The sequence below is a fragment of the Zingiber officinale genome, chromosome 2A (genome assembly GCF_018446385.1).
Source record: "Zingiber officinale cultivar Zhangliang chromosome 2A, Zo_v1.1, whole genome shotgun sequence".
In the NCBI taxonomy this organism is placed as follows: Eukaryota; Viridiplantae; Streptophyta; class Magnoliopsida; order Zingiberales; family Zingiberaceae; genus Zingiber; species Zingiber officinale.
In genome coordinates this window covers 90,720,955-90,793,043 of record NC_055988.1, presented here as the reverse complement: position 1 = coordinate 90,793,043, position 72,089 = coordinate 90,720,955, and the positions used below count along the sequence as shown (strand labels likewise).

The window sequence follows — 72,089 nt, the reverse complement described above, 5'->3', positions numbered from 1 at the left end:
TTCGAAGCCAGAGAGGTCGGACTTCCACGTGGCAAGGCATGGAGGGTGATGTCATTGCCATGCTTCCCCGTCGCAAGGCATCAGAGCGACACGAACCGGACGGCGCGGCGTGCGCCGTTACGACTGTAGCAGTCGTCGGTAATAATAGATATATCGAAATAATGATGATGTTATAAATAATTCCGTTTTCTCCTTTTTTGTATTATATTTAATTCTCTCCGTACTGTTTATCTCCCAAAACCAATTGGACGGAGGGACGGACGGACGGAGCGTGGCTGAAAGGTAGAGCGAGAAGAGGAGCGGCGCGGAACGCCAACTGGGACCGCTACAAAACGTACATATTTCCAGTATTTGAATAAGACGTTTCGGCCGCGACCTGACATGTCATATAAAACGAACGGCGCCTTGACGTCATCTCATGCGCTGAGGGCGGGTCCCCGTTGATGCTAGCTAGCTAGGTCCATTTGATTTTGAATCTGACGTATAGGTTCGGTCAAATTAAAAAGAACAATATTTGATCTCCACAAGAATTATATTTTTTTTTAAGTAGATTAATTTTATATATATATATATATATATATATATATATAATTTTTTTTTTGATATGTTAAGTAATGTTTTGTGCGTGACCGTAAGTGAAATCCGATGTGAGTTATCTGACGCGATTAAAATCTATTTTTTTTAATTTTGCTCTCATCTGCATGTAACAATTTTTATTTTTTTTATTTTTAAATTAAAATAAAATTGTATCTTCTCTCTATATATATATGTACGGGTCAAAGCGGTCGATGTGGCGGTCAAAGTCAAAGAAGTCAACCCTAGAGAACCAACGAGCTCGCCAAAGGGGGATCGAGTGGAGCTCTCCTGCATGGCCAATCGGACATGAATCACTCGACCGACAAATGGTTGGTCCAAACAGAACGCCCGTACAGCCAATATCATCAATTGCTCATCATGGAGCAGAGGAACATTGAGACGACCGGAGTTAGTCCGGTCGGGCGGAAATAAGCTACCGAGTTGAGTCAAGGCAAGGAAATGCAGCCGAGTCCAATCGAGCGGAAGAGTTCCTAGCCGAGCAGCTATCCGGCTCAGCCGAGCAGCTATCCGACTCAGCCGAGCAGAGGAATCATTGATGTATCTCTTAATATCCTTCTGGGAGATAGTGCCGCTGACACAAGGCATGGTCAATAGGCGGATTGTACGACGGAAATTTCTACTATCTTGTCAGATATATGTATGCCCTGTTAAGGTATGGTGTCAGAGATATTTTTTTGACAGGTCCTTTCATAGGAAAAATTGGAGAACGTGTGCACGATTCGAGAAGCGTGCACGTCGTCCGTTGGGGCTCTATATAAAAGGGGTTCATGCACCGATGGAGGTACACATTATTTATTATTCACGCTTATGTTCACTGTATTGGCGATAGAATTTTCACATATTATTAATGATAGCATATGATATATATAAATACCATTACAAGTGAAAATAGGAAAATACATAAATTAGGAAAATAATAAATATTTCCTAATAATAATTATTCTCTAATAACTAGGAAACAAATAACTATTTACTTATAATAATTATTTCCTAATACACCCTATCAAAATGGTGTCCTAGAAATGACACTTATCTTGCTGCAAATAGCAAACAACCGAGGTCGAGAAAGCGACTTTATAAGTGCATCAACCAACTAATCCTCAACAGAAATATGAGTAACTCGCAGTTCGGAAGCCTGCACCAGATCACGAACAAAGTGACGATCAATAGCCAGATACTTCATCCGAGAGTGAAAAACAGGATTAGCTGAAAGATACGTGACACCCAAATTATCAGTAAAAGCACAGTAGGTATGGTAACCGGAAGAAGCAGATTTGTCAAAAGTGACTTAATCCATTGGATTTCAGTTGTTGCAGACGCAATGACACGATATTCAGCCTCAGTCGAAGAGCGTGCAACCGTGAGCTGTTTGGTAGATTTCTGGAAACTGGATTAGCACCTAGAAAAATAATAAATGCACTCATAGAACACCAATCATCTGGATCTTCTACTTAGTCCGCATCGGAGAAATTATGAAGAGTAAAAGGTGTATCCGCAAGAAGAAGAATGTCAAGATCCCTAGTACCATTGCGATACCAAAGTAGACGCTTCACGACACCTCAATGCGTCTCCGAAGGAGCATGCATAAATTGTGAAAACTTGTTGACCGCAAAGGAAATATCACGACGAGTCATACAGAGATGTTGTAAGCCTCCAATCACTTGTCGGAACTTAGTCGTATCAAAAGATGAAGACCCATCATGCAAAGTAAGATGAGAGTCAGCAGCAATAGGAGTGGAGACCGGCTTCGAATCAAGCATGTTGTGGTTGGAGAGAAGATCAGTGACATACTTTTGCTAAGACAAAAAAAGACCATTTGAGGTTGGGCGAACTTCAATACCGCAAAAGAGGGAAAGAGCCCCAAGATCCTTAATCGCAAATTTTGCATGAAGTTTACATACTATGACGTCAACAGAAGAAGCATCACTCCCTGTAATGATTAGATCATCAGCATATACAAGGAAATAGATAACAGTATCATTCCGAGAATAAACAAATAAGGAGGTGTCAGCTCGGGATGCGATAAAGCCAAGAGAGACTAAGAAAGCACGAAGCTCCAAATACCAGGCGCGCGGAGCCTGCTTCAGGCCATAAAGCGCCTTATGCAAACGACACACAAGATCCGGAAACTCAGTACTGTGCATACCCGAAGGTTGCGTCATATAAACCTCCTCTGCAAGATGATAATTAAGAAATGCATTGTTTACATCAAGTTGGCGAAGACATCACCTCCGATTCACAACCAAACTAAGAACAATATGTATTGTTATTGGATTAATAACAGGGTTGAATGTATTATGAAAGTCAACACCAGGGCGCTGATGAAAACCCTTGGCAACAAGGCGAGCCTTATACTGATCAATTGAGCCATCAGAATTACGCTTAATGCGAAACACCCACTTATTACCCACAAGATTTTGGTCTGGCAAAGGTGGGACAAGAGTCCAAGTCTGATTACGGAGAAGAGCATCATACTCTTCATGCATGGCCTACACCCAATTCGGATCTTTGAGCGCCTGCATGACAAAGGAGGATTCACAAGGTTGTGGAAGACTAGTATGAAGAAGATACTTTGGATTGAGTTTGTAGATGATATTTTTGGAGCGAGTTTGCATGAGACGTTGGTTTAGAGAAGCGAGAGAGGGAGAAAGAGTCGATGGGCTAGAGGGTCGGTTGCCACTAGGCAGCGTGGACGACCCAACAACAAGAGTTGATGATGGCGAAGATGATGGCGGCGATGATGACAACGGGGAAGAAGTCACTTACAGATGACTACAGTTAGTGGCAGGTTACGACATCGGTGCTGGAGGGTCCCACGAGAGAACTGGTGCAGCAGAGAGCTCAAAGTCAGTGTCTATTACTGTGGAATCCAAGGAGGAGGTGATGACAAATGAAAAAACATGCTCCACAAACTTAACATGACGAGATACAAAGTCTCTTTTGAGAGCTACATCATAGCAGAAGAAGACATTCTGGGTGAGAGAATAACTAAGGAAGACATAAGAGGTTGACTTGGGATCAAGTTTGTGGTGAGAGTAGGGGCGCAACCACAGAAAGCATAGACACCCGAAAACTCGAAACTTAGAAAGATCAGGAACGGTGGTGAACAATTTTTCAAAAGAGGACATATTGGAGAGACCAACCTTAGGCATGCGGTTAATCAAATAGACTGCCGCAACAAAAGCATAAGGCCAGAAAGTGAGTGAAATAGATGCTTTGTGCAACAAAGTGAGACCAGTTTCGACTATATGACGATGACGATGTTCAGAGTATCCATTGTGTTTAGGAGTGTGTGGAGGAGTGGTAAGATGACTAATACCATGAGTAGTAAGAAAGGAGCGAAGGGCTAAGAATTCACCTCTATTATCAGTGAATAGTATTTTAATAGTCATCGAGAACTGATTTTCAACAAGAGTTTTGAATGCAATAAAGGTAGAGTATACATTCGATTTATTGCATAAATGATAAAGTCATATATACTTTGTAAAATGATCAACGTAGATAACATAATATTTGAGTCTATTAAATGATGATATAGGAGATGTCCAAACATCAGAAAAGATAATATCCAAAGGAGCATGAGACAAAATACTAGATTTATGAAAAGGTAATTTATGACTCTTATTAATATTGCACGAAGTGCATGAAAAATTAGACAAAGTATTCGCAGAAAATGAAAGACCCAAGGATAAAAAAAAACGTTGCAAAACATCTAATGACGGATGACCTAAATGACTATGCCATAAAGAAATAGATGACGAGACAGACATAGAAAAGGCGGAAGGCGATGATAACGTAGACATAAATTTTGGCCAGTAATAGACACCATCTCTATAGACCCCGCTGACCAGTGTCGCTCCCGTACGATGATCCAACACCTGAAAATAGGAATTAAAAAAAAAAATGTAACATAATTAGTAGCATAAAGTGTTGCGATAGAAATCAAATTTTTTGACATAGATATCACAAATAAAACATTAGAGAAAACTAAAGGGAAAGATGGAGTAGAGAAAGAGAAAGAACCAGTGTGTGTAATAGGTAATCTAGAACCATCACCAACGACGACGCTATCATTCCCAGAGTAAGACTCATGCAACGAGAGAGTAGCGAGATCAGTGGTGACATGATGAGAGGCGCCAGAGTCAACAACCCATTCCCGAGAATCAGACGAAGGTGTATAATGAACGGCATTGTGCACAATTGGCACACTATACATGGGACGTGGAGCACGCGGAGGAGCCAGCGAAAGCAGAGCAAGCATCTAGGTAGTCATATGATCGCACTGGCGAGCAGAGTGACTTTGGACACCACAAATCTGACAGCACCCAAGAGAACGATTGGGATTGAACACAGCTAGATGTGCAGGAGGACGCATAGATAGTCCAGGAGTAGACATGCGTGGCTGATGGAATATAGGCGGAACCTGCTGGCAACCACCATGATAGTTTGAATACTGATTATGAGAATTCCTTATTAGAGCCACAAGAGCAGTCATTGGCATCGAAGATGAAGATGACGTTGAGACTTTTAACTGGGCTTCATAGCTGAGGAGCTGCTTGAATAGCTCATCAAAGATAATAGGGGCGTCACGAACTTGCAGAGCATGTGAGATATTGCAATAATCTTGGCTAGGACCATTCAGGACATGAATAGAGAGCTCATCAAAGTCAACTTTGACATTCATAAGTGCAAGAGCGTTAATATTTCTTTTGATGTTCTGCATATAATCAGTGATAGACTTGTTACCCTGTTGAGGGCTGGCAGGATTTTGACGATGAGCCATAATCCTGCCATGTGAGGGAGCGGCGTAGGTTCTCTCCACCATCTGCCATGTGTCTCTTGATGAAGTTGATGAAGAAATGAATTTCACAAGAATAGGAGACATCGAACCTATAATAGCGTTGAGGAGAAGTTGATCCTGGCGGAGCCAAAGAATATGATCAAGATTTGCCTGAGGGAGCGTGACATCTGTAGGCATTATCTGCGCAGGGGGCAGGGATGTGAGCCATCAACAAAACCCAGTAAGTCATATCCGAATAGAAGAGACGTGAACTGCAAGCGCCAAACAAAATAATTGGAGGTGGTGAGTTTCAACGGTGCCTGAGCATTAACGTTGAGAATCACAAGAGAGGTAGGAGAATCAGGAGTATTTGTGAGAGATAACCAACGGTTGATGTCGTCGGTAGCAACCATTGTGGAGAAAAGAAAGAAAGAGAAGGAAAAAAAGGGTTGATGTTAAGTTTAGGGCTCTGATACCATATTGATGATAGAATTTTCACATATTATTAATGATAACATATGATATATATCAATACCATTATAAGTGAAAATAGGAAAAATACATAAATTAGGAAAACAATAAGTATTTACTAATAATAATTATTCTCTAATAACTAGGAAACAAATAACTATTACTTATAATAATTATTTCCTAATACACTGTTGCTCCATATTCTTCCCTCTTTCCGGTGACGGACTTGAGCGTCGGAGGACCAACGCCGGGGACCCCTTCCCTGGCTTGGCTCTAACGTATCTTATGTTGCAGAACGAAGCTAGGTCTACATCTAGTTAATGCAATAGTCATATATGTAGGGGATCGGTGACCAATTAGAAGGGGAGTTGGATAGCAAGTCACCCCCAATTTGATTGCTTCTCTACAAGACATTAGTGCGCAAGCGGAAATACAAAAACTAAAACAATGAAAGCAATAAGTAAGAACACAAATGCTAACATGATTCCTTTACGTGGTTCGGAGATTGCTTGCTCCTATTCAACGGCGTGTCCTTGAGGTGGATGAACCCTTGATCCTTCGGTGGATTAGTCCCCAGTAATCTCCGGCTAGACCTTTCTCCTTCTTGGTGGAGCAAACCTCTCACAAAAAGATCTCTTCCTCTTTACAAGATGAAGTTTAGGCTTGGGAGGAAGAAAGTAGGCTTTGAAAGCTTTGAGCAATGACTAAGGAGTTCTTCAACAAATATCAGTAACCTCCTTCATGCCCCAAATCTTTCTATAAATAAGAGGAGAGAGTTGATCATCATATTAACTCATCTCGGCACCAGTCGATTGACATTTCCATCAGTCAACTGGTGCTACTATTGGAGGTAGCCAATAACTATTTCGCAATGCCAACGGTTTGCCAACGACTACTTACCAGTCAACTGGTAAAAGTACCAGTCGACTGATCGCTGCTGGTTGAGCGAATAGAATACTTCTACTCGCTCTCAGTCGGCTGCCTAGTCGACTGGACCAGTCGACTGTCACTTCTAGCAGGCGATTAGTCCCAGTTACACACTCACACTCATCCTCTCCGGAGTCGCCCTTGAAGCTCTCTTCATCGACCTTCGTCCCTCAGATGCACCTGAGCCCGCGACTCCTCTCCGTGCCATTCTTCACGTTGCCTTGAAGTCCGCTTCCTTCAGCTTCACTCTGTTGCTCCTCGTCCGCGGTCTCTCGGATGCACCATCCTTCACCGATCTTATGGATCTTAGCCATAGGATGAGCTTCCCAAGCTTAGCCGCACCAAGCTCCTCATGTGTGTTTCACTAAGTCCTGTATGACTCAAACACATATCAAACCAATATGAAACCTAACTTAAACTCTTTGACACACACATCAAAACAATGTTCGAACTCCGATTAATCCTAGGTCGATTGCACCAATAATATATATATATAGTTAATTAGTATAGAGCTAGTGTTGGAGTAGTGCCTTTAATTTGAAGCTCTCCTTTCTCCTTCCTTTCCTATGTGTTAGAAGTTGCCAATGCTATGGAAGAGTAAAAAATATTCTAAAACTCACTTAAGATAGATTCTGAGAAGCTGAAAATTAAAAATATTTCTTTTCTATAACAGATAAACGACCATTTTTCCTAATATAGCTTTTGAGAAAATAGAATGTCTTTTTAATTATTGATAGAAGGACCTGATTTTAGATAGATCTACAATGGCCGGCAGCTCTCTCTAATGTCTTTTTAATCATATGTTGTCACTTGATTGATTCGGCTTGACTTGAGTTGGCATTATAACATATTAGCCCTTAGAGTCCTTGGGGAATATTATTTAAGTCATTGGAAGCTTCCACCCTCATTAATAATAACAAGGTGAAATCCATGATCCTATGATTGTCCCACACTAATGGAAGAGAGTAAATCAAGAAATCCAAGTAAATTACCACATGGAAGAATATTTCGATCAATTTTACTGAGAATCTACTCTTGCTGAATCTACTCTACAGTCGAATTGTGCTGTATATATGGTTGGGGATTATTGGTAACTAACAGTTTCATTTATATTTATAATTAAGCTACCATCTGGGGCCAAAATTAAAGAAGTCATCTCACGTGTTTGCAGCGTATATGAAACACAAACGGAGCAATAATTGCAGGTAGCTAGCTAGCAGTACATGTACATTGTTATTTAGTAGCTTTCTTAGTCGTCATACATATTAGCACTGTACTGGTACGAAATTAAAAAAGTAATTAAAGCTGGAGCTAGCGAAGTGAAACCGCCGATATTATTTTAATCATAAATATTGTTATATATATATATATATATATATATATATATATACACTTTAATTCATAATTAGAAACTAGCAGTGTGAAATCGGTCAATTAATATTAATAGGATAAAGGAAAGGAAGGTGCACTGCAGTGCAAGTTGAAGGTTGCGTCCTTTGCCTTCTACGCATTCGGAAGCGGCCACCTGCACATGAGACATGGACGCGGACACGTTAATTCCACCTTCTACACTTGAATTACACACCCTTCCATTTATACCATAATAATTCATTTATTTATAGAAATAGAATGCTACCCGCCCTTTCTTCTTTCTTTATATATAATATTCATGCTTACTTAACGGAGGATTAATTAAGGAGAATAGAGGGAATGGAATTCATTAATAATTAGAGTATATAGGCCAAGTACTGTAGAATATATAGAAGATCATGTGGAATTGGGAGAGGCGAGAGACGAGCAGTGGTACTGATGCACAGTGACAAGCTAGCTATAGCAAGAATAGATCAGATGGAGCCGAGGAGATATAGAGATAGGGTTTGGTTTTCTTATTTAAATTAATTAAATTTGCATTGCATGCTTTCTTCACGCAAGCTACTAAGGGAAGGGCTGCCCTGGCCCTGGCCGTGTAGAAGTGGCCTGTGAGATCAGTGGGGAGAAGAGATAGGATTGGCTGCTTGGCGTGGCTTTAAAGTGCTAGAGAAACCAAAAGCCAACAAGCATCGAACAGTAGTAACTCTTCCAAACCCACCGCCCCTCTTAATTTCTCTCTCCTCACACCATTTTAGCTCTCTCCCTCCCTCTTATAATCTCGATCGATCACTCTTCCTTCAAGACTGCTACAAGCTCTCATACGCGCGTAATAGATAGCTAGTATTATCAATTGGGGCTGGCTGGCTGCAGGGTGTGATATGAGTAGTGGAAGCAGTATCAGCGCAAGCGTGGGAGGAGTAGCAGGAGCAGGATCAGGAGGAGGAAGCGGAGCTGGCAGTGGAGGAGGAGGAGGAGGAGGAGGAGGAGGAGGGCCTTGCGGGGCCTGCAAGTTTCTGCGGCGTAAGTGCGTGACAGGATGCATCTTCGCTCCCTATTTTGACTCGGAGCAGGGCGCGGCGCACTTCGCGGCGGTTCACAAGGTTTTCGGTGCCAGCAACGTCTCCAAGTTGCTTCTCCACATCCCCGCTCACAAGCGTCTTGACGCCGTCGTCACCATCTGCTACGAGGCACAGGCCCGCCTCCGTGATCCCGTTTACGGCTGCGTCGCTCACATCTTCGCCCTCCAACAACAGGTATGTAATATACTATATACATATATGATATTATTGATCATTAATTTTTTTAGCTCCATCGATCGATCTCGATCGATTGTATTCTGTCCTAGCTAGCGAGATGATTGATTTTTAATCAATATTTCATTTAATCGTACCGCGACAGATCGATCTAAAAGAGTGCAATCCGTTTGATTCTTAAACTTAATCTTGCACGGCACAAGAACTGTTAGTATGATTGATAAAAATATCGGAATTAAGCAATCATATCATCTGACTCACTGACAAGTACTTGTTTCATACGCTACTCTTCTAGCTAATCATTCAGCGTTTCATCCTCCTGCTGCTGCTGCGGCAGTGTACTCCGACGATTCATTAAATTGTATGTTATGTATGTCTAGGTTGTCAACTTGCAAGCGGAGTTGTCTTACTTACAAGCCCATTTGGCGACACTGGAGCTCCCGTGCCCCCCGCCGCCGCCGCCGCCGCCGACCTTATCACCCGCAGTGCCCTTGCCCCTTACCATCTCCGACCTTCCATCGGCATCACTCCTCCCTTCCTCTGTCGATCTTGCAGCCCTCTTCGACCCCCTCGTGCAACAAGCTTGGGCTCTTCAACAATTACCGCAACAAGATCAGCAGCACCAGCAGCTCAGCGCGAGTACAAGAAGCCTATCCGAGAGTTCCAGCTACGGCGGAGGCGGCGGCGGAGGCGACCTCCAAGCATTGGCCCGGGAGCTCCTCGGCCGCCACAACCACCGGACCACCAGTGGCGAACCGCCTCCCTCCTCAAAGTGACTGGTGATGTCAAATCCCAGGCGAGGTATATGAATATTGAAACAAGTATATGTTGCTCGTTTCAGGGGATGTGCTTCTTATTCTGGGATCAAGAATCCAAATTAATTTGCTTATATAATGCGAGGGGGGATTGGCCTAGCTAGTAGTACTACTAGCTACTTCTCTAATGTTTCAATACCCCACAAAAAAAAAAACTTTCTTTTAACTTCATTTGTTCAACAAATTAGGTCAAACTGGAGGATTAAGACATATCATATTTAGGATGATCGTCATGTAGTGACCGAGCTGCTTCTTCGATTGGACACATCTGCCTGGAATGTAAAAAATGAAGAAATGATCATGCATGGGGTTTCATTATTATAATTCAGTATTGGCCAACATGAGAGCAAAATTTAAGCAACAATGTTCAGCATGCCCTTTGCTTTGCCTTGCATTTTCAACTATATATATTATAACTTGATGTGGAAAATGACATCAATATATATATATATATATAAATATAGCTATCTATCACAATACATTGTTGAGATTGCTTGTTTGGCGAAAATCATGCGAGAAATGCTATTTTTTTTTAAGGAAATTATGTATATTCTTTAGATGACCAAAAATTTGGTGAAGCCTGACACTTAGCGTTTCCAAGAGAGCATATATGTTTGGCAATCATCAATTTCTAGTTCGGTTTATAAATAGATTCAAAATCATGATATCATATACTTAAGCCTGATTTCTTTTGGGATTTATATACTGTGATGCTGATGTTAGAAATATTGGAGATTTATGCATAGGGAGCTTAGTAAGTTTCCTCATATATCTATAATACATTCATCTATGTTTATTTTTTGAATTTCCTTTTTATCTAGATGATTAGTCAAACTTATGTGTCTAAGTGTTTTCCTTAATAAATATCACTAATTGTACTTAACATTTAAGATACAAAAAAAAAATTATATTCTTTTTCTCTCTAACAATTGATTCTCAAGAGATGACCAATAATGGAGTTGTTTCTTTTCAATTCCTTCATCTTGCAAATGAGAATTATGATAAATGGTCTCAAGGATGAAAACTTTACTTGGCTTTAATTTATGTGGAGGAACGCTATGAGAAGCCTTGAAAAAAGATGATTTATCCCACACAGAGAAGGATGTTTAGTCAAACACAAGGAAGAAGGATTAACACACTCTTATCTTTAACCATCACGGTTTGGATGACTTAATTTTCGAGAAGATGGTCCATGTTAGTACTTCAAATTAAAGGAAGCTTAATTAAGAGATACTAATTAAGCGTACTTCAAATCAAAGGATTTTCAATGTATTGACAAAGTAAATATAGTGAAACTTCAATCATTAAAGCGTAATTTTAAAGCATAATATACGAAAGGATCCTAATCCACTTTGGATTATTGTTTAAGGGTGAAAACAACTGTAAATTAATTAATGAGACAGAGACAAGATAGCAAATGCACGTGTAGTGAAAAGAGTTGTCCTTTGACTCCTAATTTAAAGGGATATACAGGATATCTATGTTGTATTCGGGCCGAAGGATGTGAAAGTTTATCAAAGTTTGGAGCCAACAAACACACTACTCGTAGAGGAACGAAAATTAGAATCTGTCTACGTGATGTTACCTCAAACAGGTTATGCAGAGAAGAAAAGAAGACATGAGATGGTTGCATAGTGATACAGGAGGTTACGGGCAGATCCAGAGATGATGTAATAGTTAAAGTCAAGATGAGATGACTGTCACCGTGTCACTCTCAATAGGACTCCGCTCCTTACCCAACACTAAGGCCTTCAAAATAAGGACGACCGGCTTAAGAGCCGATCAGACCTAAAAGACACAGTGCTCTATTTTTGTGCTAAGACACCTATTATATGTTTGACCAGCCAATTGCCGATCGGATTTAAGGAATAGCAGGTTTACCACCATAAGGCCGGTCAATCACACCACATGTCAGATTTAAGGGACTCAACTTCCCACTTTCAGTACAAGCTTCTCAGAGCACAACTTTCAACACATGACTGGTCAGCCCAAAAGCTAGTTAGACTGCAAGGACTTATAACTCCATTCATTGCCAAGATATACAGAGCAAATCCGACCGGCCTTAACTTGTCGATCGAGTATATGAGTTACAGTTTCTCATTATTCAGAAACAAGTATCTCGGCATACGGCCGGTTGGGAATATACTCGGCCGAGCCTATAAGACTTGGCTCCTTGAAGAAGGTTATCCTTTAGACCTTTTTAAAGAAGGTTATGTTACTAACATGTTTACTTCCATTGTGGGTAATGTGTTTGGTTTCAAAGCCTTACGAGCTCTACGTTTGGAGGATCTGCGAATTCCCACTTCCTATTCCAAAACTTTCCAAGGCCCACCTCACGACATTCAGGTTGAAAGAGATAAGTTGAACAAGTATGGTCGTCCCCTATTGGGATGTACTATTAAACCAAAATTGGGATTAGCGACATGGTTTAGAAGTAGATTAAACCAATCGAGAATGTTAATAAGTTGAAACCACAGTGGGGCGGATTATATAAGGTGGTATAAAAGCTTGCATCAGGCTCCTATTACCTCTAGGATGCAAATGAAAAAATTTAGAGCGACTCTGGAGTGCCAATCATTTGTAGCCTTATAGGGCTTGAGAATACGCTTGTAATACATTGATGTAGCATATTATTTGTAGTTAATAAAAATGAAAGCGATTTTATTTCAAAAAATCTATGTCCCAGACTCCCGAGTATTTGATCGAGTTATAAGTGAACATGCTCTCGTGCGTATGCCTTGACTCCTATCTATCAAGTAGAATTATAAATGAGCATGCTCTCATGCCTATGTCCCAGACTCTTGAGCTATTCGACCAGGTTATAAGTAAGCATGCTCTCGTGCCTATGTCTCAGACTCCTGAGCATCCGACCGGGTTATAAGAGAGCATGCTCTCGCATCTATGTCCAAGACTCCCTAGTATTCGGCCGGGTTATAAGTAAGCATGCTCTCGTGCCTATGTCTCAGACTCTCGAGTATCCGACAGGATTATAAGCAAGCATGCTCTCGTGCCATGTCCCAGACTCCCGAGCATCCGACCGGGTTATAAGTGAGTATGCTCTCGCGACTATGTCCCAGCCTTTTGAGCATCTGGCCTAGTTATAAACGAGAATGCTCTCACGCCTATGTCTCAGACTCCCTACCATCCGGAAGGGTTATAAACGAGCATCCTCTCACACCTATGCCCCAGACTCTGGAACCTTTCAACTGAGTTATAAGTGAGCATGCCCTCGCGTCTATATATTCCAGACTCCCAAGCTATATGACTGAGTTACAAGTGGGCTAGCTCTCGCATGTATCCTATTCATATTATGCTCGGGTCATTTTCTCACCGAGCTTGGTTATGCCTCTTAGAAGACATAGAAATTATTTTGATCAGCTTATTTACGCTAATTAATCAAATTATAAGTGGGGTTCACACGTCTAAATGCCAAACTATTGTTCTAGCCAGAATACTTTTTTCGCCCGATTTTATTATTCTTGGCCTGATTTCGTTCGACATAATTATCTCGCTCAGCCTATTATTCATCTCGGTTTAGTTATGATTATGGTCGCTTACGCACATAACCTTCGGATCTTCGTATTGTTGGACCTTTCGCATTCACTCAGATTTCATCTTACAAAGGAAGTGACAACAAATTGTAAAAATACACAAAGACAGGTATGATTTACTAACTTTCAAACTACATGCTGTATTTAAACTCCACTTCCTTACTTCGGCAATTATAAGGCATAAATATAAGCATATTATATATTCAATCAAATTTACTTAAGAGATCTTTCAGGAGATCTTTTAAAAGTCACTGGCGGGCTATGAATTGTGTGAGTGGTTCAGTAGATAGATAACCACCCTAACGCAGTTGTCGAACCGCCCCTTCTGATCCCAGAGTGAGCGTCCTCTTGGTGTGCATGGTAAATGTCAGGCCGAACTCTCGAGACTTAAGATAGGATTTTCGCCTAATCTCAAAATGCTCATCCTCTCCAGCCTTGTAAGCTACCAGTTCGGACGTAGCATACTCTAATTTGGCCTGCATTGATTCCAGTCTGGTCTCTTGTGTATCCAAGTTCTGTTGTTGCTCCAGGATCAACATATCCTTAGTCGATAATTCGTTGGTTTGCTCAGCTGATCTTGAAGTATGAGAAATCTTCAGTTCTTCCAGCAGAGCAATTTTTTTTGCCAGGTCGAAGATTACCTTGGCCCTCATTGTGCTTTTCGCTTTTCGCTTGGTTTTGTTAGTCTGCAACATGATTTCTAGTTTCTTCTTTTCCACCCGTTGGGAATTCACCAGTTGTTGAGAATCCCTCATGGTCTTCTTCATATCAGATAGTAGCCCAACTTGGAGCCTCACTTCTTTTTGTAGCTTGGCCACCTCAATGTGTGGATTGGACACGGAGAGCTCTAGTTCCTCCACGTGCTCTCTTAGGATTTGTTATCCCGCTCCAAGTCCACTACTAGTGGCTTAAGTTTAGTTCGGCAATGTAAAATAAGAGAAAAGATAGCATTGAGAAATTTTACTTGCCTGGGGGGGGGGGGTAAACTTAAAAACTTACTGCAGTTGCATTTTGACTATATTCATCTGCACGCTTAGAAACAGAGAAGTCCCTCAAGTGTCTTCTCACTTTTGTCCAGGCTTCAGCTAGTGAAGCTCTCAACTTCACCACCCCATAAGATGACTGAGGTAAGACCATTCCTTGTTGGGCTGATAGACCAAAGGTGAAGTGGAATTGATAAGCTGAATTGGGAGAGCCTGACTTGGAAGAAGGGATGCTTGGAGTAGGGCCCGTTGGAGGCACCAAGCGAACAGGGGGGGGGGGGGGGGAAGGTTTATGGGTTGGCTTAGCGGGTCGAGAAGACTGCACGGATGCAGAAGGCGTGAAGGAAGGACTGATCGTCCTTAAAATAATAGGCTCAGTCAGGGGACAATCAGTGATAATCAATCCTTTTCCTCGAGTGGAAGGAGCTCTATGCATGTCAGTAATAACCCGCTCGGCCTATGGTTATTTGAATAAAACCAGAGCATCCAATCGGCTCCTTTTTCGCCTAAATTAAACCTAAGTGGCTCGTCGGAGTCCGAAGACCTGGGGAGGTAGCCATTAGCAGAGGGCGGCCAGAAGATGAAGATGTCTGCTCAGCCTCATATTTCTTTAAGAGTGCTTGACCCAGTTGGTTTAGCATGTCTTCATTTATCCAGATATTCTTGAAGAGGAAAACTTTGAAGATGGTTTCTGTTGTAAAAATAAAGTCTATTAGACATAAGAAGATAAAGGAGAAATTTTCATTTTGAGGCAAAAAGAAAGGGAAAATGTTTCTTACCAAAGGAAGATTCCAGCCCAATTTTTATAGCACTTAGTCCAAAGATATACAAAAACCCTTCCTAGAGAAGCCTAGAAATATCAAATTTCAGTCTAATTAGTTTTTCTATGGCCTTGCGGAGGGATGGCTCTGCGCTAAGGTCACCCAACGTTAGCGCAGGAGGCGGGTGTTATTGCCAAGTAGTAGGCCATGATATAGGGGTGGGTAGTTGGATAAAGAAATATTTATCCTTCCAATTGGTACCTTGGGCTGAAATCCTATTGAAGAGTGTGATCTTGGGTTGGGCACAAAAATGAAATACACCATCGATTACTTGTTGTGGGTAGAAGAAGTAATGAAATAAATGAGGGGACAGAGGAGTCCCAAATAAGCAGAACACGATTGTAGCTCCGTATAGTACTCAAATAGAATTGGAGACCAATTGTTGAAGAGGAATGTGAAAATTTTGGCTCACCTCAAGAAAGAAGGGAGGAACAGGGAAACACAAGCCCGCTAAGTCCTGCTCCTTAAAAAAGGTTACGTAACCTACTGGAGGAAAATGGGGGCGTTCCTACTCTGTTAGTATTATTAGATGCATAGATGCAGGAACATCATAGGTAAAATGTATTTCCTCGAGGTCTACCTCGTCATACTTCAAAATGAGAAGTGTATATCCTAGTATAGAGATATTCATGATGGAAATTGAGAAATAAGTGTTGGACCATTGGCCGACTAAAAGGGGGGTTGAATAACCTAAAAATAAAAAATAAACTCTTCTCGACTTCTTAAACTAATACTTGCATATAAAGAGTAAATAAATAAAATAGAAAGGACGAGGCTCACAATTTACTTGGTTACAATCGGGGAAGTTGTTAATCCAAGGAAGATGAAGCGTACTAGAATATCTCCTTCAGGCGGAGAAGCTTCTTACAGCGTTTAAGCACAGAAACAGAAGCTCAACTCTAAACTTAAAGCAGACAAGCGTTGGAATTACAATTCTTAAGTTGTTGAAAAGCTTCTGGACCAAGGCTATATTTATAGTCTTGGTCGGGGCGCCCTGAAGGGTCCGGACGCTCTAGGAGGGATAAACTTTATCCCCCAACATTCAGATCGAGTCAAAACTCGATCCGGTGAAAAAGTTAACTCCAGGCGCCAGGAAGGGTTCCGAGCGCCTTGGACAGCTCTGGGCGCCCCGGACTGTTCTGGGCACCCCGGACAGCTCCGGGCGCCCCGGAGGGAAAAGTCAACTTTGTTGACTTTTACTAGTTCGGGTCTTCTACTCCGACTCCGTTCGCCTCAGACCAAGTCTTCTGCTCGCTTGGGTGATCTCTTCCATCCGGAATAGGGCTCACCCGAACCCAACTTCCGGTCTTCTCGAGCAGGCTTCCGCTCCGGCTTCTTGTCCCTCGGAATTACCTTGTGCTTCCTTCTCGTCCGCCAACGTACTCATCCGCAGTCTTCATCCCTCGACAGCACCCCGTGCCGACCTTCTCGCTAGCTACGTCTCTTGCTCCTCGAGTAGTCTTCCGCTCCGGCTTCTCGTCCCTCGAAACCACCGAACGCTTCCTTCTTGTCCGCTAGTGTATTCTTCCATAGCGCCTCGTCCCTCGGACACACCGCGTGCCGTCCTTCTCGCTAGCCGCGTCTTCCGCTCGACTACCTATGCTTCTAAGCTCCTTTACACATAGACACAAGGTTAAAAATACATAGGACCTAACTTAACTTGTTGATCACACCAAAACAACATTGGGGTTCCAACAATCTCCCCCTTTTTGATGTGATCAACCCAAGTTAAGCTAGGGTAAAAATAGATATTAAAATAAACTAACTAATTTTTGCAATTAAGTGCAAACAGATAGAAAAATTATTTTTGGTCTACCTCCCCCTAGACTTATACTTTTCCTCTCCCCCTTTGATCACATAAAAAAATGGGGTTGCAAGAAAAAAATCTAAGGGTTAAGACTTAGAAAATTTTGAGAACTTTGAAAATTTTTTGCAATAATTTTCACAGAAGCAGTCTCAAAAAAAAATTCTAAGTATCGCTTTAAAAAACAATTCTGACTTAGGCAATTTTGTAAAAATATTTTTGAAAATTCTAAGTTAAAATTTAAGTAGAAATTTCTAATTTCAGAAAAACTTTTAACTTAGGTAAAAATATTTATTTATTTATTTTTATTTAAATAAAATTCGTTCTCAAGTTATTGCCATTTCTTTAATATCATTATGATATCTAAATTTCCATTTTAGTCTATCATAATATCTCAAATCATAATTTTCTAGATTTAAAACAAATAATATTAAGCATGCAGAAAATTCTTTCGCTAACATAATTGGTAAAAAAAAATCTTTCGGCAATGTTTCTAATTTGCAAGATTTGTTCGACAAAGTATTTTGTAACTCACAAGAATCTTTTGACAATGCTTCTAATTTGCTAAATTCTTTCAACAAAAGATTTTCTAATCCGAAAAACTCTTTCGACGATTCAATTTCGAATTTGCAAAAATCTTCAGGCAACTTTTCAATTGATTTAACCAATTGTTCAGAAGGTGGAGACCATACCTGACTTACCTTGTCAGCTGTTGATTCTCCCCCTGTTGTGTTGCTTTCTTCTGAAGTCTCTCCCCTTTCATCGATGCTCATCTGGGATGAGCTTTCTGTGTCCTCGGGATGGAGTTCGGTTGTCTTGGCAGTTTCCTCATTCTCAGACTGTTTTGATGGTGACTTGGTGTCCATCGAAGAGTTGAATTCGACTTCAGATGGTTCTTCGTAGATTTTTAAGAACTTTTCCCAAAGTTCTTTTACGCTTTTGTATTTTTCAACTCTGTCGATATCTTCATCTGGTATTACGCTTAGAAGATGAAATTCAACCCGAGCGTTTGCCATCGATTGTTACGTTGCTTTTCGTTCCAGAGATATTTCTTGATTTCTTCTCCATTCGTTATCTTTGGTGCTTCATAACCAAATTTCATAATTAATGAAATACCAAAATCTGTGTTTAGATATACCTTCATGCGTTGCTTCCATAAAGCAAACTCCCCCTCGAATGCTGGTGGGTAGATGCTAGCTCCGGCTATCTCGTTGTTTCGTTCGGCGGTTAGTTATTCTAAAGCGTCTCGGCTCTGATACCACTTGTTGGACCGTTGGCCGACTAGAAGGGGGGTTGAATAGCCTGAAAATAAAAAATAAACCCTTCTCGACTTCTTAAATTAACACTTGCATATAAAGAGTAAATAAATAAAACAGAAAGGACGAGACTCACAACTTACTTGGTTACAACCTGGGAGGTTGTTAATCCAAGGAAGATGAAGCGTACTAAAATATCTCCTTCAGGCGGAGAAGCCTCTTACAGCATTTAAGCACAGAAATAGAAGCTCAACTCTAAACTTAAAACAGACAAGCGTTAGAATTACAATTCTTGATTTGTTGAAAAGGTTCTGGACCAAGGCTATATTTATAGCCTTGGTCGGGGCGCCACGAAGGGTCCGGGTGCCCGAGAGGGGGGGGGGGGGATAAACTTTATCCTCCAACATTTAGATCGAGTCAAAACTCGATCCGGTGAAAAAGTCAACTTCGGGCGCCCGGAAGGGTTCCAGGCGCCCTGGACAGCTCCGGGCGCCCCGAAGGGAAAAGTCAACCCTGTTGACTTTTTTCAGTTTGGGTCTTCTGCTCCGGCTCCGTTCGCCTCAGACCGAGTCTTCCACTCGCTTAGGTGATCTCTGCCATCCGGAATAGGGCTCACTCGAACTCAACTTCCGGTCTTCTCGAGCAAGCTTCCGCTCCGGCTTCTAGTCCCTCGGAATTACCGCGTGCTTCCTTCTCGTCTGCCAGCGTACTCATCCGCAGTCTTTGTCCCTCGGCCGCACACCGTGTTGACCTTCTCGCTAGCTACGTCTCTTACTCCTCGAGCAGTCTTCCGCTCCAGCTTCTTGTCCCTCGGAACCACTGCACGCTTCCTTTTCGTCTACCGGTGTACTCTTCCGCAACGCCTCGTCCCTCGGATGCACCGTGTGCCGTCCTTCTCGCTAGCTACGTCTTCCGCTCGATTACCTGTGCTCCTAAGATCCTGTACACTTAGACACAAGGTTAAAAATACACAGGACCTAACTTAACTTGTTGATCACACCAAAACAACATTGGGGGTTCCAACAGTAAGATTAGAGGAAAGTGAATGAAGAGGAAAAGAGTTCACTGGAGTTTGTAAAAGCAAAGGCTCCGTTAACACTAAGGAATAGGAAGATGGAGACATTAGGGGTTTTAAAGAGTTTTGTAAGAAAATCATTTGAATCCCCTTTTAAAAAGGACTGTTGGATTGAGGTGGGAAAAAAGCGGGCTAATTATCGTGGTCGTTGGATCAGAAGGTAAATCATCGTGGAGATGAAAAATTGTGCACCAATTGTCATGTTAGAGAAGGGAGGCGGGGAGGCACGTGTCAACAATAGGAGATGCACATTTATAATAGATGTGAAAGGTGAATCAATATTTCGAAGCATCGACACACTTGTTGAGGTAAACTTGTCCTTGTAGAACTTCATCTTTCTTCTCTTAAAGCACGAGGGCATGGCTTACTGTATATCCGATTGGCTCAATAATCAGGCGAATCTTACAGTCTAGTTGGTTTTAATGTCGGACGAACTTGACTTCGGGCAGTCCAAGAAGGTTTCATCCCAAAACCATCACCTGATCGGCTCAAAGATCCAGTCGGATATTTGAGATTTTGTTACTTATGGTTTAGTGACAGGATTTATGAATCACTCAGTATATAAAACTTGACCAATATAGATAACCCCTACTTAGACATGTAAATAGTCAATTATTTGGGAAAAATAATAACATTCAAGTAATCAGGCATATACTAATAGTTGGCAAAACTTAATAAAAGCTTAAATTGCATAAAAGGAAATCTCAATTAGAGAGTTTTCTTAGCCCATGAGGAGGGTAAAAATACAAAAATAAACTAGTGGAGATTGGGAAATAAGCCGAACGAGCGCTCTTTGATTAGCCTCTGACGGTCGAGGAATCCACCAGGTGTTCAAATGTCAAATACCCACATTCCTGAAGTTACGTCACTGCGCCATCTACTCCAAGGAGAAGAGCTTTGTTGATGGAGGTAACAATTAGCATATTAAATTCACAAGTTTTCAGGTGGGCTGCTTTTCTTGTCTTGAACCATTCATCCTCTCCCACTTGATAGACTGTTAGTTCCACCCGGGAGGCTGTCAGCTTGAAGGAGAGACCTGCTAGCTCAGATTTGGAAGCAGTCAGAGTAGTCTCAATGGCCTCTAAGTTTGACTGTAGGGACTCTAGCTCCTCTCTTTGTGCGTCTAAATTTTGTTGCTGCTAAGATATTAGTTGGGGTTTAGCCAACATTTCAGCTTCTTTAGCAGCCATTTCCAATGCATGAGCAGCCTTGAGTTCCTCCTGTTTGGTGGAGAAGCTCTAAACCTCGACAATCTTTCCCTCCAGGTCTTCCACCACTTTGGTTTACCGGATTGTCTCATATCATAACCTATCTTCAACTATTTTTAGGGCATCGTCTAATTTCTGCTCCATCTTTGCCTTAGTCTTTCTCGATGACTGAGCTTCTTGAAGTTGACTCCCTAACTCGCTTAGCCGATCGAGTTGCATCTGACACTCCTGTGGCGAGCGAGCGAGGGCATACATGGAGTCAGCCTTTGAAAGATGCTCTTTTAAAGTCTCATTCCCATGAGCCAAATTCGCCAGTTTATGATTCCGATTCCCCATTTCTACAAAATAAACATCATTAGCAGTATTCATAATGAAAGAGAATTAGAAGATTGAAACCTACCATGATTAAGTCATGAGAATAAACGTCCATCATCTCTGCTGGTGTGTATTCCTCTTATTAGTTTGCAAATAACTCCCAAGTCTCTATCAGCTGACCCTTCAGTAATATCCGACCACAGGTCAGTTGGGGAGTTGTTGGGGAAGATATAGTTGGGGTGGAGGGGAGGTCATAGACTGTTGAAAATAGATAAAGGCATTTAGGCTCCTCGGAGGAAGCTTCAACAGGCTGTGCCTTAGGAAGGGGGTAATAGGAAGAGCAGATGCTGAACGTAGACAGAAACTAGAGGAGAGTCGCCCTATTAGGATGTGACTGTTGGAATATATACTAAAAGCCTAGCTTTTGTATAAATATTTATTTAGAAATAAGAATCATATTGGTCAAATATCTACATTAAGTTAAGTGTAGTTGTTCAATTAATTTATATTGTAGATAACATGGTGTGTGGTGTCACACACAGAAGATCATGTTATCGGTTCTTTATAAATTATAAATAGATGCTCACAACTGAGATGGAAAAGAACAAACCATTGGAATAGTCGTAGTGTAATTAGGTATTAGTTTATCTTGACTGATAAATTACACTAGTACACTCTGAGGGTATTGAGCAGGTCGGTTGGGGAGTTGTTGGGGAAGATATAGTTAGGGTGGAGGGGAGGTCATAGACTGTTGAAAATAGATAAAGGCATTTAGGCTCCTCGGAGGAAGCTTCATCAAGTTGTGCCTTAGCAAGGGGGTAACAGGAAGAGCAGCTGTTGAACGTAGACAGAAACTAGAGGAGAGTCACCCTATTGGGATGTGACTGTTGGAATGTATACTAAAAGCCTAGCTTTTGTATAAACATTTATTTAGAAATAAGAATCATATTGGTCAAATATCTACAATAAGCTAAGTGTAGTTGTTCAATTAATTTATATTGTAGATAACATGGTGTATGATGTCACAAAGAAGATCATGTTATCGATTCTTTATAAATTATAAACAGATGCTCACGACTGAGATGGAAAGGAACAAATCATTAGAATAGTCATAGTGTAATTAGGTATTAGTTTATCTTGACTGATAAATTACACTAGTACACTCTGAGTGTATTGAGCAGAACCACTTAAGGTAAGTTCTTTTTATATTGACTTAATAAAAGAATAAAACCTTAGTTATTATGGAAGTGTGTGCTCTTAATCCTAATATAATAACAAGCACATATATTTAGTATTTATTTCTTTAACTTATCAAATGGTGAGATTTAGCTTGATAAATCAAAAGACTCGATAAGTTGGGAAATGATATTATTTATAGTGTGTGTTGTTGATTATAGAAAGAAACTGTGTCCTAGTAATCTATGTTGATAATGTCCCTAAGAGGAGCTCATAAAGATTGTCATGTTAAACCCTGCAGGTGGACTTGGTCCTATATGACGATAAGGTTGAGTGGTACTACTCTTGGACTAAGACATTAATTAAAATGAGTTGTCAATAACTCAATTAATTAGTGGACATCTGATATCTTAAACACAGGGAGATTAACACACTCATGATAAGAAGGAGCCCATAATGTAATTTGGGATCGGTGCAGTAGTGCAATAATAACTCTCTAGTAGAATGAGTTATTATTGATGAACTTGAGTTGTGTGTTGGGGGTGAACACGAGATACTCGAGCTCGTCGAGAGGCCAACACCAATTTCGCCTCTAGGTCCCCGTCGTATCCTCATTAATGCCTCATATCCACCCATATAAAGCCCATCTTGGTGTCCAAGAAGGCGCTGGCCCATGGCTTGGTGACCAAGCCAAAGGGGCCGACCATGTTCTCCTTAAGGTGGCTGACCATATGCTTCATGAAGGGGTCGACCACATAATTCAAATTAAGAGGGGTGTTTTGAATTTTAAAATCTTCTCTTTGTAAACATCTACAAGTTTTTAAAAGAGGGATTTTAAAATTATAAAACTTTCCTTATTTGAATTAGGCCACATGGTTTAAAAGAAAGTTTTAAAAGTTTTAAAACTTTCCCTTTTTAACCATCTTCATGGTTTTTTAAAAAGAGAGTTTTAAATTTGAAACTTTCCTTTTTTTTTGTAACCATGTTAAAAAAGGAAATTTTAGAAGATGTGTTTTAAATTTTAAAACTTGGTTTTAATTTTTATAACTTTCCTTTTTTAAACATCCACATTAGGAAATTAAAAGAGAGCTTGTAAAATTTTATAAGAGCTTTCCTTCTTTGCTTATAAAATTTTTACAAAATATTTTTTTCCCCTCTTTATAGGGGCCAACCACCCTTGCTTGGTGTCCAAGCAAGGGGCCGACCATTAAGAGTATAAAAGAGGAGAAAAGGAAAAATAAAAGGGGGAAAGGAATGTTGGGAAAAATCTCGTGCTCGTCGTTGCTTGTTTCTTATGATGAAATGCAGCAGAAAATACAAATAAACAACACTCAATGCTAACACTAGGGATTTACTTGGTATCCACCTCAAGAAGAGGTGACTAATCCAAGGATCCACACACTCACACACCCTCCACTATGAAAAATACTCCTTTACGGTAACTACCGAAGGCAGAGAAGTCCTACAAGCTCACAGTACAAGAAGAAAGGGAAGGGAAATATAGTACAAGCAAAAACTTACAAGATATGCACAAAAAACCCTAACCCTAGCTTCTTCCTCGCCTCTTGACTTGGACGTGCACCAAAGCCTCCAAGAACCTTCAAGATCTAGCGTGAGAGCTGTGGAGAAGTCGCTGTGATTGCTGTTGTTGCTGGAGAAGAAAGTCGAGAGTTTTGTCAAGAGAAACACTCACCAACAGCTAAATACGACGTCAACGGTTGAATCCCAATCGATTGGATTGCTCCCAATCGATTCGGGAGGCTTTGGATCGATCGGCTGATCGATCCAGAGCGCTCTCGGGAATTGCCTGGATCGATCGGCTGATCGATCCAGGGCTTATCGCGCAAAATCACAGCTCCCAATCGATCAGCCGATCGATTGGAGGCTCTGAATCGATCGGTCGATCGATCCAGAGCCATTCTGTGTGATCGCTAGCTTCTCCCAATCGATCCACTGATCGATTGGGAGGAGGCTTGTCGTGGGGACTCACCCAATCGATCAGCTGATCGATTGGGCATGAGCCAATCGATCGGTTGATCGATCTAGCTCAAGATTTTTTGTCCAAAACCAAGTCCAAAGTCCCCTAAACCAACATCCAGTCAATCATGACCCGTTGGTACATCATGCCTAGCATCCGGTCATCCTTGACCTGCTAGGACTCCCTCACCAAGTGTCTGGTCAATTACTTTGACCCACTTGGACTTTTCTCCTCGTGCCAAGTGTCCGGTCCTCCATGACCCACTTGGACTTTCACTAGATGTCTGGTCAAACCTTGACCCATCTGGATTTCCTCGTGCCAAGTATCCGGTTAATCCCTTTGACCTACTTGGACTTCCCAACTGCCTAGCTTCACTCACCAGGTCTTTCCTTACTGTCTAGCTTCACTCACTAGAACTTCCCAACTGCCTAGCTTCACTCACTAGGTCTTTCACCTGACTTCACTCACCAGGATTTCCCACTGCCTAGCTTTACTCACTAGGTCTTTCACCTGGCTTCACTCACCAGGACTTTCCAGTCTGCCTAACCTCCCAGTTAGGACTTTCACCCGGCTTCACTCGCCAGGATTTTCCAACTGCCTAGCTTCACTCACTAGGTCTTTGACCTGACTTCACTCACCAGGACTTTCCAGTCTGCCTAACCTCCCAGTTTGGACTTTCACCTGGCTTCACTCACCAGGATTTTCTAAAGGCAAGAGCTTCACTCACTAGATCTTTTACACACCTGCCTGGCTTCACTCACCAGGACTTTCACCTGACTTCACTCATTAGGATTTTTCAATCAAGTATCCAGTTAACCTTGACCTACTTGACTCTCCTTCACAATCTCTCCACATGAACAATTGCACCTGCAATCTCCATGTCTTGTCTACATGTATTGTCAAACATCGAAACTCAAACATCAAGACTCGAGCTTGAACCAATTCAAGCTCAGTCAACCAGGTCAACCTTGACCTAGGGAATATTGCACCAACAATCTCCTCTTTTTGATGTTTGACAATACCTTTAAGTTAGGCTAATCTCATAGCCTCGACTCTCCTTCATGCCAATATAAGAATGATGGTTTCCCTCATTCTCCTCCTTTTCTAGAGGGCAAACTCCCTCTTTAGGTAATGAAGGCCTAACTTAACCACACATTCTCCCTCTATTGGCACACATCAAAAACTCTCCCCCTGAAGAGTTATCTAAACATTGTTTACAACTTCACTCGTTGTTCACAACACAATAACAAAGGTCTCATCCCCTTCATTATTCTTAACGCTCATCCTTGAGTATATACCACTTGGTATATTCACACACGATTCAAATGAAGGTCTCATACCCTTCATTATCATCAAATGCTCATTCGTGAGCATACATCACATAAATAATGAAGATATCCACTCTCCATTACATTCAAATGCCCAACCTTGAGCATTTTCGCTAAAGAAGGTTAACCACCTTCCAAGGTGTATGAAAAATAGATTTTCATGTCCTTAAAGAGAAACTCCCCCTAAAAACATACACGTAACTTCTGTCATTACACCAACAATGACTTGGAATCCCTAAACCTTTAAGAAACCCAAATTTAGAAGTTTTGAGGTTCAAAAATTTAATATTGAAACCAAACCTCAACCTAAACCTCTACTTAGTCTCCCTTAACCAATCCGTCCTTGTTTTCATCATGAAAACTCCCCCTAAATGTATACAAATATGTTTTGAGGGGTAAGGAAAGGTTTTATAGACTAAAAATGATTTAGAATGCTGAAATCAAGCTTTCCCAGCCAAAATCAGTATTCCCAATCGATTGGAGTTGGGTCCCAATCGATTGAACCCAATTGAATCGGTCCATTGATCGATTCAGACTGCGTGGATCGATCGACTGATCGATCCAGCGAGCTTCTACTCGTGGGAAAACTCCTCTCAATCGATCGCCCGATCGATTGAGGAACTTCAATCGATCGGGTGATCGATTGAAGCACTGAAAAATTGAAATTCAATTTCAGTGAATTTCAGAAACCCCTAGAAAATTCTATAAAATTCAAAAAATTATGAAAATTCATGTAGACATTCCTTAGGACATATACTATCAAGGAAAAATAATTTTCTATGAAAATACATTCTATTTTCAAAGATTGACACAAACTTGGAAACTTGTAAAAGGTTTAGTGTTTTCTTTCAAGTTTGTGCTCAACTATTCAATGATGATTACTATCAAAAGATAGTCTTCATCAAGGTTTTCCAAAACATATTTAAAATCTTTTTCAAAACTAATTTCCAACCATGTTCTTTGGGCTCAATGCACATGACCTGTACATTAGCTTTCCCAATGATTGGAAAACACATAACTATGTGTTTTGATAAACTTAAAACTCAAAAGAATGCACTAAATCAACATCTTGAGTTTTGTTCATCATCCTAACATCTCACTTGTATTCAATATGTATGAAACCACATACAAGTCACCTTATAGTTCTTAATGAGATGTAAACTTTGGTTTTGCCCTAATCTAAGGGTCGTGCATATCTATCTAGGCATTTTGAGGTTATGAACATCCACCAAGGATGTTACTTGTTAATAAATGCCATTTTCCCTTAATTTCAAGGAATTTAAAAAAATTATGCATGATGCGATATGACATACATCAAAGATAAATAATTTTCAAAAGAAAAATTTCCTAGAACTACATGATGTATGTATGACATGACATGATATTTTTGTGTTTTTCATAATAAATCATGAGTACAAGAATAAATATGATGTCACGACATATGATGGGTAAACAAAGCATGACAAATTAGCATAAATGAAATACCTAGATTATCTATCTAAGTATCCTTAATCCTTAGCTAAATTAAAATTTGAAACCTAGATTGCCCATTATTTCCCCAAAAAAATGGCAAAATTCAATTTTGACATTTATTTTGATTTTTCTAATTTTGTGTCAACTTAAATTAAGCAAATTCCTCGAATTTTTGGCACAAATTACTCTTTTAAAGAGTAACAAATTAAAATAAGACTTAGACTTGCCTCTAATTCCTAAGAACATACCACAATCCCAACTTGGTAGTTCTTATGATTTTCCTAAATGTGCCAATTTAATTTTTAAATCAAATTTCTCACATTATGGCACATCTTATCATTTCCAAGAGTAACTTAGTTATCCATTTCATTTTCAAAGGTTAATAATAACCTTGAAAATACTCTCCGAGTGTCAACTTCATCAAAGTTGGGTTAACTACCCTTCTAATCGGAGTTGACACTCTCTATCCCATCTAAGGAGTAGAGAAAATACTCCTAAGAACCCAAAACCTATTGGTGCTCCTTGGATGCTCTAGGTATTCTCTAGGAATAACTTCCCTAGATACCTTCCTAGTGACCTTGTTAGACTTCTTGGAAGCCTTAGTCACATTTCCTAGATCAACTCTAGGAATTGCCTCCCTTGTAATCTTCTTAGTGACTTTCTTGGACTTCTTAGAAGTCTTAGTCACGTTTGTTGTAAAAATACTCTTAGGAATAACCTCCCTAGTATTTTTGACTTGACCATTTGACCTAAGGTTGGTTCCATAATTATATGGAACCATATGGTAATAAGGCACATTCTTTTTAATTCTAGGTTTGTATCCCAAACCCCAATGGCCCGTGGATAACCCTTGTAGTGCTAAACCTAGGTTTTGCTCATTTTACCCTTTTAGGATACTTTTCATCATTTTTAGGGTCTTTTCCATTTTATCAAGCCTTGACCTCAAGACTTGATTTTCTTCCCATAAATCCCTAGATTTTGATTTTTCCTTCAATCTTTGAACATTTTTATTTCTAGGCTTATAACTATGGTCCTTAGTGTTATTGCCTAAACTTTTACCTACCTTCCTAACCCTAGGTGTGATAGTCCTAGCATGGAGAGCCATATGTTTTTCTTTAATGCTATCATGCTCCCTATTTTTATGGTAAATAGCATTAAAATGATAAAAATTAGAACTAACATGCTTTTTACCATTATTTAAAGGGATAGACTCAACAAATGATACCTTGCGTTTTACCTTGGAGGCTCCCCCTTGAGTTGTTCATCCTCCTTGAGCCTTGACCGCTTTCTTTCCCTTGGGACATTGACTCCGATAGTGTCCCCTTTGATTGCAAGAAAAGCACACAATGTGCTCCTTGCTCTTCTTTGTTCCGAGAGCGGTCTCTTTGGGCTTCTCCTTGCCCTTTAGTGTTCATTGGCTCTTTTTGTTGACCAATTTAGGGCACTTGCTCTTGTAATGCATTTTTTCCCTACATTCAAAGCAAATAATATGATATTTATTATTAACAATTGAAATTGGTATACCTTTGCTTGTAGGGATGACTTCTTCTCCTTTTGATCCGGATGTAGAGGCTTCTTCTTGATCCGACAATGATGGTCCACGCTCCCCCTCAATCCTAGAGGTGGAGGCTTCTACCTCTTCATTCTCGGATGTTGAGTATCTCTCAACTTCCGAATCCTCATGCTCATGAAATAAGGAGTATACTCCTTTGCTTGTATCTTCGTGCTCCATAGAGGATGGATCTTCTTCTTCTTCCTCCGGTGTTGAGCATCTCTCAACCTCGGAATTTTCCTCCTCTTGGTCTTGATCCACCGAGTCACCCTCTTTGGATTCTTCATTATTTCGTGCAGTAAAGGAGATCTCATGAATCTCAGCCAACTTTCTCCATAGCTCCTTGGCATCTTTAAATTCTCCGACTTGAGCCAAAATATTGCTTGGCAATAAATTGACCAATAGCTTGGTCACTTTGTCATTTGCCTTGCTCCTTTGAATTTTCTCTTTGCTCTCTTTGCTCTTCTTTAAGATCTTGCCTTTTGAATTCTTTGGAGCTTCGAAGCCTTCCATTAGAGCAAACCATTGCTCTATCTCCACCATCAAGAAATTCTCGATCCTTGATCTCCAAATATCGAAGCTCATCATTGCGAATGGTGGAGACACCCTTGTATCGAATTCAAGTCCGTCTTGGAATTCTATCTTGAAGTTGAGACTTTTTTTAATACTTTGACTTGATGAATTTGCTTTAACTTCTTCACCCTCTAGCTTTGTTGCCCCTTCCGGCGATGATTCCGGTGAAGAGCAACCTTGCTCTGATACCACTTGTTGGGACCGAAATGTAGCTAGAGGGGGGGAGGGGGTGAATAGCTCGGCGCAATCTCATGCTCGTCGTTGCTTGTTTCTTGTGATGAAATGCAGCGGAAAAGACAAAGAAACAACACTCAACGCTAACACTAGGGATTTACTTGGTATCCACCTCAAGAAGAGGTGACTAATCAAAGGATCCACACACTCACACACCCTCCACTATGAAAAATACTCCTTTACGATAAGTACCGAAGGCGGAGAAGTCATACAAGCTCATAGTACAAGAAGAAAGGGAAGGAAAATACAATACAAGCAAAAGCTTACAAGATATGTACAAGAAACCCTAAGACAAGCTTCTTCCTCGCCTCTTGACTTGGACGTGCACCAGCACAAGCCTCCAAGACCCTTCAAGATATGGCGTGAGAGCTGTGGAGAAGTCGTTGTGGTTGTTGTTGTCGCTGGAGAAGAAAGCTGAGAGTTTTGTTGAGAGAAACGCTTGCCAACAGCTAAATACGGCGCCAACGGTTGAATCCCAATCGATTGGATTGCTCCCAATCGATTGGGGAGGCTTTGGATCGATCGACTGATCGATCCAGAGTGCCTCTGTGCTCTCGGGAATTGCTTGGATCGATCGGCTGATCGATCCAGGGCTTATCGCGTAAAATCGCAGCTCCCAATCGATCAGCCAATCGATTGGAGGCTCTGAATCGATCGACCGATCGATCCAGAGCCATTCTGTACGATCACTAGCTTCTCCCAATCGATCCACTGATCGATTGGGAAGAGACTTATCGCGGGGACTCACCCAATCGATCAGCTGATCGATTGGGCATGAGCCAATTGATCGGCTGATCGATCCAGCTCAAGGTTTTTTTGCCCAAAACCAAGTCCAAAGTCCCCTAAACCAACATCCAGTCAACCATGACCCGTTGGTACATCATGCCTAGCATCCGGTCATCCTTGACCTGCCAGGACGCCCTCACCAAGTGTTTGGTCAATCCCTTTGACCCACTTGGACTTTTCTCCTCGTGCCAAGTGTCCGGTCCTCCATGACCCACTTGGACTTTCACCAGATATCTGGTGAAACCTTGACCCATCTGGATTTCCTCGTGCCAAGTATCCAGTTAACCTTGACCTACTTGACTTTCCTTCACAATCTCCCCACATGAACAATTGCACCTGCAATCTCCATGTCTTGTCTACATGTATTGTCAAACATCGATACCTAAACATCAAGACTCGAGCTTGAACCAATTCAAGCTCAGTCAACCAGGTCAACCTTGACCTAGGGAATATTGCACCAACAATCTCCCCCTTTTTGATGTTTGACAATATCTTTAAGTTAGGTTAATCTCATAGCCTCAACTCTCGTTCATGCCAATGTAAGAATGATGGTTTCCCTCATTCTCCTCCTTTTCTAGAGGGCAAATACCCTCTTTAGGTAATGAAGGCCTAACTTAACCACACAAGGAAATCAAGAGGAAGATTTTAACTTTTTGTAAAAATCTTTCCTTATTTGCCTTGGGCAAGTATTATAAAAGAAGGGGAGGAGAGACCTCATGAGGGATTCTATTCTTTTCTCTCTTCTCTCTAGTTTTCTCCTAAGGGCCGGCCCTTGCTTCTCTTCATACTAGGGCCGACCACCTCTTGTGGTTACTTTGCGTGGTCGGATACAAAGAGAAGGAGAAGAAGAGGAGAAGTAGGGATTGCATCAATTCTTATTCTCTTGTGGCCGGTCCTCTCCCCTTCCCTTTCCCCTTGCTCTCTTTTGTTCCTTGGTGGTGGTGATGGCCGAATCTTAGAGAAGGAGGAGCTTTTTGGTGGTGTTCATCTTGAAGGATCGTCGCCCACACGACGTCCAAGAGGAGGCGAGGAATACGGCAGAAGATCTCGAGGTTATTAGCATATAAAGAAAAGATATAACTAGTAATTGTTTTCCGCATCATACTAGTTTTTCTTTGTATGAATTCCAAACACAAGAGGCATATGATTCTAGAGTTTCGAATTTGTGATTCGAGTTTGTATTTTTTTTATTTTTCAAATGTGTGATTCGATTGTTCTTTTTGGTTAAACCTAATGTTATTTTAGGAAATTAAATATTGAATTTCATTAAGAGGCTTTGTCGAGGCAGTGGTGGATGCTCCCATACCCAAGAAGGCTATGTGCCTCACCATGTTTGACCTGAGAGCCAATTTTCGAAATTAATATTTAATAGAATTTATAACATAGGTGGATTTGGATCAATAGTGATAAGTTCTGCTTGCGATCCAAGTCTTAACCATTAAGAACAGATAAGTTAAATTTGGAATCAATAATGTTAAGTTCCGTTTGCGATTCCGAATTTAATTTCTAAACAACATAATAGGTTATTAGGAAAGGTTCGACACTTGTACAAAATTTTTGTACAGTGGAACCGGTACGATCTTCCTAGGACCAACCAACAATTGGTATCAGAGCTAGAGTTTGCCTCTGTGTGTTTGGTTTTCAATTTAATTATGCACATGTCATACATAATTTAGGCAGGATAATAGTAGGATGTGCTAACTCTGTGGTTGCAGGCTCTAACTATTATGGCTTATAGATATTGTGTGTGATTGAACCCTTCGACATGTCAAGGGCATTTTATTGTGTGTGCATGATTGTAATATTAAATACAGCAGGAGCTGTATTAGTTATTAGGATTTTATATTTTTGTTTCGATCTAGATTACATGTACATTCCTTTGTGGAATATAGGATCGATATATGTAAAATTCTATTTTTGTCGCGAATTGTATCCTTGGAAGGCGTGGTACTATTGGAGGACCAGAAGCGCAGCGGAAAAAGGAAGCTCGATGGACCCGACGACATGAACCCGAGAGCTGGCAGCACACGAAGGACAGTGATGGAAAAGGCCATAATAGTTGAAAAATTAATTTCCATATTTATTGCTTTTATTTGTTGTGATGTGTGTGATGTATGCTTGCTAGGTTAAAATTCCTCACCTTAAATAACTAAGTGGGAGAGGGATTTTTAAATAAATCCACGGTCTCCATTATTGGTTTGTAAGTGATGCAAACAAACTTGTGTGTTGGCTCTGAGTGCCTTCCTCCGTATCGGATGAGTTTGTTTGTGGATCACTAGATCAAACTTCCATTTCTGGATGACAATAGAAAATTAATTAGGAGTGTGTGATCTTCTCCATCGGAAGGGACACAATCTTATTTAATGGACTAAGTGTCAAGTAATGATATACACTTAGACACGTCTAATTGTATCCTCCCCATCGGAGTCACTGCTATTATTTGTGTGACTAAAGGAAAACCAACTATTAATTTGTCATAAAGATATGTTGACAAGATAATAAAATTAAAACCCCCTCTTTCAAATGTTTGGTTTTGTATACGTCCACACTATCGTGGCATACAAAATTTACGGTGTATGAAGTAATTTTATTTGTCAGGTTGACAATAAAATAAAATTAATAGGAAAAACCCCTCTGACAAATGTTTGAATTTGTATACGTCCATACTATCGTGGTATACAAAATTCACGGTGTTTGAGGTAATTTTATTTGTCATAAAGATTGACAAGATAATTAATGGGTGAAACCCTTCTTTGACAAATGTTTGAATTTGTATACGTCCACACTATCGTGGCATGCAAAATTCATGATATTTGAGGTGTTGGTGAATTTAAATGATATTGTTTGAGGAATCAATATTATTTTAAATTCTAAAGTCTTGACCAAATATTTTGTGATTCTTAGATTTTCAATCCCCTAGCTGTTATATTATAGAATAGACTTAGTAGTCTCAATTATAATGATTGGAAACAAAACTTGAACATTAAGGTGGACTGCCCTCTCAGAATCAAGAACAATATAGGTGTATTTTATTCATTAGTTGTTAAAACATATTTAGTGGTGTTATTTACCAGTACTTGGTGTGTAGATACAGGAGCCACTGATCATGTCTGCAATTCATTGCAGGGTTCCAGAAAACCCAACAACTATATAAAAGCTAAAACACCGTCAACATGAGCACTACTACAAAAGTAACAGCTGTTGCAGTGGGAGATGTTTATCCTCTGATAGGAATATAATATGGATTTTGAGAAATTATCTTTATGTACCAAGTTTAGAAAGAACTTGATTTCGGTTTCTAAACTATCAAAGAGCTTGATATTCAGTCTCTTTTGATAACAAAGTTGTTATCAAGAAAAAGAGGGAAGTTATCTGTTCTGGTACATTGGTCGACCATTTATAAATCCAATAACTCCCACGATGCAACAAATGAAAATTAATAACATATCTTCTAACTCTAATAAGAGAAAGCAACCTTCAGAAATGAACCAATCATTTCTTTGGCATCTAAGGTTAGGTTATATTAACTTACATAAGATTCAAAGGATAATAGCCGATGAACTTTTGAGTTCATTGGTAGTGGAAATCTTTCCAACCTACGAGTCTTACTTGGAAGGAAAAATAACCAAGAAGCTTTTTAAGTCTAAGGTGTAAGGAGCCAAAGATATGTTGGAATTGGTTCACTCTGATTTGTGTGGACCTTTGACTATCCAAGCAAGAGGTGGTTTCGAATATTTCGTCTCTTTTATAGACGACTATTCGAGATACGGGTATATTTACTTGATGCGCCACGAGTCTAAGTGCTTTGATAAGTTCAAAGAGTACAAGGCTGATGTGGAGAAATGTCAAGGTAAAAGTATCAAGACACTACGGTGAGATCGTAGTGGCGAGTACCTTTTAGGAGAATTTAGGAGTCACTTATCAGAAGTAGGGATTCAATCCCAACTGACTGCACCTGGTATACCCCAACAGAATGGTATAGTAGAACGAAGAAATAGGACTCTTATGAAAATAGTTAGATCAATGATGAGTTATTCAGAATTACCAAATTTATTTTGAGGATATACTCTGGAAACGGAAGTGAACATAGTACCTTCTAAAATCAAAACCCTCTACTCCCATAGAATTGTAGAATGGGCGTAAGCCTAGTTTAAAGCATATTTGGATTTGGGGTAGTCTAGCACATGTGATTAAGGAAGACACTGATAAATTGGACAGGAGTTCACTTGTTTGTGGGTTATCCTAGAGAAATAAAAGGAGGTTTATAGTCCTTAAAAATCAGAAGGTCATTGTAAGTACCAATGACCCTTTTTTTAGAAAAAGACTATGTAATGAACCACAAGCACATAAGTAAATTTATTCTTAAAGAAATAATAAAGGCAGTACCAACTGTACAAGATGAAATATCACAAGAAACTGCAACACGTGTCACAAATGGTGCACAATGCAGACAGTGCCTCGTCGTAGTGGGAGGGTTTTTAGGCAACCTGAAAGATTCATATTTTGGGAGAGTCTTTGGACTCAATCCCTGGTGAACATGAACCTGATCCCTGGACATATGATGAAGTGCTCCAAGATAAGGATGCAGCATCTTGGCAAAGAGCAATTAATACAGAATTATAATATATGTATTCTAATAAAGTCTGGGAGCTTATAGAATAACCAAATGGTGTAAAAGCCATTAGGTCCACAATAGAAAAAGAAGGACAGATGGGAAGGTGGAAACTTTCAAAGCAAGGCTTGTTGAAAAAGGGAAACCTTTTACCGGTAGCCATGCTTAAGTCTATCCGGATTCTTTTATCTATTGCCCATATGGATTATGAGATTTGGTGAGTGGATGTCAAGACAGCTTTCCTTAAAGGAAGTCTTGAAGAAAACATCCATATGAAGCAACCAGACGGGTTCATTGCAAAGGGCAAAGAGCATCTAGTATGTTAGCTCAATCGATCTATGGACTGAAGCAAAACTTCAAGGTCTTGGAACATCCGGTTTAATGAAGTAATCCAGACCTATGGATTTATTCAGTGTCCGGATGAGTCTTGTATATACAAGAAGTGTGATGGAAACGTGGTGGTATTTCTTGTACTATACGTAGATGACATTTTTTATAGTTGGAAACAATATCAAAGTGTTGCCAGAAGTAAAAGTATAGTTGTCCAAGCAATTCAATATGAAGGACTTGGAAGAATGCGCACATATTCTCGGGATCAAAGTAATAAGGCCTTGCAAGAAAAGAATATTGTGCTTATCCCAAGCTTTATATATATTGATACGATCCTATCTCGTTTTAGCATGCAAGACTCTAAGAAAGGATTTTTATCTTTTAGACATGGAGTAACTTTATCTAAAGAAATGTCTCTGAAGACATCAAAGGAGATAGAGGATATGAAGGCAGTTCTTTATGCTTTGGCTATCGGAAGCCTAATGTATGCTATGCACGAGACCGGATATCTGCTTTACCGTGGGCATGGTTAGAAGATATCAAAGTAACCCTGGACAGAAACACTGGACTGTCGTAAAACATATATTAAAGTACCTTAGAGGGACTAGAGATTATATGCTAGCTTACAAGTCAGATGATTTGCTCCCTGTGTGTTACATGGATTCAAACTTCCAATCAGATAGGGACAATAGTAAGTCGACCTCGGGGTTTTGTGTTTATTTTAGGAGGTGAAGCCATAACAATGGAGGAGTGTTAAGCATAGGTGTTTTTCAGACTTCACCATAAAAGCTGAGTATATGGCAACCTCTGAGGCAGCCATAGAAGTTGTATGACTCAGAAACTTCATGATGGACTTAGATATGATTTCTGATTTGTCCAAAAATTATTACAATTTATTGTAATAATAGTAGTGCAGTAGCAAACTCGAAGAAACCATAAGTTCATAAGGTAAGTTAACACAATAGAGCGCAAATACCACCCAATATGAGATATCGTATAAATGAGGAGAAGTTGTTGCCGCCTAGATTGCATCAAATGATAACCTAGAAGATCCTTTCACTAAGGCCCTTAAAGGCAAGAGCTTTTGATGGACATGTTGAAGAGTTGGGAATCAGATGTATGACATGATATATGACAGCATAGTCTTTTAGTATAAGTGGGAGATTGTTGGAATGTATACTAAAAGCCTAGCTTTTGTATAAACATTTCTTTAGAAATAAGAATCATATTGGTCAAATATCTACATTAAGCTAAGTGTAGTTGTTCAATTAATTTATATTGTAGATAACATGATGTGTGGTGTCACACACAAAAGATCATGTTATCGGTTCTTTATAAATTATAAACAAATGCTCACGACTGAGATAGAAAGGAACAAACCATTGAAATAGTCGTAGTGTAATTAGGTATTAGTTTATCTTGACTGATAAATTACACTAGTATACTCTGAGTGTATTGAGCAGGACCACATAAGGTAAGTTCTTTTTATATTGACTTAATAAAAGAACAAAACCTTAGTTATTATGGAAGTGTGTGCTCTTAATCCTAATATAATAACAAGCACATATATTTAGTATTTATTTCTTTAACTTATCAAATGGTGAGATTTAGCTCGATAAATCAAAAGACCCGATAAGTTGGGAAATGATATTATTTATAGTGTGTGTTGTTGATTATAGAAGAAAACTGTGTTCTAGTAATCTATGTTGATAATGTTCCTAAGAGGAGCTCATAAAGATTGTCATGTTAAACCCTGCAGGTGGACTTAGTCCGACATGATGATAAGGTTGGGTGGTACTACTCTTGGACTAAGACATTAATTAAAATGAGTTGTCAGTAGCTCAATTAATTAGTGGATATCCGATATCTTAAACACAGGGGGATTAGCACACTCATGATAAGAAGGAGCCCATAATATAATTTGGGATTGGTGCGGTAGTGCAATAATAACTCTCTAGTGGAATGAGTTATTATTGATGAACTTGAATTGTGTGTTCGGGGCGAACACGGGATACTCGAGCTCGTCGGGAGGCCAAAACCAATTTATCCTCTAGGTCCCTGTCGTAGCCTCATTAATGCCTCATATCCATCCATGTAAAGCCCATCTTGGTGTCCAAGAAGGGGCTGCCCATGGCTTGGTGACCAAGCCAAAGGGGTCGGCCATGTTCTCCTTAAGGTGGCCGATCATATGCTTCAAGGGGTCGACCACATAATTCAAATTAAGAGGGGTATTTTGAATTTTAAAATATTCTCTTTGTAAACATCTACAAGTTTTTAAAAGAGGGATTTTAAAATTATAAAACTTTTCTTATTTTAATTAGGCCACATGGTTTAAAAGAAAGTTTTAAAAGTTTTAAAACTTACCTTTTTTAACCATCCTCATGGTTTTTTAAAAAGAGAGTTTTAAATTTGAAACTTTCCTTTTTTGTAACCATGTTGAAAAAGGAAATTTTAGAAGAGATGTTTTAAATTTTAAAACTTGGTTTTAATTTTTATAACTTTCCTTTTTTAAACATCCACATTAGGAAATTAAAAGAGAGCTTGTAAAATTTTATAAGAGCTTTCCTTATTTGCTTATAAAATTTTTACAAAATATTTTTTCCCTCTTTATAGGGGTCGGCCACCCTTTCTTGGTGTCCAAGCAAGGGGCCGACCATTAAGAGTATAAAAGAGAAGAAAAGGAAAAAATAAAAGGGGGAAAGGAAATCAAGAGGAAGATTTTAATTTTTTATAAAAATCTTTCCTTATTTGCCTTGGGCAAGTATTATAAAAGAAGGGGAGGAGATACCTCATGAGGGATTCTATTCTTTTCTCTCTTCTCTCTAGTTTTCTCCTAAGGGTCGGCCCTTGCTTCTCTTCATACTAGGGTCGGCCACCTCTTGTGGCTGCTTTGCGTGGCCGAATACAAAGAGAAGGAGAAGAAAAGGAGAAGTAGGGATTGCATCAATTCTTATTCTCTTGTGGTCGGTCCTCTCCCCTTCCCTTTCCCCTTGCTCTCTTTTGTTCCTTGGTGGTGGTGATGGCCGAATCTTAGAGAAGGAGGAGCTTTTTGGTGGTGTTCATCTTGAAGGATCGTAGCCCACACGACGTCCAAGAGGAGGCGAGGAATACGGCAGAAGATCTCGAGGTTATTAGCATACAAAGAAAATGTATAACTAGTAATTGTTTTCCGCATCATACTAGTTTTTCTTTGTATGAATTCCAAACACAAGAGACATATGATTCTTGAGTTTCGAATTTGTGATTCGAGTTTGTGTTTTTTTTGTTTTTCGAATTTGTGATTTGATTGTTCTTTTTTGTTAAACCTAATGTAATTTTAGGAAATTAAATATTGAATTTCGTTAAGAGGCTTTGTCGAGGCAGTGGTGGATGCTCACATACCCAAGAAGGTCATATGCCTCGCCATGTTTGACCTGGGAGTCAATTTCTGAAATTAATATTTAATAGAATTTATAACATAGGTGGATTTGGATCAATAGTGTTAAGTTCCGCTTGCGATCCAAGTCTAAACCATTAAGAACAGATAAGTTAAATTTAGAATCAATAATGTTAAGTTCCGTTTGCGATTCCGAATTCAATTTCTAAAAAACACAATAGGTTGTTAGGAAAGGTTCGACACTTGTACAAAATTTTTGTACAGTGGAACCGGTACGATCTTCCTAGGACCAACGAACAGTGACTTCTCAGGTTGGATTGTTAGAGGGAAGAGCAGACAAATCCACTCGGAAGGTTGGGCCGGGATTTCCTCCCGAACCAGTGTGAGACAAAGTGAAGGTACCCCAATTGGAGACGCTCGTCCTTTAGGAACTTGGGTCAAAGGGATGAGTAGGTGCCTCTTGCGCCTCCTTTTTAGTGGTATCTCCAGATCGGACAGAATTTTCGGAGGTCGGATGAGGATCGGAGGGAAGCGCCTCTGTTGCAGTCGTTGGGCTAGATTCAATCACTCGGTTACTGGACGCCTCACCAGAAAGGTTGACCGGTTGTTGAGTTTGCTCGGCCAAGAGCATCTGCTCCTGTCAAGCAAAATCCTCATCCTCTAATTAAATGTGCTTGAAAACCAGGGCCTCATAAAGTGTATTCATTGCATAAAACAGGAAATACCTTAGTTAGTGCTAACATAATGGGTAAGTTGTTAAGACTTATCGAAGGAGCAATGGAGTGATGCCCAGATAGGGCTCAGCCCGAACAAGTAAAGCAAACCCTCGTGTAGCAACTTTATAGCCTTGAATTGTACACCGCCCGACTTCTTCGAATAAGAAACAAAGGCTGGATCTTACTTAAAGTTCTCAATATCAGGAATATGGGGAAGGTTGGATCTCCACTCTATCGGCCAGGAGGCTGACTAGGGCATTTAAATAAAAAAGAAATGAGATTTTCATCCCTTATTCGAGGAAGACAGTTCTTTAAAGAACACTGTCTTAGGATGAGATTGAAATAAAAAACCCCTGGTTCAGATTTCTTGGTGTAAGAAAACAAATGAAAGTTACGGAAGGTTGGAGGGATACCATACAGGCGAAACAATATATACATTTCACACATAGTGCGGAATGCATTGGGGGCAAGCTATTGGAGAGGGATATCGAAGTAGTAGTTTATTTCAGCAATAAATGAAGGGATAGGAAAATGCAAAGCAACTACAATCTAATCCTTAAAGAAGGTAACATGGTCGGGAGTAGGACGATGAGGATGATCTTGGGGGTTCGGAAGACGAATACCACACTTCTTGGGGATTTTGTATTGCAGGCGATGCACTTCTCGATCGCAATTATAGGGATAGGAAAATGTAAACAAGCTACAATCTGATCCTTAAATAAGGTAACATGGCGGGGGGGAGGACGATGAGGATGATCGGGGGGGGGGGGCGGAAGACGAATACCATGGTTCTTGGGAATTTTGTATTGTAGGCGAAGCACTTCTCGATCGCAATTGTAGAAATCTGAGCGAGTAAAAGGGTATCACGAGGCAAAAGATTCTTGGGCCATGAGGAACAGAAGAACTGGAGGAAGAACTTATTGATGAAAAAGTTTGTTGATGAAAATTGCAGGAGAGTAGGTCGAAGAAAATGAAGCACAAGTGATTTGTTGCTGCATCATTTAGGATTTTTAAACATAAGCCACAAGATATGACCTAACTACAACTATTCGATCAAAACAGCCTACTCACAGGTAACTGTTGGATTACGGAGAAGGGAGTGCCATTGATCTGTATGAAAAGACATGTGTCAACCGTCGCTTCGAAGAATAAAGTAATGGGGCATGTAGTACTTAGCCATAAGTGGATATTTATAATAGACAAGACAATCGTATTATTACGCAGAAAAAATACCTTTTGGCGTACCATCGACGCATTACTTGGCTTGTCAATAGCTAGGCAGTTTTCCAAGATAAAGGCTAAATCGCAATATTTAAAGTGCAAGTGGGAACATGGCTGGACAGACATATTGGAAATACGTGCAGTCGGTCGGATCAATAAGTTGGGCGACCGACTAAGATAAAACTCGGGTCCAGTTAGTCAGCTACAAGCCTCCTTCAACTAGACTTGAAGGGAATGATAGTGATACAAAATGTTATGGGTGGACCTATAGATGACGTCATAGTTAAAGTCAAGGTAAGGTGATGGTTAAAGTCAAGAAGAGGTGGCGTCCAGTGTGCCACTCTCAATAGGACTCTAATCCTCACCGAGCACTAAGGCCTTTAAAATAGGGACGATCAATTTAAGATCCGGTCGGACCTAAAAGGACCCAGTGCTCCATTTCCATGCTAAGACACCTATTATATGTCCTACCAACCAATAACCGATTGAGTTTAAGAGATAGCAGGTTTACCACCATAAGGACGGTTAGTCACATGACAGGCCAGATTTAAGGGACCTAGCTTCCCACTTTCAATACAAGATTCTCAAAGCACGGCTTTCAACACATGGTCGGTTGGCTAAAGCTAGTCAAACTATAAAGACTTATAGCTCCATTCATTGGCAAGATATACAGAGCAAATCCGACCGGCCTTAACTCGCTAGTCAAGTATATTATTCAAAGTCAAGTATCTTGGCATACGACCGACCGAGAATATACCCGGCCAAGCCTATGAGACTTGGCTCCTTGTTGCTTCAATAGCAAATCCCCAGCATCACATAATGTACAACCAAGCGGCCCAGAGGCCGAGCAGCCTTATGAGACTCAACACCTCACTTATGTATTAATCTTCCAGGACAAATATCTAGTCGGTTGGCTAAAGTTCGATCGAGATATATTCAGGGAACAACATTGTTAGAGAGTCACAACAACCTGTCAAAATGTAACAACCATTCGTCAGAGAATATTCTTCTGTTATAGCGTATATATTCAATGGAATATTCCTCGAAGGCGGCTATATTCCTTCCATCAGTTGACACATTATGACAAGATATTCCCTTAATCACCACATTAATGGTGGAGTTTGAAGAGAATGCCCATGCGGATAACGGAAGATTCCTCGGATGGTGACTGGACATCTCCCTGATTGTAGAATTCCTTTACTCGACAACTTTTGACACCCGACATTTGATGCCACCTTATGATTGCGAAGGTTATAAAGGGAGGTATATAAAGGGGTTCTCTCAGTTAGCGAGGTACGAAAAATTATGCTTTACTAAGCGCACGCATCTACTGTTCATCTTCTCCGCATTATTTTTGCTCGGCCAATATACTGACTTAAGCGTCGGAGGATCTGCGCCAGAGACCCCTTGATTTTTGCTCTAACGTTCCTTTTGCTCTAGACTCCTTCCTTGATTTTTGCTCTAACGTTCCTTTTGCTCTCTCTTTGGTGTGCGCAGAGAAAACGAGGCTAATCCTCTTCAGTGCAAAAGTCTTCTCTCAGCCAATCTCAAAACCACTCGTCCAATGTACTGTCTCCACCGATTTCAAATAGGATCATTATGGTAAAAAAAGGCGAATACGCTCGCCCCCAGCGCCCCCGCCAACCCGTCCCAAGGCCTGTTAGAGTGTATACTAAAAGCCTAGCTTTTGGTATAAACATTTATCTAGAAATAAGAATCACATTGGTCAAATGTCTACATTTGTGATAAATGTAGTTGTTCAATTAATTTATATTGTATATAACATGGTGTGTGGTGTCACACACAGAGGATCATGTTATCAGTACCTTATAAATTATAAACAGTAGCTCACGACCAAAATGGAAAGGAACAAACCATTAGAAGGTCATAGTGTAATTAGGTATCAGTTTATCTTGACTGTATAATTACACTAGTACACTTAGAGTGTATTGAGTAGGACCATTTGAGGTCGTTTCTTTTATACTGATTTTATAAAGAAACAAAGACCTCGGTTATTATGGAAGTGTGTGCTCTTAATCCTGATATAATAACAAGCACATATATTTGATATTTATTTCTTTAATTTATCAATGGGTGAGATTTAGTTCGATGAATCAATAAGCCCGATAAGTTGGGAAATGATATCACTTATAGTGTGTGTTGTTGATTATAGAAGGAAATTGTGTCCTAGAGATACTAGGTTGAGAATGTCCCCAAGAGGAGCTCAAAAGGATTGTCATGTTAAACCCTGCAGGTGGACTTAGTCCGACATGACGATGAAGTTGAGTGGTACTACTCTTGGAGCTAGATATTAATTAAGTGAGTTGTCAGTAACTTACTTAATTAGTGGACATTTGTTATCTTAAACACAGGGAGACTAACACACTCATAATAAGAAGGAGCCCAAAAATGTAATTTGGGATTGGTGCGGTAGTTCAATAATAATTCTCTAGTGGAATGAATTATTATTGATAAAATTAAGTTGTGTGTTCGGGGCGAACACGGGATGCTTAATTTTATCGGGAGACCAAAACCAATTCCTCCTCTCGGTCCCTATCGTAGCCTCTTAATTATAGAGTACTATACCCACCTATACCCACCTTCTTACCCATCCTATAGGGGGCCGGCCAAGCTAGCTTGGAGACCAAGCTAGGGCCGGCCATGTTTTGGTTCATGGGTGAATTCATGTGGCCGGCCCTAGCTTGAACTCAAGCTTAGGTGGCCGGCCCTATTAAAATAAAAAGGAATTTTATTCATGTGGATAACATGATTTAAAAGAGAGTTTAAAAATTTAAATCTTTCCTTTTATAAGATTCTACAAAAGATTAAGAGAAGAGTTAAATCTCTTTCCTTATTTGTAGATTAAAAGGTTGATTTTAATTTTGGTAAAAACTTTCCTTTTAATCATGTTCATGATTTAAAAGAGAGTTTAAAAATTAAATATCTCTTTTATAAAGCTTCTACAAGGATTAAGAAAAGATTAGATATCTTTCCTTATTTGTAGATTGGAAGAGATTTTAATTTTTAAAGATAACTTTCTTTTTATCCACATGTTTAAAAGAAATATTTTAATTTATAAAATTTCCTTTTTATTGACCATCATGAAGGGAAAATTATTAGAGAAATTTTTTATAAAATTTCTATAAACAAATTAGGAAAGTTTTAATTCTTGATTGAATTAAATTTTCCTTGCTTGATTTAAAGTGGCCGGCCACATTGTTGATGAGAAAAAAATTATTTTTAATTAAATAAATTTTCCTTATCAATGGCAAAAGAATTAAGGAAATTTTTATTTAAATTTCCTTATTTGCCAAGGCCAAGGATTATAAAAGAGAGGGTAGAGGTGCCTTCATGAAGAACAACTCTATTATTTTTCCTCTCTCTTTTTCTTCCTTGGTGTGGCCGGCCATCCTCTCCTCCTTTCTTCTCTTTGATGGCCGAACCTCATCCTTCTTGTGGAGACTCATATGGTGGCCGGATCAAGTTTAGAGAAGAAGAAGAAGAAGGAGAGAAAGAAAGCTTTGTTTATAGCATCCCTTGGAGCATGGTGGTGGTGGCCGAACCTCTTCATCCTAGAAGAAGTTTTGATGGCCGAAACTTGCAAGGAAGAAGAAGGTGCTTGGTGGTTCTCATCTCGGAAGATCGTTGCCCACACAACGTCCGAGGTTAGAAGAGGAATACGATAGAAGATCAAGAGGTTTTTCTAAAAGGTATAACTAGTAATTTTTCTTTCCGCATCATACTAGTTATTTTTGGAAATAATACTAAATACAAGAGGCATACGATTCTAGAGTTTCGAATTTGTTTTCGATATAGTGTTCTTTTGTTTTTTTTTTCTTGTGATTTGATTGTTCTTTTCGGTTAACCTAAAGTTATTTTAGGAAATTAAATATTAGCTTTCTATAAAAGGTTTTGTCTAGTCGGTGGTGGTTGCTCCCATATCCAAGAAGGCCATGTGCCTCGCCACGTCAGTACTGGGAACCAATTATGGAAATTAATATTTAATGGAATTAATAACTTAAGGTGATTTGGGTCGAACGTGTTAAGTTCCGCAGGAGACCCAAGTCAAAACCTAAAAGAACGAATAGATTAAGTTTTGGATCAAGCGTGTTAAGTTCCGCGGCGATCCAAAATTTAATTTAAAAGAACACATGGTAGCTAGGAAAAGGTTCAGACCTTTGTACAAAATTTTTGTACAGTGGAACCTCTAGGTTTTCCGAGTAGCAACCAACAATTGGTATCAGAGCTAGAGTTTTGCCTCTGTGTATTTGGTATTAGTTTAATTATGCACATGTCATACATAATTTAGGCAGGATAATAGTAGGATGTGCTAACTTTGTGGATGCAGGATCCAACTATTATGGCTTATAGTTTTATGTGTGTGATTGGACCCTTGGACATGTCAAGGGCATTTATATGTGTGTGCATGATTGTATTATAAAATACAGCAGGAGCTGTATTTAGTTTTATTAGGATTTTATTTTTGATCTAGATACATGTACATTCCTTTTATGGAATATAGGATCAAAATTGTAAAATTCTATTTATGTCGCGGATCGAATCTTGCAAAGCGTGGAACCTTCTAAGGACCAAAGGCGCAGCGGAACAAGGAGCAAGATGGATGCGATAGCTAGACCTGGTGGCGGTGGCCAAATATGGCAGCAGCTTGGGATCACAACACACGGAGGACAACTAGAGATAAAAGCCATAATAGTTGAAAATTAGATTTCTATTTATTGCTTTTATATTGTGCTGTGTGTGCATGTTAGTTTACAAGTAGAGTAGGCTAGCATAGTTAAAATTCCTCATTAATAAATAACTAAGTGGGAGAGGGATTTTTAAGTAAATCCCATGGTCTCCATTATTGGTTTGTAAGTGATGCAAACAAGCTTGCGCGTTGGCTCTGAGTGCCTTCCTCCATAACGGATGAGCTAGTTTGCAGATCACTAGAACAGACTTCCATTTTTGGATGACTATAGGAAGTTAATCAAGAGCGTGCGATCTTCCCCAACGGAAGGGGCATAATCTTATTAATGGACTTAGTGTCAAGTAATGGTATACACTTAGACACATCTAATAGTATCCTCCCCATCGGAGTCACTGTTATTATTTGTGTGACCAAATGAAACCAACTATTAATTTGTCATAAAACTAGGTTGACAAGATAATAAAATTAAAGGGTTAAAACCCCTCTTACAAATGATTGATTTTGTATACGTCCACACTAACGTGGCATACAAAATTAACGGTGTTTGAGATAATTTTATTTGTCATAAAGTTACATTGACAAGATAGTTAATGGGTAAAACCCTCCTCTTACAAATGTTGATTTTGTATACGTCCACACTAACGTGGCATGCAAAATTCACGGTGTTTTGAGGTGTTGGTAAATTTAAATAGTATTGTTAGAGGAATCAATATTATTTTAAATTTAGAAATCTTGACCAAATATTTGATTAAAGATAGACCAACTATTAATTTTATTCGTCATAAAGTAAGGTTGACGAGATAATAAAATTAAATGATAAAATTTCCTCTTTGAATTTGTATACGTCCACACTAACGTGACATACAAAATTCATGGGATTTTTAAGGAGTTGGTCTTAACCAAATATTTTTGTGATTCTTAGGATGATGGTCAATCCCTAGCTGATATACTTTAGGATAGACTTAGTGGTCCCAATTATAATTGATTGGAAATAGGATTTGGACATTAAGGTAGACTGTCCTCTTAGAACTAAGAACAATATAGGTGTATTTTATTCATTAGTTGAAACATGTTTAGTGGTGTTATCTATCAGAACCTGGAGTGTAGATACAGTGTAATCATGTCCGCAATTCATTGCAGGGTTCCAGGAAACCCGACAACTAAATGAAAATAAAAACACCGTCCACATGGGCACTTCTGTAAAAGTGGCAGCTGTTGCGATGGGAGATGTTTATCTTTGATAAAAATAAAACATGGATTTTGAGTAATTGTCTTTACGCACCAAGTTTAGAAAGAACTAGTTTTCAGTTTCTAAACTATTCAAAGAACATGATATTCTGCCTCTTTTAATAACAAAGTTGTTATTAAGAAAAAGAGGGAAGTTATCTGTTCTGGTACGTTGGTTGACAATTTATAAATCCAATAACTCTCACGATGCAACAAATGGAAATTAGTAACACATCTTCTAACTTTAAGAGAAAGTAACCTTCGGAAATGAACCAATTATATCTTTGGCATCTAAGGCTAGGTTATATTAACTTGAGTATGATTCATTGGTAGCTGATGAACTTTTGGGTTCATTAGTAGTGCAAATCTTTCCAACCTGCGAGTCTTACTTGGAAGGAAAAATAACCAAGAAGCTTTCAAGTCTAAGGGGTATGGAGTCAAAGATATGTTGAAATTGGTTCATTCTGATTTGTGTGATCCTATGACTATCCAAGAATGAGGTTGTTTCGAATATTTCGTCTATTTTATAGACAACTATTTGATATACGGATACATTTACTTGATGTGCCACAAGTCTAAGTGCTTTGATTAGTTCAAAGAGTATGAGGCTGATGTGGAGAAATGTCAAGGTAAAAGTATCAAGACACTACGGTGAGATCGTAGTGGCAAGTACCTCTTGGGAGAATTTAGGAGTCACTTATCAGAAGTAGGGATTCAATCCCAACTAACTACACCTAGGTATATCCCAACAGAATGGTATAGAAAAGGAAGGTATAGGACTCTTATGGAAATAAGTAGATTGATGATGAGTTATTTAGAAAATCACCAAATTCATTTTAAGGATATACTCTGGAAACGGAAGTGAACATAGTACCTTACAAAGTCAGAACTCTCTACTCATATAGAATTGCTGAATAGGTGTAAGCCTATTTTGAAGCATATTCGGATTCGGGTAGTCCAGCACATATGCTGAAGAGAGACAATGATAAGTTGGACAGGAATTCACTTGTTTGTGGGTTATCCTAGAGAAATGAAAGTAGGTTTATAGTCTTAAAAATCAGAAGGTTATTGTTAGCATCAATGATCGATTTTTAGAAAAGGACTATGTAATAAACCTCATGCCCATAAGTAAATTTGTTCTTAAGGAAATAATAAAGGACATGTCTAATCTAGTACCAACTGTACAAGATGAAATATCACAAGAAACTGCAATACGTATCATAAATGATACACAATTACAGTTAGTGCCTCATCGTAGTGGGAGGGTTGTTAGGCAACCTAAAAAGATTTATGTTTTGGGAGAGTTTTTGGACTCGATCCCTGGAGGACATGAACCTGATCTCCGGACATATAACGAAGCATTCCAAGATAAAGATGCAATATCTTGGCAAAGAGTAATGAATAACAGAATTAGAATATATGTATTCTAATAAAATCTGGAAGTTTATAGAACCACCAAATGGTATAAAAGCCTTTGGGTGTAAAAAGGTCTATATTAGGAAAAGAGGGATAGACAGGAAGGTAGAAACTTTCAAAGCAAGGCTAGATGAAAAAGGAAACTTTTTCACTGGTAGTCATGCTTAAGTCTATCCGGATTCTTTTATCTATTTGGCAAGTGGATGTCAAGACAGCATTCCTTAATGGAAGTCTTGAAGAAAACATCTATATAAAGCAACCAGAAGGGTTCATTGCAAAGGGCTAAAAGCATCTTGTGTGTAAGCTCAATCAGTCTATGGACCGAGGCAAAGCTTCAAGGTCTTGGAACATCCGGTTTATCAAAGTAATCCAGATCTATGGATTTAGTAACCGGATAAGTCTTGTGTATACAAAAGATGTGATGGAAACGTGGTGGTATTTCTTATACTATACTTAGATAACATTTTTGGTAGTTAGAAACAATATCAAAATGTTGTCAGAAGTAAGGGTATGGTTGTCCAAAACAATTCGATATAAAAGGACTTGGGAGAATGTATATATTCTTGAGATCAAAGTAATAAGGGATCGCAAGAAAAGAATATTTTACTTATCCCAAGCTTCATACATCGGAAAAATCCTTGCTCGTTTTAAGCATACAAAACTCCAAGAAATGTTTCTTACCTTTTCAGGATGGAGTAACTTTATCTAAAGATATGTCTCTGTAGACATCAAAGGAGATAAAGGAAATAAAGGCAGTTCTTTAGGCTACGGCTGTTGGAAGCCTAATGTATGCTATACACGAGATTAGAAATCTGTTTTGCCAAGGGCATAGTTAGCAGATATCAAAGTAACCCTGGACAAGGACAGTGGACTGCAGTAAAGCATATATTGTAGTACCTTAGAGGCACTAGAGATTATATGCTAGCTTACAAGGCAGTTAATTTAGTCCTTGTGGGTTGCGTGGATTTTGACTTCCAATCGGATAGGGACAATAATAAGTCAACCTCGGGGTTTTGTGTTTACTTTAGGAGGTAAAGTCATAACTATGGAAGAGTGATAAGCATAGGTTTTTTTTCTGGACTCCACCATAGAAGCTTAGTATATGACAAGCCTCTGAGGTAGCCATAAAAGTTGAATGACTCAATAACCTCAAGATAGACTTAGATATGATTTCTGGTTTGTCCAAAAATTATTACAATTTATTGTAATAATGTTGGTGCAGTAGCAAACTCGAAGAAACCATAAGTCTATAAGGCAAGTAAACACAATAGAGCGCAAGTACCACCCAATACGAGGAATCGTATAAACGAGGAGAAGTTGTTGCCGCCTAGATTGCATCAGGTGATGACCTATAGATCCTTTCACTAAGGTCCTTAAGGCAAGAGCTTTTGATGGGCATGTTGAAGGGATGAGAATCAGATGTATGGCAGCAGATATGGCAGCTTAGTCTTTTAGTATAAGTGGGAGATTGTTAGAGTGTATACTAAAAGCCTAGCTTTTGGTATAAACATTTATCTAGAAATAAGAATCACATTGGTCAAATGTCTACATTTGTGATAAATGTAGTTGTTCAATTAATTTATATTGTATATAACATGGTGTGTGGTGTCACACACAGAGGATCATATTATCAGTACCTTATAAATTATAAACAGTAGCTCACGACCAAAATGGAAAGGAACAAACCATTAGAAGGTCATAGTGTAATTAGGTATCAGTTTATCTTGACTGTATAATTACACTAGTACACTTAGAGTGTATTGAGTAGGACCATTTGAGGTCGTTTCTTTTATACTGATTTTATAAAGAAACAAAGACCTCGGTTATTATGGAAGTGTGTGCTCTTAATCCTGATATAATAACAAGCACATATATTTGATATTTATTTCTTTAATTTATCAATGGGTGAGATTTAGTTCGATGAATCAATAAGCCCAATAAGTTGGGAAATGATATCACTTATAGTGTGTGTTGTTGATTATAGAAGGAAACTGTGTCCTAGAGATACTAGGTTGAGAATGCCCCCAAGAGGAGCTCAAAAGGATTGTCATGTTAAACCCTGCAGGTGGACTTAGTCCGACATGACGATGAAGTTGAGTGGTACTACTCTTGGAGCTAGATATTAATTAAGTGAGTTGTCAGTAACTTACTTAATTAGTGGACATTTGTTATCTTAAACACAGGAAGACTAACACACTCATAATAAGAAGGAGCCCAAAAATGTAATTTGGGATTGGTGCGGTAGTTCAATAATAATTCTCTAGTGGAATGAATTATTATTGATAAAATTAAGTTGTGTGTTCGGGGCGAACACGGGATGCTTAATTTTATCGGGAGACCAAAACCAATTCCTCCTCTCGGTCCCTATCGTAGCCTCTTAATTATAGAGTACTATACTCACCTATACCCACCTTCTTACCCATCCTATAGGGGGCCGGCCAAGCTAGCTTGGAGACCAAGCTAGGGCCGGCCATGTTTTGGTTCATGGGTGAATTCATGTGGCCGACCCTAGCTTGAACTCAAGCTTAGGTGGCCGGCCCTATTAAAATAAAAAGGAATTTTATTCATGTGGATAACATGATTTAAAAGAGAGTTTAAAAATTTAAATCTTTCCTTTTATAAGATTCTACAAAAGATTAAGAGAAGAGTTAAATCTCTTTCCTTATTTGTAGATTAAAAGGTTGATTTTAATTTTGGTAAAAACTTTCCTTTTAATCATGTTCATGATTTAAAAGAGAGTTTAAAAATTAAATATCTCTTTTATAAAGCTTCTACAAGGATTAAGAAAAGATTAGATATCTTTCCTTATTTGTAGATTGGAAGAAATTTAATTTTTAAAGATAACTTTCTTTTTATCCACATGTTTAAAAGAAATATTTTAATTTATAAAATTTCCTTTTTATTGACCATCATGAAGGGAAAATTATTAGAGAAATTTTTTATAAAATTTCTGGAAACAAATTAGGAAAGTTTTAATTCTTGATTGAATTAAATTTTCCTTGCTTGGTTTAAAGTGGCCGGCCGCATTGTTGATGAGAAAAGAATTATTTTTAATTAAATAAATTTTCCTTATCAATGGCAAAAGAATTAAGGAAATTTTTATTTAAATTTCCTTATTTGCCAAGGCCAAGGATTATAAAAGAGAGGGTAGAGGTGCCTTCATGAAGAACAACTCTATTATTTTTCCTCTCTCTTTTTCTTCCTTGGTGTGGCCGGCCATCCTCTCCTCCTTTCTTCTCTTTGATGGCCGAACCTCATCCTTCTTGTGGAGACTCATATGGTGGCCGGATCAAGTTTAGAGAAGAAGAAGAAGAAGGAGAGAAAGAAAGCTTTGTTTCTAGCATCCCTTGGAGCATGGTGGTGGTGGCCGAACCTCTTCATCCTAGAAGAAGTTTTGATGGCCGAAACTTGCAAGGAAGAAGAAGGTGCTTGGTGGTTCTCATCTCGGAAGATCGTTGCCCACACAACGTCCGAGGTTAGAAGAGGAACAGTAGAAGATCAAGAGGTTTTTCTAAAAGGTATAACTAGTAATTTTTCTTTCCGCATCATACTAGTTATTTTTGGAAATAATACTAAATACAAGAGGCATACGATTCTAGAGTTTCGAATTTATTTTCGATATAGTGTTCTTTTGTTTTTCTTTTCCTTGTGATTTGATTGTTCTTTTCGGTTAACCTAAAGTTATTTTAGGAAATTAAATATTAGCTTTCTATAAAAGGTTTTGTCTAGTCGGTGGTGGTTGCTCCCATATCCAAGAAGGTCATGTGCCTCGCCACGTCAGTACTGGGAACCAATTATAGAAATTAATATTTAATAGAATTAATAACTTAAGGTGATTTGGGTCGAACGTGTTAAGTTCCGCAGGAGACCCAAGTCAAAACCTAAAAGAACGAATAGATTAAGTTTTGGATCAAACGTGTTAAGTTCCGCAGGCGATCTAAAATTTAATTTAAAAGAACACATGGTAGCTAGGAAAAGGTTCAGACCTTTGTACAAAATTTTTGTACAGTGGAACCTCTAGGTTTTCCGAGTAGCAACCAACAAGGCCAACACGGAGGAGGTAAATTACGGGTGGCTACTAGCATTTGGAATAGTGACTAGCACATAAGGGAGGTATTTACCTCGGCTTTGCCGAGATTCGAACCCCAGATCTCATTATAGCAACACCTCATGTGCTAGCCACTAGATCCATCCGAGGGGACGATTTCAAATAGGATCATGTACCTAGTATATGTGAGCTATCATAAGCTAAAAGTAATGATAGAAGTAGAAATCAATGCTCTGGGGTCTCCTTAATGATGAAAAAAATGGGGGAATCCAGATGCAGAAGGTTTTTTTTTTTTTTTTTTTTTTTTTTGTTTTTAATAAAATTTTATAATTAAAGGTGAAGTTATCGTCTTAGCGGCTCCTCTAGACGATCCCATATACTTTTAAAAAGAGAATAAATCATGATAAACATTTTGTCTTAGCATAGTGACCTTTTACCTGAGGAAGATTAAACATCAAACAAGATATTTGTACGATTTATTGAGAATTGACCCCAACCCTATTATAATAAATGTAGATACCAATTATGTCAATCCGCATCAAATTGAGCACGATGATCTTAGCAAACCTCAAATCAAAAACCAATCAACCTATTTTAAATCAAAAGTAACTATTTTAAATCAATTCAATTTTAAGTGCAACAAGTATATGTAATTATCTTCTATAGTCCATATTTAATAATCAACCTATCTAGTATGTTTGGTTCATCGGCTTGCCTCTTGTTCTAAAAGCAAATTCCATTAGAATATTTTCTAACGACCTAGGAAGATTACTTTTCACCGAATGCAGTCAGCATTAATAAAATGCTTAAGCGTTCATTAGAGAAAATTTACCCAAAATATTAGAAGACTTACTCAAAAGCTGGAAGGAACTCATTTAGCAAACATCTTATTCATACCCGAAACACGACAAGAAAGAGTATACTATTAACTAACATCAAATTCATAAATAACATCTAATGAAATTGGATAACTAAATATTCTTGTTCAACAGTAACTTCTGTTAATCTTGTAATATTTGTCTAATTTACTGCAGTTGCAACATGAAGTTGCCATTATCAATCGTGGAGTTGATCACGCAAGTGATAGTGGTTGATGCATCAACTAACAAGATATCAAATAGAATTTTGTATTCATTAGCATGTCGAGAACAATCTGACTTTGAGCCAACTAAAAGAAGAAAGTTCGAATCAACCGGTGCATTTTAAAGTTCAAATATGTACTAGACGATGTAACTCAATTCATCTACCACCAACATAAAATGCAAGCCTTCTTTCCTCGAAGGAATACTCAGTCTCCTCGACAGATGCTACTACGCTCAATTTGCCATCATTGACGAGGCAAGTTGGGGCAGGCGTTGAAGCCACATGCATTGGCACTGCTGCTGCAGTCGCTGGATTTTTGGGGGTCAGCAACAGCATTGTGTTTGGTGCCTGGTTCTCTTCTAAAGTGCTAGCAATGACGGGCATGGATGGCGCCGATGGAATGGTATTGACTGGAATTAGGGAAGCAAAAGGTTTGCGTGGCATACCTACTTCTTGATGTTTAGTAATGGCATCATTATATGACAGCTTCTTCACAGGAAGGCCAGCAATATCTAAGCCTCTTGAGCCTGTAAGAGCTTGAATTTAATGAACCTGTTTAAAGAAATGAGTAAATGGAAGTAGAGAAATCTAACCAGGAGAAAGTGTACCGAGATCATCTAACTTCTTTGCAGTGCGCGTGGACTTTGCAGAATGCATGTAATCAGGCTTCGGAGTCTGCAATGTTGCTGCCCCGCCAAAAGATAACCTTCGGTTTGAACCTCCAGTAGATGTTCTTGGTACTTTCTTGGCACTTTGAGGCTTTGAGGGGCTTGGTTTTGAACCATAGAGGGCTTCCTGCTCAGCTATGAGCTGACCTTGAAGTTTCTTCTGATCCTGGATGAATCGTGAATAAATATCTTAATCCAAAGCCACAAATATTTATCTAGCCAGCCTAATTTAGTTAAAAATACTTACCCTTTGTCTCTTCCGCTCTTGCTCTTTCTCTTGCCTAACTATGGTGTACTCTCCTAGCATCGTAAGAAGTCGAACCTAAATATAGAAGATCACCTTTTTTCTATTAATTGATTGACACATGCACAGACACAAAAATGAGAAGGATCACTAAAATAAAATACTCACGCCATCATAAGTGAATCCAATGCCTCTTTCTTTTTCCCATTGTGTAATTTTGGCTACCAAAGTATCTACCATTCCTGCTCACAAGTTGCAAATTTATGCCAACCAACTTAAAATAGCAATATGAGTCTTCTATTTGGTGTTTATGTCTACAAAGTACCTGGAATCTTGTTAATTAGCGCGCGTGCTTTCTCAGCACGCTTAAGCGTTAGGTGTGCTCCTCTTCCAGCATTGTATCTATTCTCATCCTACAGAATATCACACAGATAAAGAAATCACAATATATATAGGACTAAGCTACCATTTGAATAATATTTCAGACCCTATTATACTCCTCCAGCCATGCTTCCTCCTCGCATGCTGCTAACCATTTTTCTACCCTTTCAAGAATATCTTTCCTGCTAAAAGCTTCCTCTTTAACTTCTGCTATTTGTCCCTCTATCTGATTCAAAACAAAGGAAGCATCGATAGCTCCTGCAGAAAATCAAAAGTGAAATTAAAACCAGGGGAGCCTTTCAATTCAAAACTAGAAAGTACAAGAACATTATGGATACCAGATTCAATTGCACTAATTGCAACTTCAGGCTCATTTTCTGCCTCCTCAACCACCAAATGGCCTTGTCGACGAAGCTCTTCCAGTTCTGTCTTCTTTTTCAAGACTAGTTCTTTCATCTTGCTTACTTTTAGTTGTTCAAGTCTCAATACCTCTTCTTCCACCTACATATATCATGATCGTATTATTGATATACCCAACCCAAACATATGACAAAGGGGGAGAAGAAGAAAAAAAATTCACTAGTTTGATGACTTACATAACTAAGGAAGTCCACTGAAAGAGTATTAGACTCAGTAATTTCTTCTTCTGAAGCAGCTATATTGCAGGTAACGTTCTGAAAAAGCTGTTGCTCTTCAATGGGCGTATCCATTAGATTCCACAATTCCAACATTGTAGATGCAAGATCTTGAAGCTGCAAGATATTGACATATTGGCTCACAGTATGGTAAAATCAAGAAATAACCGTACTCAATGGTTACTTTACCTTCTGCATCCTCTCTATCTTAATCTCTCGTAATCTGCCTATAGCAGTAGCAAGCCTCTCAATCGTGACATTGCTAATGCTCTTGGAAGCTTCAGTGTCATCTAAAGTAGGGTGTATCTCTCTTACTGTTTCTTTGAAAGCCACACCAAGAACAGAACATAATTCATTCAGAGTTGACAAGTGATCCATAATTTGTTTTAAGCGGTCATTCTGCAGCAGCCACATGTTATGGTTAAAAGAGCAAATCAGTAGTACAAGTATTCAGCAAAAACTGTGACATGAGAGTAGTTCCGTTCCAACCTTCTCCTTTTGCAGTGACTCAAGCTGTCTATACAATTCTTCAAGCTTTCTAATAGATAAATCAGATTCATCAACATGCCTCGATGGGCTGTACTCACTAGGCATGACCTCAACTGAGATATTTCTTATCTGTTCCATTACCTCTAAAAATTGCTTCAATCTCTCACCTTTCCTCTTTCTCATCTCCTCTAGCTGTGGTGTTATGGAATTCAATTCTTCTTTTAGGTTCCCTACTCTTTGAGTGGGCTACAAAAATAAGTTATTATCAATATCAGATTTTAATAAGAATATTTCTGAATATGAACACCTAACCTCTTTCAACGGATAAAGGAGAAATTCAAGGTGCGAGCAAGACTTTTCCTTAAAAATTCTTGGAAACTAAATGAAGAATAGATGCTTATTTGACAACATGAGCAAAGACCCACCTGTTTTGTGTGAACCGGTGGCTCACCCATTGCAGAACAGATGGCTGCAAGCTCTGCTTCAGAATCAGCGATTGTTTGTCGAAGCTGAGCTCTATAACGATTAGCCTGATCAACCTTTCTTCTATAAACCTCAAGACACTCCTGTTCTAGTTCAAGTAGCATCTTGTCCCTTTCGGTATCAGTCTCACCAACCTCGTCCCATATGATCTGAAACAATAATAGCTGCATGATTTTCTAAGAAACTGTTTTCCTCAATAAGCAAGATGATGCATGAAATGAACGATCTTTCATTACAAAACTAAACCAGGCACCAATATACTTGAGTACAACACTATAATTCACAAAGTTGCTAATAGTGAAAATGATGAGACATTAATGCACTGATTTATATAAATGTCTTCAGCTATCCTGATTTGTGTACCTCATTATGTAAATATTTAAATGACTATGAAGTTAACAGGTTACTTAATCTACTAAAGAAACCTGTAGCTCATATAAAAAAGATCCGCATGTTGTCTCCAATTGTAGTAGCTGATCGGTAGATACATGAGCCATGTTAAGTTGGCCAACTTGAATCTGCAAAATGAATACTTAACATCAGCATTAAAATTGGAAAAGAGCACCCAAAAAAAATTCAAGGTGGTGCTAGCAACTGTCTGATCTGAGTATGGTCTTTTTTCTTGCATATACCCATGTGAAATCAAATTGAAACAAGGAAATTAATATTGGCAAATTTTAAGTAAAACAATACATTTTTGGGAACACCGCCTTGACCTTGATCCTAAGACAAAATTCAAAAAGGCACCCTTTATTTTCATTATCATTGAAAGGGCCCCTATTTTGAAAAAAAAAATAATTCAAAGGCACTCTTCATCTTATTTTTTATTCCGAAAATATCTTTATTCTAGTGTTATTGTAGCAGCCAGCTTGCTCCATGTTGTATAAACTATGGACACAGATGCTACAATGTGTAGAAGAGATTTTCATGAGTAATTTTGCTATAACAGAGCTTCATGTATACTGATTTTAATCAAGTTAGAGCAATTTTGCTCTACATTGTAGCAGATAAGTTATAGTTGTTACAATAGTACTAATATAAGGATATTTTCAGAATGAAAAAGATGATCAAGTGTCCTTTTGATATATATATATATATATATAGAATATAGTAATATGGCCTTGCATAGAGTGTTAACACCAAATAATGGGGACAAACATAGTTTGATGGTAATGATGATATAAACACTTTTCAAAGTCATATAAATGAATAAACAAGGTAATCTACCAACCAACCAATATCTAGACATGAATGAACAAGAACATTCTAGTAACTAGTAGTGACATAACAAAATGATAACACGATTATACATACCTCTAACAAAAAATTGGATCAACTCTCAGAAGATATATTGTAATTAACCCAATCATCAAGCATAAAATAAATGTAAAAATAAAAAAGGAAAAAGTAAAAGTATGCACAAAAATGCAAATAGGTTTTAATAGGTGAGCATTTATATTTATGCACTTAATTGTCACAACTAAACAAATACTGTTGAATACATAGATAACTAAATATATTCTATATTTACCATGACTACGCACAACTAATTCTATCAATGAAGATCTATAGCAATATCAATTTAATCATGAGCATATCTTGATCTACATTTCCCTGTGCATTTCCCACCTCATATCAATGAAGCAATACCATGTGTCCACTCAAACACTAATATGACCACTAAGTATGTAGTCCTTTTTACACATTATGAACTACTATGTCAACATTATGAACAAATAATATTGTACAACATGAAAAAGTCAACAATGTGCATATTGCAACATGAAAATTAATCATGACCATCAAATTATAAGCATAACAAATTCATGAAGCATGATAATAACATATGAAAGCCTTTCCATCATTGTGAATAACCAACAGCTAGTCTCATGAATAGAAACTAATTCTAACTGGATATTTTGATATATTACGATCAATGAATGCCATCAAGGATTCAAATGACGAAGGAATCAAGCAAGGTTATAAAATAAAACATAATAACACCGAAGATAAGTTGTTGACCACTCTACTACCAACTCTCCCATTTAACACGTAGATAAATGATATCATTTGTTATGCTATCAAACTTAGAAATCCTAACTAAAAGAGGGTTAACCATCGTAAATAAATTAAAGAATAAGGTTTAGTCCTAACCACCCACCATCAACACACCCTCAACTAGGTATTCAATGGCCCCCAAGGGTATACTGGACTATTTTATGATAATATTTATGATAATCCTAACTCATTGACCAAAGCCTTTTTACACATTGAACTTCATTAATGCACACCTCACAAGGCCTAAGACTGATTGCAAATTGCATTTAAATTTAAACTCACGGATCCACTCCAATCATTCTCAAACAGATAAACTCCGTATAATTCACACCATTCAGCATGAATCACTTCAATAAATAGATAGAGAGTATTCTTCTAAATACATACCAATCCTTTATCAAGATTCATGTCCCACAAATTAAACCACCTGTTCTGTTGGCCCATTGTGTCTCTTTTATTGCTATAGTATCATCTTAGATCAGATTGAGAAAGTTGACAATTAATTGGGACAAAAAAACATAGCATGATTTGAAAGGAACAAGGATATGAAACAAATTAAAAGCTCTTATATCTATCTATACACAAATAATAACCATTAAGTTCGACAGATGCAGAACCACAAGCAACCAAATGCACATCTCAAACGTAGAATCTCAGAGTTATAATATTTTTTTTACGTAAAATCCCCCAGGGAAGAAACATAGAAACAAATTTTCAGCTCAAGCAAAAATGTAGGGACATAGAATACCATGATTTAAATAAAAAGTGCAACAAAACCAGCCTCAGATAAATCTAAGACAAAATTCCCCCCAAATCTCTTGATCTCCATGTCCAGAAACCAAATCTGAACAAATTTTTCCAAACAACCTCAGGTCGACCTCCAAACCATAAACTTGGCAATACAGCACATCAAACATCACGCAAGATAGAAATAAAAAGGAATAACAAATCAAGTCTAATAAAATCATAGCAGATCTGATGAGATCTGATCCCAGTCAAACATCTTCCTTCAACACAACACTTCCCTTCAACACACACACACACAAAATTAAAATAAAGCAAAGATATTGAGGAATCCGAAGACACAAAGATGAGAAAAGATATTCACCGTCGCTCCAATAACTCAGCGCTAAAGGTCCCCTGCTCCAAACCCTAGGTCTGCTTCGATGGAGAGAGGACGGAGAAGGAAAGAGCGGAAGAAGTCGCGAGAAGCGAACACTGGAGTGTACTCTCCAAATAGGAAGTGGAGGAAGAAGGAGAAGCTGGTGTGGATCACTGGAAATCAGGAGGAGGAGGAGGAGGAGGAGGAGGAGGAGAAACCTGGTGGGATTCAAAATCAAAATCAAATGGAGAAACTTTCGGGACAAGACGTTTAATTTTAATTTTAATGGGGCAGAAGTTGATCTCCTCCGTTGAATTTGAAAGGGACGGGAATGGATTAAGTACCGTTACTGAGGAGGATCGACCATAAGGGTAGGATGGTAATTACGTTCATTGCGAATCGTCGCTCAACGCCTCAACCATCAAATTCGCTGCTGCGAATGAAAGGCGAGCGTCTTTTGGTTGCCACCAACGGATCGCGTTCACCCAAATTACAAGAGAGAATAATTAGAAAAAAAAAAAAGGCTCTTAGGAGTCTGTTGTAGCTTGGTTGATGCACGAAGAGGAAACGGAGCTGCTGCTGCTGCTGGGAAACAAGGCAGAATTAGGGGGAAGGTCGGCTAGCTGCTACATTGTTTCCGGCCGGAGACGTGGTTATGTGACGACAGACGGAGGAGCACGAGCAGCTGCATGCGGCTGCAACGGCAGAGCAAAAGGACGGCGTGGCCTCTAATGGGTCGTGCCCGGTTGCTGCTCTATTACGCAAAAGCCCTACCTTCTTATGGGTCGGGCTTGCCAAGGTCATGGCAGGGCATGGTGATAAGGCCCTTGTATAGCTAACCCGTCTAACTTATTTCCAATCTTCTTGGTCCTGAACTCATTAATTATTCACGGGCATTTATTTTTTAAAATTAAATAAATATAAACGAGAAATACTAATTAAATTATGTGAACATTCTATTGATCCATAAAATCTATCAGCAAGCAGACAATTTTGTATTAGAAATCTGACGGCGGGTAAAGAAAGATATTTTAGATGAGTAAAATGCGGCAGCTCCTTGTAAGTGAGACCACTGCTTTTCAAGTAAACTTGAAGACCAACTGTGATTGGATGCAGCAACTAGCCGGTGAAAATGCATGTGCAGGGTGCTTGATGATGAGAAAGAGAGGAGGAGGCGGAAGGATGAATAGGACGGCAAGTTGTCCTTGGCAAGGACCGGACCTCTTCCTCCCCCACCACATGCTCTTGTTCCCCTCCCCCTCCGCTAGGTTCTATATATACATACTCCAGCCATCAACCCAACCCAACTTCACTCCAATCCACTCCCAGCCAAGTACTCATTAACACTCAGCTTAATTCCTCCGAGCTAGCCTAGCAATTGATGGCGATATGGCGGTCGAACAAGTTGGGTCAGGCGGCGTCGCTGAAGCAGATCCTGAAGAGATGCTCCAGTCTCGGCCGGAAGCAGCAGCAGGAGGATCAGGAGCTGGTGGATGTGCCCAAGGGGCACTTCGCGGTGTACGTGGGCGAGGCGCGGAGCCGCTTCATCGTCCCTATCTCCTTCCTCGCCCACCCGGAGTTCCAGCGACTGCTGCAGGAGGCGGCGGAAGAGTTCGGCTTCGACCACCACATGGGCGGCCTCATCATCCCCTGCGAGGAGGTCGTCTTCCGCTCCCTCACCTCCATGCTCCGATGACATCTATACTTCGCACTTCGCATGTTGTACTATATGATGAACCCATTGGCACTTCAACTGTTTCCTTTCTTTTATTTTTTTTCCCCCCTCTTCATCGGATCGATGTGATGGAGGTGTAGCAGTAGTAGTATTTCCTGACTGGAATTGAAGCCCAGTGTGGACTGGATTTGTATGCCGCCGCCCCGTGCGAACTGAAATTGGAGTGGGGGATTGATCCTTCAGACCTTCCTCCCTCCCTCCCTCCCTTCCTTCCTTCCCCTGTTCTGGTTCATGTAATGAGATTATTAACCTGGATAGTTTTGCAGCCTCAAAAACTCAAGTCAATTTGTTTAATTGTGGATATAGATTAGAGACGGATGAAGGCTCCGACAGAGCAACATTTTCATCTTTTTCTTCCCAAAAGAAATACATTCAACTATATATAACCTCGAATCGACAACTTCAAACTCTTTGTCAAGTCGTTGGCTCCTCTGAGCATCATTTTTTCTCAACTTGTAAAAGCGTTTGGTTGTTCTTGTGTAAGAACTTCAAAGTAAATCTCCTATTGGTAAAGCTAAATTACTGAATCCGTATAATTTTACAGGTACTAGAATAGATTTCAGTGGGCAAGGTCCTCCAAATTAACAATTTTATAAACGTAGAGAAATTGAACTTGGCTAGCTTTAACTATGAAGAAGTCAAAAAACAAGATGGATAAATAACAAAATGAATAGGCAACGCAACCATGGCACTGAAGGCCCCTCCCGTCTTAATTAGTGGCGATCCGTACATCAGCAGTAGTTATATAGGATAACTATTATTCGAGCCCTTTAATTATCTTCTTCCAGTACGAAAACTAATTAATTGACCGCCCAACCACTTTTTAATTGTTCTATAAACTTGTTTAATGAACCATTTGGTACAACACTACCGGTGCTTTCAAATTACAGCTAAATTATGCTTTCGGATATATTCTCTCAAAATAAAAACAAACTTCATGAGTGCCTCTCTTTGTGTCCATCCGTATAGCATATATGTATGAAAATCTCGTTCGAGATATTTAGTATCCCATTTGTGCACGTACTCACAAAAGCGATATTTCTCTCAACATCGAGTACACACATGTGACTTGTCCATATTGGAATTTTGTGAGCTTCTTCTGGTACGTTTATACTTCTAGGGTTGGCAAGACAAGTTAGATTAGAATAGTTGGATCACGAGAAGAGATTCTGATCGGACGAGGGGACCCTCCTTTATGGTTCTTTGGCTCTATACGCATGAAAAATCTACTCACTAGTGCTTTTTTTCGAAAAAAAACAATTCTTGGTTGGATATTTACATAGAATGATCTGCATAAGCTTAAGATTTAGGATGGAAACGGGTACGCGATCAACGTGACTATTCGATTCAAATGGATGGGGTTTAATTACTCATTTATCTTCATACGTTCCAGTTTGAGTATCAACATGGTCAAGTATCTGTGAGTAGTTAGATAGGCATTTGTTTTGGTAGCTCAAGGTCTTATGGGTTCCTGCAGGGACTGGAATTTAGATTAGCAACCTTGGGATATTCCTTTGGCCGGTAGGAAATATACATGGGGAAGCAATCTATGTCATGCAAGGCTTGATCGAATTTGCCTTAACGTAAATGCAAATCAAGTGCTTCAAGGCCCCATTCTTTTTTTTTTTTTGTGAAGAGTGAATCTATTCATGACTTAATATTGAACTCGTTTTCTTTATCTCTTATTCATATGTTCTAGAGGGCTAATACTCTAACAGACTTTCAGCTAATAGCATTCAAGAATCATATGGTCCAAGTGATCCAAAGGCACTTGCAAACTCCTTATAAATACTATTTTATGAGCTGTCTGAAATCTCAATTTACTTTTCATTAAAAATCGGAGCAAGTTAGATTATCAGAAGGCACGGACAATGTCCATTTGGAAGCACTTGAGCCAATGAGTTGCATGGATTACAGAGTCGGAGATTATATCAAGCGCACAAGGTGTCATGATCCTCAATAACTAGTCCGGATCTTGATTTAAATGTAGAAGAGGGACACAGGAATATCCACTCTCCTCATATCCTTTTATATATCTTGCTCATGGATACCCTTCATCAATCCCTACTACATGGCCAGATTGTCAAACTGGTACTAGTAGTGGTGGAGTCTATTTAATCAACTTAACAAGATTTGGAGATCGAGTTAGCAATAAAATATCTAAGTTATCAGGTAAGCGATGGGAGTCAGTTGCTTCGCATTGTAAATGATCATACATTTCGATAGGGTATTGTCTTTGAAACTAATAGAACTTTAACTTTCTCTTCTAAAGTCCATCTTCTCATTGTTGTTCGATACTTGTATTGTTTATGACATTTGTATTGACTGATTGCAACTAAGCTCACCTATGTTGGGCCTTCATATTTGAGACTCGATCCTATCTAAAATCAAGGAAGATGGAATGTTGGATATGTGGTTCTGATATTGACTTTGAGAAAACTCTGAGCTAGAAACCGAAGGCACCGGGCAATCTTGCGTGTCAAAAATAGAAAGTAATGGAAAAAATGTCAGCAACTGGGCCAGAGAGGGGTCTCTGACATAGGCACTCCGACGTTCAAGTCAAACAGGTGGCCGAGAGGAAATGCAATGAACAATAGAAAGGAACAGTAGGATCCAAATATCTTAGGTTGCGTACAGTTGTGTTGTGTTGTGTTGTGTTGTGTATCTATATCTGTAGATGAAGACCCCCTTATATAGTGTTATTTTTTTTTGTACGAATCTCAATGCATTACTAAAATAAGACCCGTCCTTCTAACATTTTAACACCTTTTCAGAAAGGGACCCACCATTTTATGATTTATAGAGTAGAAGTTTCCTTTATAAAGATAGCACAAGGAATATTCCTTTGTTTCTCTACAACCGTTATGCAAAACGCCAAAAGGGAATATTAAGTGGGTGGGTTAATGGGTCCTTAATATGTTTTGCTAGCAAGTTGACCGAGTTCCCTTTTAGCCTGATCGACTCTTGTTTGCAAGCGTGATCGGGTCGGATAAAGGATGGATGTCACTCTTAGGGACTCGACCTACACATAGCCTCTACACTTGGATAAAGAGTCCGGTCTGGTCAGGCCATTTGACTTGCATGTTCGATAGGACCTTCGGTCCGATCGACCAAAGCACTCAGTTGAGACACTTGACTCAGCTCTGAATGACACTGATACAACTCGAGCTTTCATCGCCTCTGAGAGACTCAGGATCTGATCGGACCAGCGATCTGATCGACTAGACCAATCGGACAGGTGACCCTACTAACCTCGAGTGTTGACTCCTCCTTGACTTTGACGGTCATGTCAATCGACTTTCTTAACTTCAACCCCGACTCCGGAGGCCCCACCTTATTCGTCATATCGCAAGCTTACCCTTCAAGTCTAATCGAAGGAGGTTGCAAGTCCGACTGACTAGACACTTGTGTTTCTTGTGTCTCTCGCTCTCTGCTCAGACACTCAGTCCTAATTTCGCCACTCAGCTTAAGTTGACGTCACACTAGCACCTTGGAAACTAGGTACGCCACTTATCATTAATGCTTAGCATGATGAACATGCCTTTTTATTATAAACGTGCTTATCGCCTCCCATCCCTAATAAATGCGGCCTATATCTTTCTGCTACGTAGCGTACTCCTGTGCAAAGAATATCTGAAATGAAAGGTTAATGTTGAGATTTAATGTGACCTTTTTCGGTTTAAATTCAACCATCCAAATTAATCCTCTCTCCTTCACCTTTGCGATCAGACGGCTGTGAGAGGCCACTACTAGGGTTTTAAGGTTTACGCTATTTGATGCAACCCTAGCATTTTTCACATTCTTCTCTTTGACATCTTCTCTGCCTTCATCCTCCTCTTCTTTCTTTGTCATCGGTGATCATTCGAGTTCTACCTTTCTAGCGTAAGTGCATTTTCCTTCCCCTTTCTGTTCACTTTTCCTTTTTCTCATGGCTTCCGCTCCTACCAAGGTTGTTTACGGTCTCTAGTACACCTCCATCGCCTTCAACTTCAACGGCAGTGAAGTGGACCAGATGCGTCTCACTTTCCATCTTCCTCGCGATCATCACATCATCATTCTGATTGCCTACAATAGTCCAAATCTCCCCCCCCCCCCCCCCCCCCTCGGTTGGCTTCCTAACTTTCTTTAAAAATCAATTCTTGGCCGACCTTCATTTTCCTTTGCATCCTTTCTTCACTGAAGTCTGCAACTATTTCCACATTCCTTCCAACATTTAGCCCCTAATTCCATTAGGCTACTGTATGGAGTTATTATCTTATTCCTCTTATACCGAGTTCTCCTACACCTCCAGTCTTCTATTATTTTTACTATCCGAAGAAATTTGAGTTGGGTGTCTTTATCTTCCAAGATTCAGTGGGTGATGTTTTCTTTGACAATATGCTCACTTCCAACAAAGGTTGAAAGTCTCATTATTTCTATCTCTGATTGGTCCCTCCAGTTGTTGGTCCCGATGTTGTCGTCAAGAGGAAGGTGAATTGTTTTGAAATAAGAGTTAAAAACTTTCTTTTGATTCTCAAAGTTAGCAAAGACAACACAAGTTAGTTGAACAAAAATTAATTAACATAAAAGAAAAGAAAATGCAGGATTTATTTGGTTATAACCGGGGAGATTATAAGTCCAAGACTTTAAAAGTTCAGCTAAAAATCTCCTTCTGGTTGAGTAGCCACTTACAACAACTAAGTACAGAAAATAAAAAAAAAAGAAAAAAAAAAGAAAACAATAGAAGCAAGTGTTTCATTTTCGAGTGTTGTGTTGAAATGAAGAGGACCAGGGCTTTATTTATAGCCTGCTGGTCAAAAATATCCGTTGACTGATGTGGCATCTCTGGACGCCTAGAGTGGGTCTGGGCACCTCTAGTGGTGCATTCTATCTTCTTGGCAATGGCTCTTCAACGACTTCAGGATAAAATTTTATCCTCACTTGGATGCTTGGATCGGTCCGGATGCTTGGACTGTTGCTGATGTGGACTCCAATAGTTATCTACAGCAACATTTCAAAGATAAGACACCTGTTTGGTACCATGCTAGTCCGAGTGCTTGGATAAACTCAACACAGAGTTGACTTTGTCTGACTACTGCTCTAGTCGCTTGGGTGATTCTTTGGCCATCCAGAGTTGAGCTCACTCGAATCCAACTCCGACCTTCTCTTCTCGAGCAGTCTTCCGCTCCAGCTTCTTATCCCTCAGAAGCACCGTGTGTGTCCTTCTCGCTCCACCTATGTACTCTTCCGCAACTTCTTGTCCCTCAGATGCATTGAGCCTGTCGACTCGCTTCCCGTGTCATCCTTCTTGTCCGCCGAGTCTTTCTCTTGATTTCTTATGTTCCTAAGTCTCTACACACTTAGACATAAGACATCAAAAATGCATAGCTTAACTTAACATAGTTGATCACATCAAAATTCATTCAGGGTACTTACATAAGTAAATTTCACGAATGGCTAGCAAACGGAATTGCCTCCGATTCTCGAGATAGGCGTATTTCGATGGGAGCTAGACTACCTCAATGGCTCCAATCAGTTGTCCGGTTGAAGTTCAATATTCACAAGCTACTGTTGGCGGGCATTCTATATATTTTCGGGCTGAGTCCCATCCGAGTCCAACTGCTCGATAGTTTCAGTGAGAAATTCGATCTCCCTTTACTGTTATATCTAACTGATTTCCTTTTCTATTTTGCAGCCAAAACTATGTGAAAGGCTTGCCTCAGAGATTCCACCAAGCTAGATGATGAGGAAGCCAAGCTAGAGAGCTATGAGCGTGCATCGATCAACTTGATCGAGGAGATGACTGAGGAGGGGCTTATGTTGATCAGATCGACTGAGGCGCTGATTGGTGAAGAAGGAGCCATCCGGGTGGTGGGGAGGGGCTCGGCCGCAAACACTGAGGAAATTCCCCCCCCCCCCCCCCCCTCCCCCTCGACCTTCCCTGTTACCCGTGGAGGTTCCCTCCAAGTTTGCCACTTCTGGGGAACCTTTGATCCAACATCAATGGCACAAAGAGGCACCGCTCAGCTACACCCACCCAACAAGTTTCCTATGAACCACCGGGCTTACATCCATCGTCCAAGTAGGGAGAGAGCTCTTCCTACATTCCTCCGACACCCAAAGCTGACCATTCAACCCCAATCTCATCCAAGCAGACGTCCTCCATCTCTGAGCTATTGTCCGAAGTGATTGCTTTGTGACCTATCTCCTTTTTGCCACCACCTCTATGGATCCTTGGCAGCCTCGATACAAGATATACTCTGCTTCCAAGTCAAAGTCCAAGTCCAAATCCAAGTCCAGCTCACAAGAATTGAGTAGACAAAGTAAGCCCAATAGGATTAGCACTACACTTAGGCTACCTTCTCACAAATGGTTCTACATGAACCCTGTCAAGTCACTCACCCTAGAACTTCTAATAAAAATACAAGATTCACTGGCTCAGACTTGGACAAATTCTCGGGCATATATGACCGAGTACTCCTTAGAGGAGTTGGTTGATCATTTTTCATAGGATATTACAAGGGTAAACTTTCTTTATTGTCAAAGTAAGCCTAATGGGATTAGCACTACACTTAGGCTACCTTCTCACAAATGGTTCTACATGAACCCCGTCAAGTCACTCACCCTAGAACTTCTAATAAAAATACAAGGTTCGCTGGCTCAAACGTGGACAAACTCTCGGGCATATATGACCGAGTACTCCCTAGAGGAGTTGGTTGATCATTTTTCATAGGATGTTACAAGGGTAAACTTTCTTTACTGTCATATGTTTATTTTTCTTATATGCCTCTTGTTAATTTCTTCTTACTTCGTCAGTTCTGAGTAGTCGGCTTATCCTTGTGTCAAAAAAGGGCTGGAACCTCTCAGGGCTCTGCCAAGCAACTCCAAGGTGAAGTGGCTCAACTGAAGGGTGAACTTGACATCCAATCTGAGCTACTGCAAAGACCCGAGCAGGCTCTTATAGAAGAAAAAGATAAGGGGCACGACCATGAGGTCTAGATCGAGAGGATCGAAAAACAACTTCACACTTTTGAAGCCCACATCTGATCAAAGAACACTTGAAAACTCCGAGCTAAAGTCGATCAGAATTTGAAAAATACTAAAGTCCGAGCCCTCTCTAAGAAATTAGAAGAAACAGAGGTCACCCTTCCACGTTGGTCGAAAAAATGGACATACTAACAGTCAAGGACCTTCAGCTCAAAGAGAAACAATAGACCCTAAACGCAAAGGATGTTGAACTAGAGGCCTTAAAGGCCGAGCTGGAATCTTCCAAGGCTAAGCTGACAAATTACAAGGCAAGAAAGTCTGATCGGCTCGAGGCCTTCTAAGTGGAGTATTTGTGCTTTTGGGACTTCAATATGATGCTCGCTCGGTTTACCTCCAAAATGTTTGGCATGACATTGAAGGGATCATAAAGCAACTTAGGGAAGAAAGCCACTTGACAGTAGATATCACTCAAAATTTCATCTAATGCTAGAAAATTTTGGAGGGCATTCCAGATGATGTCTTTTCAAAATTTGCCTAATGGGGTTAAGAGACTTTTTTTTAGGTTTCATCCCCTTGTTATTGTAAAAAATTAAAGACTTGTGTCATTTTGATGTATATATTTTTCCACCTCTTCTTTGCTGTTGAAGACTTTTCCTTAGTATGGTGTCATGTCCTTTTTCCCTTAACATAGTATCATTTTACTTTCTCAAATTCATGTAACTAGTACTTGAACTGCAATTAACTCACATAAATAGTACTTTGATCGTTTGAAAAACTTCAAACATAGCCGAAGAATTGTGGACATGGAGAAACTCCACTCTTGACGCAAAGGTATGAGGGTCTGGAATTGAACCTTCTACCAAGAGGGCCGATCAGAGGGCACGAGAAAATTTTCTTATAACTCAGTACTAAGACATGAGAATTTGGGACTTAGGCACATGAGCAAGCACACTTATAACTCGGTCGAACAACTCGAGAGTCGAGACTTAGGCACGTGTGCAAGCGCACTTATAACTCTGTCAAATAGCTCGAGAGTCCAAGACTTAGGCATGTGAACAAGCACGCTTATAACTCGACCGAACGACTCGAGAGTCTGGGACTTAGGAGCGTGAACAATTATGCTTATAACTCCGCCGAATGACTTTAGAGTCTAGGACATAGGTGTGTGAGAAAGCAAGCTTATAACTCGGCCGAACACTCAAGAGTCTAGGACTTAGGCGCCTTAGCAAACACGCTTATAACTTGGTCGAATGACTCGAAAGTCTGGAATTTAGGCTTGTGAGTAAGAACGTTTATAACTCGACCGAACATCTTGAGAGTCTGGGACTTAGGCGCATGAGCAAACATGCTTATAACTTGGTCGAACAACTCAAGAGTCTGGAACTTAGGTGCATGAACAAGCATGCTTATAACTCGATTGAATGGCTCAAGAGTCTTATAGTTTGGCACGTTAGAAAGCATGCTTATAACTCCAACAAACAGCTCCAGAGTTTGGGACTTTGGCGCATAAGCAAGAATGCTTATAACTCGGTCGAATGGTTTGAGAGTCTGAGACTTAAGTGCATGAGCAAGAACGCTTATAACTCGGTTGAACGACTCAAGAGTCTCGGACTTAGGCGCTTGAGTAAGCACGCTTATAACTAGGTTGAATGACTCAAGAGTTTGGCACTTAGGAACATGAGCAAGCATGATTATAACTCAGTCGAACAGCTCGAGAGTCTGGGACTTAAGCGCGTGAGCAAGAACACTTATAACTCGGTCGAACGACTCAAGAGTCTAGAACTTAAGCGTGTGAGAAAGCACGCTTATAACTCTGCTTAACGACTCAAGAGTCTGGGACTTAGTGTAAGTGTCCTGTGGTAGTTTTGGTATGATCAACCAAATTAGATTAAGTCCTGTTGTGGTTTAACGCTTGTGTCTAAGTGTGAAGGAACTTAGGAACACAAAAAGTCAAGCGAAAGATGTAGTTAGCCAGAAGGACGGCACGAGAGAGACTCAACGGGTTTGGTGCGTCTGAAGGATGAGATGTTGTAGAAGAGTACGCGGGCGGACAAGAAGGAGGCGCACGACGTTTCCGAGGGATGAGAAGCTGAAGCAGAAGTTTGCTTGAGAAAACCGAAAGTTAGATTCAGGTGAGCCCTATTCTGGATGGCCGAGATCACCCAAGTGAGCGGAGCCGGAGCAGAAGACGCAGACAAATGCGAGCGGAAATGGAACGGAAGACTGGGACCGAAAATCAGCAAAAAGTTAATTTTTTGATCCGGGGTGCCTAGACCTATCCGGAGCGCCCGGACTGAAAAGTTTAGTCAAACGCAACATGGCGCATTGCGTTGCTATGGCGATAAAGTTTTATCCCCCTAGAGACGCCTAGAACCTTTCCAGGTGTCCCGACTAGGGCTATAAATACAACCCTCGTCCCAGAAGGTTAGAACAACATTTGTGATTGATTTCTATTCAGTTCAATTCTGTAATCTAGTGCTTTAATTGCTGTAAAGAGGTTTCTCTGCCTGAAGGAGAGTTTAGTGAGTGTTCAACTTCCTTGGATTAACAATCTCCCCAGTTGTAACCAAGTAAATCATTTGTGTCTCTTCCTTTCTTTATTTAAGTCTCTTAGCTTATTTTTTTTATGCAAGTGTTGATTATTATTAAGCTTTAAAGTGTGAGGAAGGTTCATTTTTCTTTGTAGGGCTATTCACCCCCCCTCTAGTCGGTCACCAAGGGTCTAACAAGTGGTATCAGAGCTAAGTTTGCTTCAAGAGGACTAATCGCCAAACGAAGCACACGAGATGGCCAAACCAAGCATCAATCCACTGAAGTTAGAGGGGGAATTCACGAGCTAGAAGAAAAAGATGAAGGTATTTTTTTAAAATAGATTTTGAATTATTAATCATTATGAAATATGATTTTGTAGCCCCGAAAGACAAAGAAGAATATCAGTGGACGAAGAAAGAGCAAGTCGACTTTGTGGTAAACGACAAAGCAGAGTTTCATCAGCTTGGCGTCTTACCACCTCAAGAAGTCAACCTATCGGAGCCTACAAGTCAGCCAAGGAGCTCTGGGAGAAATTCCTAGAACTACACAAAGGAACTTTAGAGGCAAAACTAGCGGGACAAGACCTGCTTCGGAACCATATCAACAACCTCCAGTTAGAAGAGGGTGAAATCGTCGCACACATTCATTCAAGAATCAAGGAGCTCATCACCGGACTCATGAATCTAGGAGAAAAGGTAACCAACCGAGATTCTCTAAGGTACGCACTTAACGCATTTCCTAGGACTCCGGAATGGTCGACCTTAGTAGATGCGTATTTCATCTCTAAGGATTTAGAGATAAGCACTTTGGAAGAACTTTTTCCAATTTTTGAAATTCATGAGTCAAGATGTGCAGTTCTAAAAAAGAAATCAAGGCAAAACATTGCCTTAAAAGCTAAAATGAATGAACTAGATTCTGAGACATCACTTGACGATGATGAAACGATGTTAATGGTAAGAAAATTTTAAAAATTATTTAAATATAATAAATTTAATCAAGTGCAGGATATAAAAAGAAAAAGAAAAGTAAGATGCTACCACTGCAATAAAGAAGGACATGTCAAAGATAACTGTCCAAAATTGAAGGACAAGGGCAAGGACAAGGAAAAGAACAAGAAGCAAGCCTGACCCAAGTATAATTTAAAAGCGAGAACATGGGACAACACGTCATCTTAATCGGAGATAGAAGCCCTCGCCGGACTTGCGCTAGTAGCAAGTCACCAAGAAGACGAACATGAAGCAAGCTCGTCCGAAATGAGAATCGAGAGCATCGATGAAGGGGGAGCGACATCGGAAGAAAGTAGTACTTCAGGGCAGCTTCAGATTAAGGGATCGACAAGGTAAGTCGAGTACGATCTCTACGTCCAAATAAAATATTTGAATTTATAAAAAATAATAATAAAAAATTACTGTAGGTTAGAAAAAGAAAATAAGGAGTTAAAATCAACCTTAGCTGGTTCTTATCGATTAGAAGATTTTGATAAAGTAAAAATAAAAAATAAAAAATTGAAAAAGGAAATAGAAAATTTGAAAAGTCGTGCATGCTAAACTTTTATTCCTTCTAATTTTAGAATTTTTCAGGACTTAACTGGTATCTTAAGTATCATAAGGGTTAAATTAGAAAAATATCATAGAAATATATTCCTTAAAATTTCTTGATTAATCTTGTAGGAAGAAATCTATATTGGGTTCCAAAATCATACTTAGATTGATTTTTTTAGGGCTTTCAGAGA

At 39.5% G+C, this 72,089-nt stretch overlaps 3 protein-coding genes across 4 annotated transcripts; 2 read left to right on the top strand and 1 right to left on the bottom strand.

The window, feature by feature from the left end:
• The first annotated feature begins 8,800 nt into the window (after window positions 1-8,800).
• LOC122039788 (LOB domain-containing protein 18-like) lies at window positions 8,801-10,580 on the top strand. Its single transcript, XM_042599232.1, has 2 exons — window positions 8,801-9,399; window positions 9,780-10,580. The coding sequence occupies exons 1-2, from the start codon at window positions 9,025-9,027 to the stop codon at window positions 10,173-10,175; spliced, it is 771 nt and encodes a 256-aa protein (XP_042455166.1). The 5' UTR covers window positions 8,801-9,024; the 3' UTR covers window positions 10,176-10,580.
• A 42,512-nt stretch (window positions 10,581-53,092) lies between these two features.
• LOC122041500 (65-kDa microtubule-associated protein 3-like) lies at window positions 53,093-59,601 on the bottom strand. Of its 2 annotated transcripts, none has more exons than XM_042601199.1 (13): window positions 59,131-59,601; window positions 56,390-56,482; window positions 55,907-56,113; window positions 55,482-55,727; window positions 55,182-55,391; window positions 54,954-55,109; window positions 54,696-54,858; window positions 54,464-54,615; window positions 54,302-54,389; window positions 54,145-54,218; window positions 53,980-54,054; window positions 53,658-53,898; window positions 53,093-53,591 (listed from the first exon to the last, which is right to left on the bottom strand). In XM_042601199.1, the coding sequence occupies exons 2-13, from the start codon at window positions 56,459-56,461 to the stop codon at window positions 53,221-53,223; spliced, it is 2,055 nt and encodes a 684-aa protein (XP_042457133.1). In that variant the 5' UTR covers window positions 56,462-56,482; window positions 59,131-59,601; the 3' UTR covers window positions 53,093-53,220. The 2 variants fall into 2 exon arrangements, with proteins under 2 accessions (XP_042457133.1, XP_042457134.1); XM_042601200.1 differs by having other exon boundaries at window positions 53,673-53,898; window positions 59,131-59,597.
• Window positions 59,602-60,231: 630 nt separating this feature from the next.
• On the top strand, window positions 60,232-61,139 carry LOC122039787 (auxin-responsive protein SAUR50-like). The gene has a single exon (XM_042599231.1). It carries the CDS (start codon window positions 60,506-60,508, stop codon window positions 60,818-60,820), a length of 315 nt encoding a protein of 104 aa, XP_042455165.1. The 5' UTR covers window positions 60,232-60,505; the 3' UTR covers window positions 60,821-61,139.
• Window positions 61,140-72,089: the final 10,950 nt, after the last annotated feature.

Bases quoted from the DNA above. Each gene is read 5' to 3' on its own strand.
- LOC122039788 (XM_042599232.1), top strand. From the start codon at position 9,025: ATGAGTAGTGGAAGCAGTATCAGCGCAAGCGTGGGAGGAGTAGCAGGA. The intron at 9,400-9,779 runs GTATGTAATATA...ATGTATGTCTAG, and splicing joins TCTTCGCCCTCCAACAACAG to GTTGTCAACTTGCAAGCGGA.
- LOC122041500 (XM_042601199.1), bottom strand. From the start codon at position 56,461: ATGGCTCATGTATCTACCGATCAGCTACTACAATTGGAGACAACATGC. The intron at 55,728-55,906 runs GTGGGTCTTTGC...TTATTTTTGTAG, and splicing joins CACCGGTTCACACAAAACAG to CCCACTCAAAGAGTAGGGAA. The intron at 54,219-54,301 runs GTACTTTGTAGA...ACTTGTGAGCAG, and splicing joins GCTAATTAACAAGATTCCAG to GAATGGTAGATACTTTGGTA.
- LOC122039787 (XM_042599231.1), top strand. From the start codon at position 60,506: ATGGCGATATGGCGGTCGAACAAGTTGGGTCAGGCGGCGTCGCTGAAG.